The sequence below is a fragment of the Cynocephalus volans genome, chromosome 3 (genome assembly GCF_027409185.1).
Source record: "Cynocephalus volans isolate mCynVol1 chromosome 3, mCynVol1.pri, whole genome shotgun sequence".
Taxonomy (NCBI): Eukaryota; Metazoa; Chordata; class Mammalia; order Dermoptera; family Cynocephalidae; genus Cynocephalus; species Cynocephalus volans.
Genome location: NC_084462.1, coordinates 27454701 through 27526515, shown reverse-complemented (window position 1 = coordinate 27526515; position 71815 = coordinate 27454701). Strand labels below are relative to the sequence as shown.

At 45.7% G+C, this 71815-nt stretch overlaps 2 protein-coding genes and 1 pseudogene across 3 annotated transcripts in view; 1 reads left to right on the top strand and 2 right to left on the bottom strand.

Moving 5' to 3' along the window:
* Positions 1-15898: 15898 nt before the first annotated feature.
* On the bottom strand, positions 15899-16133 carry LOC134371644 (cyclin-dependent kinases regulatory subunit 2-like; annotated as a pseudogene).
* A 30869-nt stretch (positions 16134-47002) lies between these two features.
* Positions 47003-60730, bottom strand: FKBP6 (FKBP prolyl isomerase family member 6 (inactive)). The gene is made up of 8 exons (XM_063091857.1): positions 60674-60730; positions 60469-60586; positions 60015-60104; positions 59016-59218; positions 57711-57830; positions 48497-48691; positions 48261-48370; positions 47003-47093 (listed from the first exon to the last, which is right to left on the bottom strand). The coding sequence occupies exons 1-8, from the start codon at positions 60728-60730 to the stop codon at positions 47003-47005; spliced, it is 984 nt and encodes a 327-aa protein (XP_062947927.1).
* Positions 60731-68923: 8193 nt separating this feature from the next.
* The window catches only part of TRIM50 (tripartite motif containing 50), a 6803-nt gene continuing 3911 nt past the window's right edge, over positions 68924-71815 (top strand). For both annotated transcript variants that reach the window (XM_063091791.1, XM_063091790.1), the window contains exons 1-2: positions 68924-69322; positions 71660-71755. In XM_063091791.1, coding sequence (XP_062947861.1) covers positions 68924-69322; positions 71660-71755 — 495 coding nt within the window. The remainder of the gene's footprint in view (positions 69323-71659; positions 71756-71815) is intronic.

The window sequence follows — 71815 nt, the reverse complement described above, 5'->3', positions numbered from 1 at the left end:
TATCATTTTGAATATATCATTCTTCAACTTACTTTTTTTCACATTATGCTTTTTTTCCAAGTGTAGTGGTTGCATACAACTAATTTTCATATATTTATTTTATATTCTGCAACTTTGCTAAACTCATTTATTAGCTCTAGTAGTTATTTTGTTGACTGTTTAGGGGTTTGTTTTTTAATATATGCAATCATGCCATGTACAAACAGAGCCAGTTTTATTTCTTCCTTTCCAATCTTTTATTTCTTTTTTGTTGTCTAATTGCCTGGCTAGAACCTCCAGTACAATTTTGACTAGAAGAAGTGAGAGTGAACATCCTTTCCTTGTTCCTGATCTTAGGGAAAAATCTTTAAGTCTTTCATCATTAAGTATGATTTAGCTCTTAGTTTTTCATAGATTCCCTTACATAGTTCCCTTCTATTCCTAGTTTGTTGTGTGTTTTTCTTATAAAGGGATATTGTGTTTTGTCAAATGCTTTTCCTGCATCTCTTGAGATGATTATGTGATGTTTGTTTTTTATTTCATTGATATAATTGTATTATATTGATTGATTTTTCTGTGTTAAACAACTCTTGCATTTCTGGGGTAAATCACACTTGATCGTGGTTTATAATCCTTTTAATATGCTGCTGAATTAAGTTTGCTACTATTCCGTTGAGAGTTTTCACATCTGTATTTATAAAGAATATTAGTGTGCAGTTTCTTTTTCTTGTCTGTCTGTATTCAGCTTTGGTATCAGGATACTACTGACCTCATAGAATGAGTTAGAAGTGTTTAGACTGATGGATTATTTATAAGTGTACTGTTCAATTTCTAAGTGTTTGAATATTCTCCTGTTATCATTTTGTTACTGATACCTAGTTTAAGTCCACTATGGTCAGAGAACATACTTTGTACAATTCCACTTCTTTTACATTTGTAAAGGTTAGTTTTAGTCTGTCCTTGTGAATGTTCCATGGACCCTCGAAAAGAATGTGTATTTTGCTGTTGTTGGGTAGAGTGTTTTATAAATGTGAATTAGATCCAGTTGGTTGATGGTTTTATTCAGTTCTTTGACGGTCTTTCTAATTTTCTGCCTACTAGTTCTATTACTTACTGAGAAAGAAGTTTCATAGTCTCTAAATATAATTACGGATTTGTCTATTTCTCCTTTCATTTCTGTCAGATTTTGCTCCATGGATTTTGAACCTTTGTTGTTAGGTGCATGCACATTTTGGATTGCTATGTCCTCTTGGTAAATCAACTCTTTTATCATCCTATAGTGTCCCTCTTTATCGCTTATAGTTTTCTTTGCTCTGAAGTCCATTTTGTCAGATATTAGTATAGCCACTCCAGCTTTCTTTCTTCTTTGTGCGGTGTATTTTTTGCATCCTTTCACTTTTAACCTACTTATATCATTATATTTGAAGTGAGTTTTCTGTAGACAGCAAACAGTTGGGTCTTGGTTTATTTTGTCTTGTTTTTATTCTTTCTGACAATCTCTTTCTTTTAATTAATGTATTTAGATTAACTATATTTAATGTAATTATTAATACATTTGGATTTAGGTCTACCATCTTATTATTTCTTTACTGTTTGTTCCTTTTTTTCCCTTGGTTTCTCTGTTTTCCCTTTCTTGTCTTCTTTTTGGTTATTTGAATGTTTTTTAGTACTTCATTTTAATCTGCCTATTGTATTTTTGACTATATCTCTTTGTATAGTCTTTTTAAGTGTTTACTCAAGGGAGCACAATATACTTAAATTTTCAGTCTACTTAAAGTCAATATTTTATTATTTCAAGTGGAAGTAGAAACCTCACCACCATAAAGGTCACTTTAACCTTCCCACTTTATGTTGTTGTTGACATACATTGATAACTTCACCAAATGATGCTATATATTTTCCTTTCTTTTTTTTTTTTTTTTTTTTTTGTCCTTTTTGTGACTGGTAAGGGGATCGCAACCCTTGGCTTGGTGTCATCCGCACTGTGCTCAGCCAGTGAGCGCACCGGCCATCCCTATGTAGGATCCGAACCTGCATGGCGGGAGCACCGCTGCGTTCCCAGCGCTGCACTCTCCCGAGTGCGCCACGTGGTCGGCCCTATGTTTTCCTTTCAATGACCAAACATTTCATCGTGATGTTACAAATTTCCTTCTGGTATCATTTCCCTTCTGTCTGAATTAGTGATTCTTTTCGAGCAGGTCTGCTGAGAACAAACTATTTTAGTTTTTGTTTTTAAATCTGAGAATGTGTTCATTTCACCTTAATTTCTGAAGGATATTCTCACAGAATATAGAATTATAGATTACAGCTTTTTAGTTTCTGTACTTTGAAAATGTTCCACTTCCTTCTGGTCTTGATGGTTTCTAATGAGAAATTCAGAGTCATTTGAATTGTTGTTCCCTTCTAAAAATCTATGTTTTTTCCTCTGGCTGCTCTCATGATTTTTATTTTGTTTTTAGTTTTCAATTAATTAGAATGTACCTGGGTGTGTATTTCTTTGGGTTTCTCTGTTCATGTTTCACTGAGTTTATTGAACTTGTAGGTTGATATATTTTGCCAAATTTGGGAAGTTTCCGGCCATTATCTTTGAATACAATCCATTCACATTCTATAGTTGCATTTTGTGGGAGAGATGAAGTGGTATGTGTGTCTCCATTTTATCTGGAAACAGAACCTCAAAATTCCACTTTAATTTATATTAATATGACTACACCATCTTTTTTGGGGTTAGAATTTGCCTAGTATAGGTTTTCTCTTTCCTTTACTTTCAACATTCCTGTATACTAACATTTATGTGTCTGGCTTTTAAAAAGACTATTTACTCTCCCAGTCTTTTTTAACCTATGAATTTTGTTCCTTTACATTTATTGTAATTAATTATAGGTTTGGACTATGCTATTTATCTTCCTTTTTCTTTGTTTATTTTTTCCCCTTTACTATCTTACATTAAATTGGTTTTCCTTTTATTTATTTATTTTTTCTTTCTTTTAAATTGGTTAAGTTTTCTATTTTCTCTTCTTCCTACTCACTACTCCAGATACTGCTTCAGAATTTATATATTCTGTTTTATTTCCATTACAGATTACTCTTAAAATTTTAGCTCTTATGCTTGAACCAACAATGTCTACAGTGTATGTCTATTCTCTTGACTAATACAAGGTGGTCATCTACTGGTGTCTGATACTTTAATTATATCTTTTCATGCTCCACAATTGGTTATTATTGTTATCATTAGATTTTCTCAGGTTTGCTTGTTTTTGTTTGTATTTTTTGTTTATCATTGTTTTTTCTTCTCATTCTATTCATGTCTCTTATTCTCTCTGTGTCAGTGAGCTTTTGCTGCATAATAGATCACCCCGGAATTTACTAGCTTAAAATAACAACCATTTGTTTAGCTAATGATTTTGTGCTGGGCTCAGCTGGAAGGTTCTTCTGGTCTTGGCTGAGCTCATCCATGTATATGTAGGCAGCTGCCTGGTCAGCTGGGGGCTGGCTGGCCTAGGGTGGTCTAGGACATTCTATATAGTCTCTCGTCCTCCAGCAGGTTTCTCTGGACTTACTCACTAAGGGTGTTCAGAGAGTGAGTGGAACCATGTGAGGCCCTTTGAGGCCAAGTCTCAGAACCTGCCTCACTTCTGTCACATTCTATTGGTCAAAGCAAATTGCAAAGGGGTGGGAGGAAGGACTCTATTTCTTGATAGAGGTAGAAGTTGAAAATCACATGGAGGAAAATTGAATTTTATAAAATTGAGAAAGTGATATTTATTACACCCCTATATTTGAGGCTTGTACAATGGTACTTCAAAAAGTTCATGGAAAAATAGAATTAAAAGATAATACCAACCTTTCCAAGAACTTTTTGAAGTACCTTCATGCATGATAGTGGTTTGGAGAATAAACTCGGGGATTAGAGTAGAATAATTTTGGCCATATTTGCATGTAATCAACCATACTCCCTGCAATGGTTACTGTTTTTTTGTTTTTTATTTTTTAACTCTGTATTCCCCCATAGGGAAATTATCTCAGATCTGTCTTCCTTTTTTTTTTTTTTTTTGTCTTTTTTGTGACCGGTACTCAGCCAGTGAGTGCACCAGCCATTCCTATATAGGATCTGAACCTGCGGCGGGAGCATTGCTGCTCTGGGACTCTCCCGAGTGCGCCACGGGCTTGGCCCTCAGATCTGTCTTCTAATTCACTACCTCTCTCTTCAGCTATGGTCAATTTGCTGTTTAACCATCCACTGAATGTTTAACTTAAATGACTATATTATTCATTTCTAGAAGTTCTATTTGATTTTTCTCAAGTCAGCCTATTTTTTTTTTATAGTGTTGTTTTTCTCTCTTGTGTTTTTGACTCCTTTTATCATTTTAAACATACTTATTTCTTAGTCTCTATCAATTGTTCTTGGGTGTTTATTCTGCTGTTTGTACACCTGCTGACTTGATCATGGCTAATAGTTTCTTCTGTGCACTCTGAACTGATCTTCATCAGGGCTTTATCAGTGGGAACCCCATGGGTATCACTAGCCTTGGATCAATACCAAGGTTATAAGTATTGGATCAATACTTGCATTAATCTCTCAGTTTTAGGGTTACAAGGTTAGAGTCAATTTGAATCTGAAACAAATCCTAAGGCGGGATTTATTTATTTATTTATTTATTTTTATTTTTATTTTTATTTTTTTTAAGATGACCAGTAAGGGGATCTTAACCCTTGATTTGGTGTTGTCAGCACCACGCTCAGCCAGTGAGCGAACCGGCCATCCGTATATGGGATCCGAACCCGGGGCCTTGGTGTTATCAGCACCGCACTCTCCCGAGTGAGCCACGGGCCGGCCCCCTAAGGCGGGATTTAAAAAAAAAATTCCAGGGCCTGGCCCGTGGCTCTCTTGGGAGAGTGCGGTGCTGATAACACCAAGGCCATGGGTTAGGATCCCTATATAAGGATCCCTATATAGGGATGGCTGGTTAGGTCACTTGCGAGAGCGTGGTGCTGACAACACCAAGTCAAGGGTTAAGATCCCTTTACCGGTCATCTTTAAAACAAATAAATAAAATAAAAAATTCCATCAGCCCAGGTTGAGACACCAATTTTCTTCTTGTCTCTCCATGCCTAAAGGTCCCCTGCCCCCTCCTCCCCTTCAGCACATTGTTTCACTGCGGGTATAGTCCTAGACAGTTTCAGTTGGGGGGGTCTCTGTTTCAATCCCTACTTTGGCTGGGTCCAGGGCCTCACCTTCTCTGGATATCTTCGGCTGACAACCTGCCCCCACTTCCTGCCTGTGCCCTCACCACAATCCTCCCCCCAATTAGGGCAGCTGCAGCCAATTTATCCTTGTCGTCCTCTTCATTTCTGGCTCTTGGTAGTTTCCTTTTGTTTCTTAATTTACAAGGATGCTCTTGGTGTTCAGTTGTTTTCTGTTTAGTTTAACATTTATTTGTACATATTTGTGGGGTATGGTATTTACTGTTATTTTTAACCTAGCTTTCCTAGGTGTTTAGAGCAGGATGGTTTTCAGGTTATCTAGTCTACTATATTGCTCAGAACAGAAATCCAAATATACACACAAATTAATTTTTTAAAAAGGAATCAGAATCATACATGTTCAGGCCGCTCAATGTGAACAGAAGCTCGGCAGAACACAGTGTGAGAACCTGGGCTTCACACCGCCCGTCTCTTCATTCCAGCCCCAGAGCCCTCATGCTCTGTGACTTGGGGCAAGTTCCTTAGCTTCTCTGAGCCTTCTTCCTTTCTCTGTGTGGATAATCAAACCTGACTCCCAGGGCCACAAGACATTTGCCTGGGAACTACGAAAAGATCTGTCCCTGAGATGCTTGAGGTGGGATCTCCCCAAATGACAGCTGTTGGTGTAACCTGGAAGCTTCCCTCAGGTGTAACGCCCCCCTGCCCGGTTTCCAGACACTGTTGCAGGCACACGCGGGCATCAGTACAGAGTACGGTTTCCCTAAGCAGATCCCCGGACTCCGGGGTCCTGTCTCCTTCCCTGTCCACTGCTGGGAGGGCAGCCCAGGTGGCCACACCCGCTGGCAGTGCTCGCTGACCAGCTCCGGGCGGGCACCCCTTGAGGATGTATCCCCCTCCTCCCCGCCATCTCCATTTCCAAACGGCCCATTCACCCCGGGGTGGGGGCGCGGCGGTGGCTGGAGGAAGACCCCTCTCCCGCTCCCCCAGCCCGGGGCGGGAGGCCCCCGCGCGGGAAGAAAGGCATCGCTGTCAGCCTCGCGATCTGCCCCCGGGACAATCCCGACCTTCACCGTGAAGGGCCTTTTGCAAACACATGCACATGTATTTTTGGAAGAGGGGAAGCATTCCAGGAGGACCTCTGCTCGGCTAGAATGGGGGTGGAGGCTGGATGGGGGTGCGCCGCGAGCGGGCGGGCGCAGACAGAGGGCCCTTTCATGCGCCCGGCCGCGCGCCCGGGTCGCTGCCAACACAAACGCGGGCGGCCGGACCCGCGGACGCCGCCGCCGCCGGGCCACGTCCCCGCCGCCCCGCCGCTGGCGCCCCCCGCGTTTCCGCTCTGCTGACACGCTGGAATCGCCGGGCCGCGCGGGGGGCGCCGGAGTGTCACCTGCGCGCCCGCGGCCCCCGGGTGGGGCCCACGCCGCTGCCTGCCTTGCCTCGGGGAATGTCCCTCGGCTCCCGGGCCGCTCGTCCTCGTCCCAGCCCCGGGCGCTTCGCGTCGGGGGTGCTCCGTGGACTCAAGGCCGCCTCCTCCGTGAAGCCCGCCCGGGTCGCCACCCCTGTTAGGCCTGAGCCCCCAGCAAGGTCTGGGTCCCTCCACCATCCCCCAAACGTGTTGGTGGGACCAAGAAAGAGCCCATGGTGCTGGCTCGCCCTGGAGGCTGGATGGTCTAGTGGTCTGCCAGCTGGGGCCTCTAACTCCCATCGGTGTCGGGAAAGTCATTTAACCTCATCTGCAACATGGGCACAGTCAAGTCATTTCCCTACATCTCAAGACTTGTGAGGCTGAGGGAAGAGGCCACGGAGAAGTAAGGACAGCTCCGGAACTGCAGGGGGGCCGAACCTTTCTCTACAAGATGCTCACTCCTGGCCAGGGATTCCCACGCTGGACCCTGCCACACCTGCACTCGTCACCCCTCTCCAAGGTCGCGCCTGCCACTCCCTCATGGAGGATTAGTCACTCTGTCCAGAATCGCCAAGACTCCCTGGGTGGAAGAGGTTCTGTCAGCCCAGCAGCCTGGCCCCCGGGGACGCCTCCAAGTTCCAGGACCTCCTCCCATGGCTCCCACCCCCAGTGCAGCCCAGGGCACTAACCCAGCTGGCCAGCCAGAGAACACTGAACTTCACGATTGGCTCAGGGATGAGCAGTGACCCAAGCTCAGCCAATCAAAGCCTTCCCTGAGCTTTTCCCGAGAAGCCCACTGTGAGGCTCAGGGGCTCAGTACTTGGAGGGGGAGAGGTTGAGAATGCCAAGGGTCCTCCCCCTGGCCCCCAAAGGAAGTCTGCTGCAGGGAGAAGGAAGGAGGACCACACAGAGGCTAGAGACTGGCGAGCATCATTCTTGGTCCCCAGGATCCAGCCGTCCCTGCAGGCAGTGCCACCCCTGGACCGCCCATGACAACTGCTAATCCATTCTCTTTTTGTTTGAGCCAGTTTACGCTGGCTTCTGTCCGTTGGAACTGAGAGTCCCACCTAATACCCTCACCACCACCTGAAAAATAAAGCCCGAGCCCTTGGATTTGGTATTCATGGCCTTCACAATGTGCAACCTGCTTCTCTGCCTTGTCCAGCCCTTCACCATTTACAAAGGACTTTCACAAGCATGATCAGAGGTGATCCCCGCCACAGCCCAGGTGTCAGCTAAGGAGACGGGCTTCAGTATTAAGTGCAGTACCCCAAGTCACACGGGCAGTAAGGGATGTGGATGAACTGCAGCCGCGTCATCTCAGACCATGGCCAGTCTCCTCCTGCGCCCACCCTCCCTCTCACCTCCCCTGAGGACTGACTGCTTCTGAACCCCACACCCGGGCATCTCCCCAGTGCAGCATGGCTCGAGTGCTCCCTTCTCCTCCTGCCGACCTCAGCCCTTCACAGCTCAGTGTGTGCCTGCCTCCTCTGGGGAGATTTCTGCAGACCCTCCTGCGGGCCTACACCTGCCTGCCTTGGGCATTGGACACTTGGGCTTTGGATGCCGTGGGTTGGGTGCCTCCACTCCCATCTTGCTCCCCACGTGCAGAGTCAGTTGCTGAAGGCAAGAGCCTGCCCTATGCCTCTTTAGATCTGCTGTCTGAATATTTAGGAGGCAGAAGCTGCAGGAGGTGACAAGATGAGACTTGGGAAGGAAGGGAAGAGAAGAGTTGAGCTTGATGGCCCCAAGGTTTCTGACTTGGGTCTTATCACTAGTCAACCTCAGGAAGGTGGGCAGAGGCCCAGTTTACTCAGGAGAGACCAAGAAGGGGTGGTCCTGACGTCCCTGGGGGTTCAGAGCTGAAGGTCCAGAGAGGGTGGAGCTGGAGGAGGAGGTTTGGGAGGTTCTGAGATAAAGATGGAGGCTGAGGTCTGGGGAGCTGATGCATTTACCTAAGATGAATGATCCACGTGGAAGAGAAGACGATCCAGGTCAGAACAGCACGTAAGGGATCAGCAGAGGAAGATGGAGAGGAGGGAGAGGAGGAGAGGAGGAGAAAGGCCAGTGAGGGACACGGAGAAGAGCAGGAGATTGGCTGGTGAAGCCACAGGAGAAGGAATTTTAAAAAAGGACTGTTCAAAAGTGGCAAATGATCTTAGAGGTCTATGTGAAGAGGACATTTTTCTAGAAGGAAGGTGCCCCCTGGACAGTCAACTAAGGGGTCCCTGAGGGGCCTCGGTAAGAGTAGTGTCTGTAGAGTGGTGGTGCCACGGTCTGGCTGTAATGGGCCAAGGGGCAACTGACGGAGAAGCAGAGAGAGCACAGTGCAGGCCACTTGGCCAGAGCCTGGCCAGCTCGGGTTTAACCCAGAGAGGAAGACACTATAAAAACGACAGAGCACAGTGAAAGAAATTAAAGGAGGCCTGAATCAATGGGAAGACGTGCACATTCACAGATTAGAAGACTTGCTATTGTTAAAACAGCAATAATCCCCAAAGTGATCTGCAGATTCAAAGCAATCCCTATCGAAATCCCTGCTGCCTTTTTGCAGAAATTGACAAGTTGATCCTAAAATTAATACAGAAAAACTCAAGGAACCCAGAATAGCAGAAACAAAATAGAAAAAGAACACAGTTGGAAGACTCACAATTCCTGGTTTTAAAAAAAAATCACTACAAAGCTACAGTAATTAAGACTGTGTGGTACTGGTTTAGGATAGCCATTTAGACCATTGAAATAGAATGAGAATCCAGAAATAAACCCATACATCTATCACGAACTCATTTTAAACAAGAGTGCCAAGACCACTGTGTGTCTTGAGCAGTCTCTTCTGTAAGTGGTGCTGGGGAACTGCACATACACATGCACAAGAACGGAGGCAGGCCCTTACTTCATACCATGTGCAAAAATTAACTCAGAAGGATCAGCAACCCAAATATAAGAGCTAAAGCTGTAAAACTCTTGGAAGAAAACATGGGGGTCAATTTTTATGGCCTTGTTTGGCAATGGTTTCTTAGATATGATGCCAACAGCACAAGCAACAGAAGAAAAATAGATAAATTTGGACTTCACCAAAATTTAAAACTTTTGTGCTTCAATGGATATCACCAAGAATGTGAAAAGATAACCTAACAGAATGGGAGAAAATTTTGGTAAATCATAAATCTGATATGGGATTAGTTTCCAGAACTCTTACAACTCAATGATAGAAAGACAAATAACCCAATTTGAAAAATGTGCCAAGGATCTAAATTGACATTTCTCAAAAGAAGATATTGATATGGCCAATAAGTACATGAAAAGATGCTTGACTTCCTCTGTCCTTAGGGAAATACACATCAAAACCATAATGAACCAAAGTCAAGAGCCGAGCTGCTCTTATCAGCCAGCCTCACGCACACACAAAAAACACACAAAACAAAAGAAAAAAACCCTGCAATGAGATACCACTTTACACTCACTAGATGGCTATACAAGAAAGAAAAGAACAGGTGTTGTCAAGAATATGAAGAAATCGGAACCCCTTCCTTATCCATTGCCAGTGGGATCGTAGAATGGGGCAATTGCCGTGGAAAAGTTTGTCAATTCCTCAAAAAGTTACACAGGGAATTACCATATAAACCCAGCAATTCCATTCCTAGGTATATATCCAAAATAATTGAAAATAGATGTACAAATAGAACAAAACAAAATAGGTGCTCAAATAAAAACATACACAAATGTTCATAGCAGCATGATTTATAATAGCCAAAAAGTGGAAACAAACCAAGTGTTCATCAACTAATGAATGGATCGACAGAAGGTGGTAGGTAGACCACACAACGCAGTATGCAGTATCGTTCAGCCATAGAAAGGAGTCACATACTGGTACACGCCACAACACGGATGAACCTTGAAATCATCATGCTAAGTAGGAGAAGCCAGACATAAAAGGCCAGATATTCTATGATGCCATTTACAGGAAATATCTAGAATAGGCAAATCCAGAGGCAGAAAATAGATCGGTGATTGTCAGGGCCTGGGGCAGAGGAGGCTGCGAGTGACTGCTCTGGGCATGGTGTTCCTTTTGTGGGGTGATGAACACCCAAATTAAGTAGGATGGCGTTCTGGAATTAAGTAGGGTGGCGTTCTGGAATTAAGTAGGGCGGCGTTCTGGAATTAAGTAGGGTGGCGTTCGCACAACTTTACGAATAAGCTAACAAACATTCCACAGAACTGCACACTTAAGAGAGTGAAATTCATGGCATGTGAATTATATTTTAACTTTTTTTTACAAAAGGAAGGATAATATAAGAAGACATCCTTTTGGAAAAAAAATTGTTCGCTGTCCAGGAAGCATAAGAAATTGCCAGCAGTGCGAAGGGAGGGGCAGGCATGGGAGGGAGGGCGCTTGCTGGAAGTCAGTTTGGAATCGTGTGAGTGGGTTACATTTTCAAGACATAAATACATGGAATAAGATGAGGGTCTGGCTCTGGGTGAAAGAAAGAGATGAGCTCGACCTGGAGCGGTGGGTGCTTGTACCCTCGAAGACCCCGAGGAGGGGGCAAGGGTGGCAGAGACACAGGGCAAGGAGGAGGTGATAGGAAAGGGGCTTTTTGGCAGGTGGGAGGGTTTATTTCATGCCTTGTGGTCTCCTCTACGGAGGAGGCAGCCAAGTCCCTGGGTGGGGAGTGGGTGGGGAGCTCCGAAGGGAGGGGATTGGAGAAGTGAGGGTGAGGTTAGGAGAGGCCTCCTCATGGAATCAAGAGGGACCCAGTGACGCACGGAGGGCTGCTGAGTGATTCTGAGGTTGGAAACGCACCTTGCTGATTTCCACCTCTCTTCCACGGAGCTTGAGTGAGGCTCTTTGTCCGTGTGAGACACTGTGCTATTGATGGCTGTTTGCTATCGGCTGTGGCCACACAGGGGTCAGGCCATCTAGGCTTTACACTGCAAATGCAAGTGGGGTGGGGTGAGAGGATCTTGCAGTGCCCATTGAGGAGCGGCCATCGGGAGGCAGGCCATGTGTGTGCATGTGCAGTGGGGGTGCAGGCACATGGTGGCGATGAGGGCCTGGCGGTGACCTTGTGATGGCCCCTTCTCCAATCAGGGCTGGGGAGTCACGCTGTCTCTTGGGTGGGGACCTGAATTGGTTAGGGGCCATAGCAGAGGTGGCTGACATTGCTGAGGGCTTCAGTTCTCCCAGTTAACTCTGATTTTTCTGACTACTACTCATAATGAAGTTTTAAACCCTCACTGCCTTTCTAGCCAACTGGTTGCTTGCTGTGGCCCAAGGGCTCCCCGACACTCACTGTGTCACAACCAGCATGGAGGGAGGCAGCCTGTTGTCATGGGGGGGTGGGGAGAAGGAGTCACAGGCACAACTTAGTTCCCTGTGCCCTCTGGGCACATGCCTGCTTTGGGGATGAACAGCAGCCTGCAGACCTACCTGGGGTCCCGCAGCAGGTGGTCACCCAGAACAGTGCATGGCCTCTACCTACCTTGATGGGATGCTGTCTCAGGCCTGCCCCCACCCCTGGCACTGCCCTGCCCTCTCAGCAGGTGCCGTATTGTACCCTGTGGCTCACTCTGAGCTCAGTCACCCTGGATTTGTCATTTTCCTTTTTCTTGAAGGCCCTCAAACCAGATTTCCTCAACATAGCAGACAAGCATAGACTTCAGTCCAAGCCATGTATTCTGCATTACCATCCCGTCTTGCTCATAAGGATTTCATGAGGCTTGTGGACAAAGAGCCTTGATGAGATCCATTTACTCCTTCAACAAGCTGTGGCTCTGGTCTATCAGACTGTGCTGGGGGATGGAGATTCAAAGTCAAGTAAAATATTGTCCCTGCCCTCTAGAGGCTCACAGCTTTGCCAGAAGTCTGGCCAGACCATCCAGAATCTGCAGTAGGATGGGAACGAGGGGGGCTGGGCGTCTTAGAGGTAGCTACGTCAGAGTGGTCAGGGAAGGCTGCCTGGAGGAGGTGAAGGCTTAAGCTCTTATTTTTTCTCTCCAGGTTTATGCATTTTTAACTACCTTATACATGTGGTTTTTGTATAAAGAAAAAAATATTTTTTTTAAACATGAGAAGGAAATATTTTAATACCAAACAAAGAGAAAGTTCCCATGCTTTTATTTGTATTGGGGACAGAAATTCACTTTTGTGCTGAGTGTGGCCTCTTTTCCATGATTGTCGAGGCAGCTGATGGTTAGCTGGGGACACACGTGTCTTGACCCCCAGGTCTTGCCACCTTAAGCTTATGAGCCTTGGGGGGTTCTGCGGGATGGTGGGAACCTTCAGGAACCGCACACGGCTCAGTCTGGCTGGAAGGCGGAGAGCAGCTGGAGGGGGGCCAGGCTTCTGTGCTAAATTAGGGAGTCTGAACTTTATCCCAAAGGCTACGGAGCTACTGAAGGACTTTCAGCCAGGCAGGACAGGGCTGGCAGGTGACACTGCTGGGACAGTGTCACAGTGATCAAGGTGAGAAGTCATTAGTTTCAGATCCAGGAAGGGCAGAGAGATGAAGAGGAGGGGAAGGTACAAGAGCATTATTTTTTTAAAAGAGACTTTGAACCTGTAAGATACAAAACTTACAGATACAAAACCCAAGGCCTCAGAGGGTAGTGGGATGGGGCTGAGTGGGACGAAGGATGGCAGGACCCAAGCATCTGGCTCAAGGGCCTGGGCTGGGGGACAGCGCAGCAGCAGGCGAGGGAAACGACCTGCCTTTTCCTTGTGCTGAGGGCATGCAGCCCACGCCGTGTGTGTGGTGCTCTCATGAGCTATGTAGCCATTAAAAAACAAAACAAGATGAGGTTGGCAAGCCCATCCTTCCAGAACAGAATCCAGCTCCAGCGTTATCTCCACTTAGCCTCAGAATGGTGTGAGATGCCAAGGTGAAGTTCAAAATCAGGAGTTTGGGCTTTTTTTTTTTGTGGCTGGACAGTACAGGGATCTGAACCCTTGACCGTGGTGTTATAACACCGTAGGTTCAAATTTGACATGGTGTACCCAGCACTGAGTGAATGTCCCCCTCCTGGCACAGGCCCTCACAGCTGTCACTGTGGAGACTCTGGGTCAGAGTCACCTGCAGGAGTGAGTTTGGGGCTCTTTCTGGGAGGCCATGTGGCACCTTTTCCAGAATCCATCTTTTTCAAAGTAGTAATTTGTCTGGAGTCTGTCTCCTGGTGCTGTTCTGGTTTTCTGCCATTTCTCTTTGGCTATAAAGCCCCCCATCACCTCCCAAGTTCTTTTCCTTTTTGGATGGTCGGTTGTCTGGGTCTGAATGTTTTCTTCCCAGGAGGGTGGTCCTCCCTTGCCCCAGAGGCGAGGCCAGCTCACCAGAGGGGAGCTGGTGAGACGGAGCAGGGCAGGGTGGACGGAGATCTGACTTGAGGCCCCTCACCCCAGCCACACCGTTACTGTGAACAGTTATGAATTAAGAATATCACATTTATGAGAACAATGAAACATTCCTTGACTTATTACAATATTTATATCACACTCTATTGTTATTATCTGCTGAAATTTCTCTTTCTAGAATGTTTGCCTCCTAGGCCCAAAACGTGTGCCCATGCACGCCCGCCTGCACTACACACACACTGAGGCCCCTTTGCTTGCTGAAGCTCTGGATTGTCTAATCACTCGTCATTGTGATGACTTTCTCATGACTGAGTTGACCACAGCAATTAGAGAGGTCAAGGTCAGCTTCTTAACCAGGGCAGGATAGAGCAGGTGCCAAGAGAAGAGCACAGCCTCTTCCCTCCAGCAAGCCTGGCTCCAGAGCCCAAGAAAGGATGGAGCTCCAGGACTGGTTTCCAGCTGGGGCAGAGGAGCCTTTAGGGTCCCTCTCTGCAGACAGGCGTGGTCCAGCCTCCTCAGCCCGACACCCCCACAGCCTTCTGGGGTCCGGTCTTGTCTGCCCACTCATCTCCTCAAATGCTCTAGGACTCTGCTCCTGCCACACACTGCGTCTGGAGCAGTTCTGTCAGGGCCCTCTTTTTAAAGGCTGTTCAAATCACCTCCCCGCCAGGCTTTCCTGCCCCTGCTGCCTTCTCCACTCTCTGCAAGCTGCATCCCTGACACCCTTCACTGTGTGCTGTTCAGCAGTTGAGTGGTAGACAGAAACACACAGGCCCAGACCACTGCATGTGGCCGAGGTGGGTATTCAAGCGTCCCTGGGGCCACCTGGCGTGCCCAGAAAGCATGAAGTAGGTTATGTCGCCACCTGTTGCCCGATTTGCTCAGCAAAAGCCAGCCAAGTCCTTCCAGGCTTTGTTGACAGGGAAAAGAGAGCTCAGATCCCCTTCTCAGAAGACAGCGCCTGGCCCTAGGCACAGAATCCTTGATGGCCTCGGGGAAAGAGCATGGCTCCAAGTCGGAGCCGGGATCTATCTCAGCGCCACCTGTCTCTACCTGGGCCTCAACCACCTTCTCTCTGAAATGACCGTGGAGATGGTGATCAGGATGGGCTGTGACTGGGAGAATAACTAACTCTACCCTCTGCATCTGAGGTCAAAAAGGGAACTAAACCCCAACCCCCCCCAGCGATGTGGCCAAAGCCAATGCCTGAAGGCCACTTAAGTGCCACCTGCTGCCCTCGGGTGGAGAGCCCTTCCCGAAGTTCTTTTCTGGAGAACTCCAATACGCAGCTGCTTTCCTTGTTCCCTGGCAGAAGCAGAAGACACCAATGTCCCGCTCAGACACATGTGTGGCGGGTGAGGGGCAGCCGGCTCGTCTTCCCCAGAGTGCTCCTCACACCCACCGGCCAGCGTTGGTCCCGGCGCGCTGGCTGCAGCCCGGCCTGCCCCTCCACAGCCGTTACTCCTCCCCCTCGGTCTATTAACGACACTAACAATACTTGGGTGTGTCTTAAACCACAGATACACTCAGAAAAAATAAGGAATCCTCCTTCATCTTCCCACGCTGCGCTTGCCGTGAGTGACCACTGCTGAGTTTGAGCCAGTCCTTCATACACATTAATGTATTCAGACTTCATGTATTTTTCCACACGTTCTCATTCTTGTTTTAAAAAAACGCAATGTACAAACTGTAACAAGAGTAACAGGCAAAGTTAAACAGGCACTTATATGACATCATATTAAGAGAAAAAGCAAGCAGGAGTTTTACCTTCAACGCCTTATGGTAACCTATGTGCGGCTGCTTGTAACTGAGCTCTGTCGCTGTGGGGACTACAGCTCGCATGAGCACACGTGATCATGGAGGAATGATTTGTGCATTTTCAAGTATTCACCCAATACTACCCTATATGCACATACACGTTGAATTTGAGAAAGGTTTAATTGACGATCCCCACATAGGCTTCATTTTTGTTGATCTTTTGGAAGAGGCGGTCTAAAGGGAAGGATATACGTTCTGGTTCTTGAATCATGTCATGAGCCCAGCCTAGACTCTGTTGGACACCAAGTCTCCTCCACTCCTCTTCAGACATCAGAGGGTTTGGGGTACTTGTTTGGAAAGTTCTCTGGGTAACAACATGCTGGTACTCATAATGCTCATCGGTCACTTGTCTGAGTAGCAGATCTGCTCATGGGCCATCCTGCCACATGGCAGGGCGGGAATCCTAAGAGCAGAAGAGCAGGCACAGACTCTACTGAGACCTAGATCTTATTCTTTAAAAGCCACGGTGTGCCCCAGCACAGTGCTGTGACCTCTCTCACTAGTCCCTCTGGAGGACTCACAGTTGTTCCCAATTTCACGTCACCAACAGTGGTAAAATTAACATCTTTTCTGTCCACCGGTGTAAACGTTTTTGAAGTTCAGTGTCCTACAGGTGGGATTGCCGGGTTGAAGAGTGTGTATTAATCTTTTAACATTTTCAAACTGCCTTCCCGAAAGATTTTGTCCAGAGTAATCCTCCCAAAACACCAGTCTCATCAGGCACTCTGCTCAAGGTCCTTCAGGAACTTTATTCCAAGATGTGGCCAGGAAAGAAGGCCGAACAGAGAGTGGGCAGCGGACAGCTGGCTCCCACCACTTCAGGCTACGAGGTGTGTGTGTGTGCGCTATGGGGTGGGAGGCAGGGCTGGGGACAGGGAGTCAAGCGGCACCAACTGAGGAGAGGAGGTGGATGAAGGCCCAGGTGTGAACACCACCACCATGTCACTTGAGGATGGCAGCACTGACCTTTAGAAGGACCATTTTGGCTGCGCGGCCACACTGCAGGAGGCCAAAAGGGCGAGTTGAACAGAAAACCATGCTGGTTGCTGACCCAGGGCTCGGCAGAGCAGGCTGGCTGGTGTGGGTGTAGGCTGAGGTGATGGTTGGGTCTGGGCCCTCCTGAATCTGGAGGGACTAATGGACATCTGCCTCCAGATGAAGCCAGCCGTGGTCATGGGGTCTTGAGGTGCAGATTTGAGAAACATCAGCAAAAGTCTCATGGCCTCTTGAGAAAAACGCTCTCCTGGGGCTACCACTCCAGCAGTGGGGTGGAGGGAAGCCCTGCAGGAGGGGCAGGAGGCTCGTGGGGAGGCCTCTTGGTTTCTGCTCTCTGACCCGATCCTGTCAGAACATGGAAGGTGGGGACACAGGCCAGGCGCCTGCTGGCAGGGAGCACACCCAGTCTCCCAGCACAGTCTGGATGGGTCACTTGTCACAGCTCTTGGCTGCTGAGTGCCTGAATTACATCTGAAGTGCTCTGAAGTGTCCCCCCACCCCCGACAGCAGCAGCAGGAGGGCACCAAGAACAGGAAAACCAGAGGGTGCCTTCCCAAAGAGGCACAAGGAGACCCAGGGCATGGGAGCCTGGGACTTCTGGGAGGAGAGCGTCTTGGGAAGGAGGAAGATGCAAAACAGCCAAGTCCAGTCCAGTGAGGACAGGGGAATGGCTGCTGGCTGGAGACTGCCGCAGGCCTGCGGTGCGGTGGCGGAGGCAGGGCTGATGGAGACTGCCCGACAGTGGAAAGCCAGTGCAGACAACGCTCTGGAGGAAGGTCAGCCAGGAAGGAAGACAAGGGTCCAGGAGGGTAACGAGAGGCCACGGAGGTGGTAAGAGGATCCAAGGGCAGTGGAAGGGTTGCGGGAAAGACCTGGGCACGTGGACAGGCTGATGGGGATGCTCTGCTGTGGGGTGACTGCAGGGGTGGGGGCAGCAGAACCGGCTGAGAGGTGGGGCAGAGCCCAGGAGGTGGGGCGTCTCCTGCCTCAACACCAGGGAGGAGCACAGAACACATGGCGGTGCGACACTGAGGCCTGCGGGGAGTCAGGCCCCAGCTCCAGAGAGGTCCGTGTAGGGCAGGGAGCCCTGCGGAGCCCAATATAGGAGGATTAACCGGCTTCAAGGTTTCCAACCAACTTGTCCTGCAACAGCTCTCCACAGGAGAGGTTTCAAGGGAACCCCTATCCAAGTGTGCAAGCGTTTTATTATTAGGCAAATCAAAAAGAATTGCTGCAGATCCAGAAAACAAACCCAGTTCCCACTCTTGCTGATCCAACTGGTTTGCAAATGGCTTCCCTCTACTCCACCTACTAAAGTTTTTAGAAGTTTAACTGAATTCACACAATTAATTTGCACTGGATCTTGCTAGGACAAGAAAGAGTTTTATTTATTTACAACAAAAACATTTGTAACATAATTCTTCAAAACAGAGAATGCTACAAAATACACAAAGCAATCTCTACTTGTATTTACCTATTAACATTAGCAGCTGGAAGAGGGGATGAGACTGGGAGAAAAGCCAGGGACTAATTCCATTTAAAAAAACAAGAAACCACCTAAAAAAAACCCAACAGTTTTCTACTTGTCAACAGCTACACTTCCTCACTCTGTGTATGAAAATGTGAAGCAGAAAACAGCTCCTGTGAACACACATTCCAGCAGTGCAGTGAGAGATGAGGCAAGGACCAGGCTGCGGGGTTCTGGCTCCTTCCAGGCAGGTCACTGCAGCAGGGTGGGCAGCAGGGATGCTTTCCAGCTCCTTGCACTCCACCCACAATAATGATGGAGAACTCCAGCAGCCCACTTCTTTTGCTTGAAGGTGTTGAAGAATCTAGGAATCAAACACAGCAGTGAGAAATACAACAGACCTCAGTACTCCCAAAGACAAGCAAACACAACCTAAAGCTACCACAATGCGGTCACGGTAATGTGGACAGAGGCAGCCAAAGGTGAGGGCTGGGTCTGCAGTTCAGGGAGCAGGGCACAGCCAATGACAACTAGTCGGGAACAGGAGACAGATGGTACCACTGTACGGCCTACTACATGGGCTCTGGGAAACTGTGACCAATTAATATGGTGGTTTGGAAACGTCAAATTGAGAAGATAAGACACAATCTCAGAAAACAGGATAGAAAGGACCCTAAGAGATCATCCAGTTTAATTTCTTCATTTTTCAGATAAGGAACGAAGGTAAATAACTAGTTTCTGAATGCAGGTAGGACTTTAATCTGTTAATTTTTCTTAACTGTTCCACAAGGAGTGGCATTTCCTTAACCATTTAAAGGTGGGAAAAACACCCCTATTTTCAGTGGGATACCACAAAACCCCTGTAACAAACACTGGGGTTTGTTAGAGACCCTCAAAATGTAACCAAGCAAGAAGCGTGGACAAGCGTCTCGCATGTGGCTCCACAGTGCAGTTTTGTGCTCTTCCTGTCATCTGCTTTATGCTACACAGACAGATCACCACCATGTGTGTGTTGACAGCAGAGAGAAGGCATGGTAGTGTCTCTCTCGAACCAGCAGGCCTGGGTTTGACTCCCAGGCTCCACTACTTCCTGCTGTGTGATCCTGGGCAAGTCACACAGATCCTTTGTTCCCTCATCTATAAAACGTGTGTGATAATAACTGAGCTGTTACAAAACCACGTGCGGCAGTTATCTGAAGGGCACACACATGAAAGCTATTATAACGAACCATTTATAGTTCTGCAGTTATTGCCTGCCCACCCTCCCCCCATTTTATTTTCCCTGGAGCCAAACACTGGTATTTATTAGCCATGTAAATGCTGGAGCACAGAGGGTGCTTGCTATATATATACACCCCTTCCCAACACTGGTATGCTGGTGTGAACAGCTGTCTGGGCCATGTTTTTGGTGGCGGGGGCTCTGAAGTAAGAATACTTCTTTCGCTTCCTTCTTCCAGAAGAGCAATTTCTGAAAGGTGAAGAGAGAGACCTGCCTGTGACATCTTTTTCCCTTGGGCAATAGCAGCAGGTGGGCACAGTGCTGGCGGGGGGTGGGAAGGCCAATGCTTCCTCAAGTTTCCATCTTACTTTTCATTTAAGTCTAGTATTAATAGTGCTTTTGGGTAACAAATACTATGGTACTCTGTTGGTTAAGCTCAAATACGCATTAAACCTTTGTTGAATGGCCTTTATAACAATTTATAAAAAATATGGCACCAGTGAAATTCAACTTGCAAATATCAAAGCCACCACCCTTATGGAGGTCTTTTTAGTGGTATAAAGAGACAGATAAGCAAATATATAAGTGTTATAAAGAAAAATAATCAGGATACGGGGGTGCAGAATGATGTTGCTATTTAACATGAAGTAACCAGGAAAGACCTCTCTAATGAGGGGTCATTTGAGTAGACTGAGCTCTGTGAAGAGTCAGGAGAAGAGCATTTGGGCTGTAGGAATATATGCACAAAGGCCAAGAGTCAGGAGCATGATTAGAGCATTTGAGAAACATCAAGGAAGCCAGTGTGGCTAAAGTGGAATGAACACAGGAAGTAAAGTTAGGAAATAAAACTAGAGCAACAGTAAGGGGCAAATCACACAGTACCACGCAGACATGAGGAAGAACTTTAGATTTTATTCTGAGTGCAATGGGAAGCCACTGGAGGTTCTGAACAGAGAAATGTCATTAAAAAATTATTCTGGCTGCTTTGTGAAACACACATTACAGGGGCATAAAAAGAGAAGCACGGAGAGCATCCCCCACTACCACCCTAATCTGGGCAGGCTCTGTGACTGCTGTGCCCACTACACTAAGGTGGAAGTGATGATGCTGTGCCAGCATCCTGGTCCAGGCTTTTGAAGACTGGCAGCTTCCACACTTCTCTTTTGCAACACTGCACCTCCCATTTATTCCTCAGATCACAGACCCAAGCTGCCATGTAAGTCTGACTATGCTAAGACCATTACACTGGAGAAGCCACACGGAGGCTACAGTTAACTGTCCCACCTAAGCCCAGAATTCCAGCCACCCCCACCCAGGTGCCAAAACAAGTGAGTGAAGCCATCTTGGACCCTCTGACCAGCTCATCTGTCAGCTGAATACCACCAAGTAACCCCAATCAATGGCACATGCAGCAGAAGAATCACCAACTCGGCTCTGCACAAATTCCTAACCTATGAAATCACGATAGATAATGAAATAGTTGTTGTTTTAAGCCACTAAATTTTAGGTTTTGTATGTTAAATATGAAGTGAAATAACATTATTTGAAGCTAGACTGTGGTAAGTTGAAGTTGAATACTGGAAACCCTAGAGCAACCACTAAAAAAATAAAACCCAATGGTAGAGTTAATAAGCAATAGAAGAGATAAAGTGGAACACTAAAACACACACACGCCACACAAACCAAAACAACAATTCAATCCAAAAGGAAGAAAAGAACAAAAAGATGTAGACAAATAGAAAACTATGGTAGATTTAAACTCAACCATATCAATTCTTAACGAAACGTAAATGTCTAATCACTTCAATTAAAAGGCGGAAATTATCAGATTGGACTAAAAAAAAACAAACCATGCAACTATATGTTTTTTACAAGAGATACACATTAAAAATAAATATAGATCGGTTAAAAATAATAGGATGGGAAAAGATATGTCATGTAAACAATCCTAAAATGCTGGAGTGACTACATTAATATAAGACAAAGTATGACTTTAGGACAGTAATATTATTAGAGATAAAGAAGGACATTTTACAAAACAGTCAAGTCATTAAGATGAATGTGTATTCATCTAATAGTAGAGATTCAACATACATGAAGCAAAAACCAACAAAATTAAAGGGAAAAATAGAAAAAAAACAATTACAGTTGGAGATTTTAATACTCTTCTGCGATAGTGATAGTTTGAGCAGACAGAAAACCGGTAAGGACATAGAACACCCAAACACCTATCAGACAGCTCGACATAATTGACACCTACAGAACACCATAACCAACAACTGTAGAATACATATTTTTAAGTGCACATGGAAAAATCACCAAGGTAAGATTAAATGTTGGACCATAAAACAAGTCTCAATAAATTAAAAAGGACTAGAATCATATGGATTATGTCCTTTGACTCTAGCGAAATTAAAAAATCTAGAAAATCTCAAATATTTGTTAATTAAGCAACACATCTGTAAATAACCCATGGGAAAAAAAGAAATTGTAAGTCACAGTAATATAGTAGAATACATTTAGTGTCTTGAATGTCTCAAGACCATGAAGTTCAATAAAGATTCCAGTTCCCAAACGGACGAATAAGGAAGATGGCAGTAAAAACGAACAGTGAGCGTCTGACCCAGCGGGGGGACGGGACGTTACGATGGGTCAACACAAAAGGCTGCCAGGCCCAATCATCTTGCCAATATCTGCTTCTCCTTCAAAAGGGCTGTCAGCTAGGTGACGTACACCCTCCAGCACCCTCTGAAGAGTTCATTCACATGCTGCAAGAGAGCCACCATCTAAACGTGTACCACACAGAAGGTGTCAACAGATGGCTTGTCACTATGGGCGGAGGAGCAATTTTGACCAAGAAAGAACTGTAGCCTCACCTGATTAAGCGAGGGTGCACTTTCCCTTCTTCCTCACTATCCCAACACACCAAAGCAATTAGCACCTGAGAGAGAAGGGATGGGTGTAAAGAACAGACCCCTCTCCAGCCAGCCTTCTAGAGAGAGAGAAGTGTGGTTAAAGACTGAGGCTGAAGTTTTAAAAACAATAGGATTGGGTTTTAAATATTAGAATGACAGTGTTTTTTTTTTTTTTTTTTTTTTTTAAGAAAAGATGACCGGTAAGGGGATCCTAACCCCTGACTTAGTGTCATCAGCAGCACGCTCTCCCAAGTGAGCTAACTGGCCATCCCTTTAAAGGGACCTGAACCCGTGGCCTTAGTGCCATCAGCACCACCCTCTCCCCAGTGAGCCACAGGCCAGCCCTAGAATGACAATGTTCTAAAAAGCATAAGTGACCAGAATGAAATCTGTCCAACATGTTCTTAAAGAATCTGCTGATCAGCAAGATGAGGTTCAATACAACACAGCTGGGTGTCAGTTACTGAAATAAGTAAAACCTTTCACATCACACCCCAATGGGTTGAGAATCCTCACCAAACTGGTCCCAGAAACATAGAAGTAAATAAAAAAATGGCATATACTGAGAAATCTGGAACACAAAACCATGTGTGCAAAATAGCTGCAACCACAACAACTCAAAAGATATCACTGACAGATGTAAATATAAACTGTATTATAACAAGAGGTAGTCTGAATTATAAATATCAAATAAAAACGAGATAGGTTCTGGCAGTTTAATCTCATTTCTTGTTATGTGCTCCTTATACTAGAGTGAAAGAAGACAGCATTATCTGGGAGTCCTCAACGAGTATAAGGAATAAAGAACACAGGAGTGTAAGGAATATCATGATCTATTCAAATACAACCCAGAGATGAACTAGAAGTTAGATGGATAATATCAAGTCCAGAAAGGTGGCTAATCAAGTTCAACAAATATCTCAAACTGGGTCAATGGGTCACCTGTAACACCTAGAAACAGTATAAGTAGCACCCAAGACAGTCTTAAAAGCAGTGACATATATACCCAGATGAACTGCTTCTAAACTTCATATTAACAAAGTCCTGAATTAATTTACATAAAAATAAAACTGCTGTCCGTGCTTCAACATTGATTCAACAAATATCTGAGTGCCTACTATGTGCCAGACACTGTTCTAGGTGCTAGGATACAACAGTGAATAAAAACACACAAAAATCTGTGCCTCTGTGTACGTATAATCTAGAGATGGATCAGATACAATAAACAAATAAAAAAACCTTGAAAAAACAAAGCTTTCCTTCTCTGCTGGGCCACCAGCATTTGGATATGTGCACACGTGCCCCTCTCCCTCACAGCCAAATTTCTGGAAATGCCATCCTAGACTTGTTCGCTCACTTCCCTTGATTTATTCCTCAAACTACATTAATTTGACTCCAGACCACACTACTCCTGAGATAATGAGCTCACCCTCACTAAGGCCTCATTACCCTTCCTGTGTGACACTGGAGATAACTGTGGGTCAGGGTTTCTGAGTTAAACAAATTCCAACCTAGCCAGTGTGCTCACAGGTTGTGAGAGCACTCATCACACACCCGAGCAAGGACTGAATGGGAGGAAGCATGGCTGCCCAGGAGCTCTGGCAGGAATGAAGGCCACCCCAGAACAGGAGCATGTGCTGTACTCTGCTGTCCAGAAGAGGACAGATGGGGCAGAGCCACAGAGTAGCTGAATGGGGGCACAAACACACAGGATGTGCAAGGGCAGAAATGTCATTTTCCTGTCCGACTCCAAGCAAAGTCAGGCTGGCAGTAATGATAATCTCTCTGACGCCATCACACTGAGAAATGACCAACCTTGGGGACAAAACCAATTTGATATTCCCTGTGATCACGTGTAACTGCTGTCCAGCTTGAGTTTCAACAGGACTTGTAGTATTCAGGCCCAGAGCCTACTGGTGAGCCAAAACAGAGCTCAAGCGACACAGTCTGGAAAGAAGAGAGCGAGGCCCACTGGAGCATCAACAAAGAAGCATGATTTAATTATTCCACTACTAATGGAATTTAATTAGGCCACTACTAATGACAATCTTTTGTTAAACAAACATGCAGGAGTCATTCTAGCACTAAAGTGAGGGGTGAATTAATCTACCTTCTATTGATTCAACCCATTGTTCAGAGTCAGTCAATGGAAGGTTATGATACAACTATTCAGACATTTGAATAAAAATAAAGTTAGATCCTTACTTCAAATTAAGGATGCAAATAAATGTTGATGGCTTAACGATATAAAAATAAAAAATAAAATTATAAAGTATCAGAAGGAAACAGAAGACATTATTTGTTAAGAAGGGGAAATGCAAATAGACGATAAACAAATGAGAAGATGCTTAATTTCACAAGTAATCAAGGAAATGCAAATTAAAACATCAAAAAGGCCCCTCACATAAGTAGTCTCACCATCTGAATGCCATTCAACGGAAACAGAAGCACCAGTGTACTAATAACTTAAACCCGAATAAAGCACATTGCCTTTGCCCTGCCCAGCTGGGGGAGTCCCTCACTAATCTCAGCACGATCTCGCTTAGGCTCCCTCTGCCCTCTTCAGGGAGCTTCTGGGCTCTCCTTTTGCTTTCTTCCCAAGCCCCAAAGTCCCCCAAATTCTTCCGTCTCAAGCATCAAGCAGCCTGAGGAAAACAAGAAATTCCTGTTAGCTTCTAATGATAAGCAAATTTATCTCCCTTTTGCCTCAGTTTCTCCTACTCAGTTTAGTTTAAAGGCCTTTCATTACAGAATGTCTGATCAATAAATTTTCTTAGGGAAAGAACTCTTCTTTTGCTTAAGAGGAATGCTGCTGCTCTCCTAAAGCAACCAATTAAAAATGCACGATATTTTTATTCCTGCCACAAGATTCAATAGCATAAACCATAATAATAATAATAATATGTCAAAGGGGGGAAAAAGGCTTATCTTTGCGACAAGAAGGCATTTGATAATTAATCATTCCTGATAAAAGCCTTCAGTAAAAAAACATGATTTAAAAACTTAAAAAAAGAATGTATCTTAACCAAAAGCCAGCATCATGCTCAATGTGTACCAAGCAGCAGCTCCGTTATAGTCATGAAAGACGCACATGCCAGAGTCACCACTACTATTTAGCACTGTTCTGGAAGCACTAGCCACACGATTAAACAAGCTCTGAATAAGAGACATAAACTGTAGAAAGGAAAAGACAAAATTACCATTGCTTGCATATGATGACCACGTGCCTGGCACAGCCCGTGAAACAACTGACATAAGTAATATAACTGACATCACTATCAAAAAACTAAAAAAAAGAGAAATCAGAAAGTTGGTTACAGAGAAACGGACAATTTACAGGAAGGACACCTCACACTGTAAACGTGAAAAGATTCTTGACATTCCAGTAATGAGATCCCATTTCAGATGCACCCATTGGCAAAGATTTAAAAGTCTAACAATACAAAAGATGGCCAAGCTGTGGAATGGAATCTCTTAGATGCCACCAAAGGGGATGGTAACTGGTATCGCCATTTGAGAGATCAATTTAGCAATGCCAAGGTTCAGCTGAAGATAGTTCAATCACACCCCAGTGATACGACTTTTAAATAAATATCATAGAACACTCAGGTGTGGGAATAATAACTACATTATCTTCTATCTATTTACCTATTGTTAATCACTGTTAAAAATATCATGATACCTCACAGGATGAAATGCTACTCAGTAACTTCTAAAAAGTGAAGTAGTTCTTCATGTGCTGACTTAGAAAACACCCAAAATGTATATTAAAAATTATGATACAAAATGCATAACTCTACTTGTGGAGAAAAATACATATACAACCACATTCTTAAATATTTAAAAAAAACTGCAGGAAGGATATGAAACATCAACAGAGGTTACCTCTGGAGAGTAGGCTTGGGGGTTGGTGAAACTATAATAGTGTAGTATTTTTATAATTTAAATTTAAGTACTGCCAAAAAATTGGAAGGTGGGTAGAGCAGACAGAACAGCAGAAAGATGGGTAATGAGTACACAGGCAGGAAATCATGCTATTCCTTTCACCTTTGGGTAGGTTTGAAAATGTCCATAATGAAAAGTTTAACAATCATCAAGTGTAAAAAGAAAATAGTTTCAATCTAGTCTGTGTCCCATGAAATAACTTTAGAAATAAACCCTGGAGTCCATATTCTCTGAGCACAAATGCAGGTAGATAGAGATAACCTCCAAGATCCCTTCAGACTCCAGGATCTTCTGAGCTCAGTTAGTTGAATTTTCAAATTAGAATCAATAAAAAGTAACACCTTAGCATAAATGAGAATGCATCAAAATAGAAAAGCTCACATGTCATTTTGAAAACCCAATACACGTAGCACACAGAGGGGCAAAGTCAGAGAAAAAAGCTGTCATGTACCCACAGTTCAAGGAGAGGTAAGCCCAAAGACCTACAAGACAATGGAAGTCTGACTTGGGCAGAGGACACAGACAGAGGGCCACGGGGGCAGAGTCCAGCTGAATATATTAATACTGAACGAGCTGCTGCCAGTGAGAGCAAGACAGAGGCTTCGGTAAAAGGCACAGTCGATGTGAAACAGAAACTCAAGCAACGATATGATCAGTGTCCACAATAATCGCAGAAAATAATGAGCAGTAATCAAAGAAGAGTGTGAAAATGTAACAGAGAAGACAGAAGTGATGTAACCCTGCAACCACGAGCCGGAGGTCGCAGAGCCCAGGATGTTTATGTCAGAAACCCGAGGACAAAGAGCCGAGGATCAGGGTAGGGGAAGCAGTGTTCCGTTCCCACGGTGGGCCTCGCAGCCCTGTCCTCCAGCACTGCCCCGTGCTCCACAACAGCGAACCACAGTACACGACAGATAAGAACAGCACCTGCCGAGAAACCTCTGGAGCCTTTATGGGTCATGCGGCCCTCTGAAAAAACAGATAAAAGCTATGGATCCCTCTTCAAAATCCTAGAAAATGAACAAACACCATACATAATAAACGTGGAGATTCACAGACCCTCCCTGAAGCCATTTAACAGGTTCCCTTTCCCAAAACGCATTACTCAGTCAATCCTAAGAACCTAGTCTGGGTATTTCAAATAGTTCCAACTAAGGGGGAAGAATTTTCTCAGGAGCCTTGCCCTTCATGCTCTCTGGTGTAACACCGGCCAGCCCACCAGGCACGGTGTCCTCTGGCCTGTGTGGTCCTCCGTCCTGCCCCTCCCACCCCTGTCTCCAGCCAGGCAGCTGTTCACAGCGGACTCTCACTGCGGGGCCCTCCTTCACCTGCCGCTCCCCACCCTGGCCCTGGCTCTCTGGTGACACGCTCCTCCTTGACTTCCTGCTGCAGTCCGTGCAGCCTCTTTGGTGCTCCTCTGGGCTAGCCATCTGCCCCTTCCCTTGGCTACATCTCTCGGCAGGGAGGACAGGTTAGTTCCCAGGGGTGACAGCCGCTACCTCTTCCCACGAGTCAGGCATCAGACTGCTGGGAACACACAACAAGCTTTCTGAGCGGTCTCATGAAGCCCACCCTTTCTAGGCTTCAACTGAACTAGAAAGCACTGGCAGTCCCCTCCCCTGCTGCAAGTGGGCCCGGCCTCCCAGCACGGCTCTCCCACACTTCCTCCAACAGCCGAAGCTGTCGCAGGGCTGTGACAAAGGCAGCAGGGCATATGGTCAAAGAGGGGTCAAAAGTGCACCCCACCTGCCACCCTTGTTTCAAAACAAGGTTTACATGATTTAACATGTTATGTTTCTAGTTACCATCCATTCTCTTCCTCATCTCATGCAAACACCTTGAGAAAGCAGTGGACGTTCTAGGGCGCACGGACCAGCTGCATCTGCATCACCTGCGACTTTGTAGAAACAGATTCTCGGCGTCCTGGGGCGAGGCCTCAGAGGCTGGCGCAGGCTCGGCTCCTGGCACGCCCCAACCTCCACTCTCACTTCCCACGCGCCCCACAGCCAGGGCCGTCCTGCCTTTGCTCCCACCCCTCCGCCCTGCATTGTCAAATCCAATAAATAGTTTTCAGTCTTCAGTTGGTTACTCTTCGAAATCCTAGCCTCCAGAGGTTCTTTAAAGTCTCTGGTATTAGACACCACTCCACCAGGAAGATGAAGACAGCCATGGAATCAGTGGGTATACACAACCGTTCCAGGAGTTCATGAATCTCCTGAAGCTCACAAAGGAGACGCGATTAAAGCCCCTGCTCTAGTTTCTTGGTTTTCACGGTGGCTCATTCTCCTGGTTCGGGCCCTCTTTTCTCAGTTCCGCATTATGCCACCATGGTCCCAGGGTCCATCCCTACAGAATGCTTCCCTCTTTCTACACCTCCCTCGAGTGACCTCGTTCCCGCTCTTGGAGTTTACTCTCCTGTGTATACTCACGGCCCCCACCTCACTCTCCAGCCAGGCCTCTTTTCTGACCTCCAGACTCATGTCCAACTGTCTGCTAGTCACCTCCACCTGATGTGCTGCAGGCCACTCTCATTCAACAAGCCCCAAAGTAAAAACAGCTGTCCCAAAACTCTTTCAGTTGGCATGACTCTATGGGTCTAGCCATCAAAGCTGGAAATCATTCTAGACCCTTCATCTGGCCCCATCCCAACACCAAACTGTGATTTTGCCACCTAAAATAGTCCCTGAATTGTTCCCCTCCTCTCTACACCACTGTCTGCACTTAGGCCCTCCTTTTCCGGCTGTGCATGGGAAAAGTCTCCTGGTTCCAGTCCTTCCCCCTTATACCATCATCCCCTTGCCAGCAGAAGGATCACTACAAGAGAGGAAATGTTCCAACAAAGGCTGTTATGATGATCTATCTCGTGTATGGTTCTGAGTTATTTTTGCATTAGAGAGATTTATAGTTCCCAGTAGAAGCTGATATATGAGGGTATGATAGACAGGATAATGCCCCCCAAAGATGTCCTTGTCCTAATTTTCAGAACCTGTGAATACGTTACCACACATGGCAGAAGGGACATTGTGATTAAATTAAAATTTTGAGATGGCAAATCATCCTGGATTATTTCTTTAAACAGAAAGATCCTTAAAGAGGGAGGCAGGAGTATCAGAGAAAGAGGAGACACTGTGACGGAAGCAGAGGGGACAGAGGGATTGAAATAGTCTAAAGGACAGAGACTGAGACAGATTGAGACTGACACAGAGACAAAGAGATTGAAAGTCAGAGACAGAGACTAGAAGATGTTATGCTATTGTCTTTGAAGATGGAGGACGGGGCCACTAGCCAAGTGACAGAGTTTGGGTATGTTGTCCCCACAAAGCTCATGCTGAAATTTGATCCCTAATGTGGCAGTGTGGAGAACTGTTTGGGTCATGGGGGTAGATCCCTCATGAACAGATTAGTGCCCTGTGGGGTGAGTGAGTTCTCGCTCTATCAGTTCCTGTGAGAGCTGGTTGTTTAAAGGGCCCTGGCACCTCCCTTCCTCTCTCTCTCCCCCTCTCGCCATGTGATCTTGTACCTGCTGGCTGTCTGCTGCTTTCCACCACAAGAGTAGAAGCAGCCTGAGGCCTACGTCAGATGCAGCTGTCCCAGAATCATGAGAGAAATAAACTTCTCTTCTTTTAAATTACCCAGTTTCAGGTGTTCCGTTATAGCAACAGAAAGACTAATACACCGAGGAATGCAGGCAGCCTCTATGGGCCATTTCTTACAGAAGCAATAGGAAACTGACACTGAGGGATCTGCTCACATTCACGGCCATCACATTCAGCTCCCCCAAAACTGAAGCCCCACGGCATGAGAAAGCCACACAGAACCGCAGGGCAAAGGCCTGCTCCTGCAGCCTGCCTCTCAGTGCCTGCGCTGCACACACCGCAGTGCTGACATTGACCGCTGCGGATGCTGTCACAACAGCAGGGAAGACTGCGTCCCTCTCACCGTGTGAGCACACAACTGTCCTCTGTGCCACAGAGGAGTTTTGCTCATGGCTCTTTACTCCCTTTATCTACTAGATTTGAAAACCCTTCTCTGGGTTCTTAAAACTTTAGGCTCATCCCTGTTCCTCTCAGCTTCATCCTGGCTCCATGACTGCTCTGCGGTAGAGGGGAGCATCAAAAGTAAAAGTCAATAGTAGCTGCAACAGAAGGTCATGAGGACACGACGACACCCTCACAGACCTTGGGGCCCCTCACAGACCTTGGGGCGTCAGGAACGCTAGGCGGGGACTCCTCCTCCTCACCCTCAGACAGAGGGGAGGAGGACACTTGATGTTAATCCCCTATTGCTTAGGCTCATTTCTTTTGCTATTTGCCTGTATACTTATTTTTCCAAAGTAGGATTTAGGATTACATATGCTTATGCACCTAATAACGAACTCAAAAATTAAAAACAGACTAAGCCAACATCTGATGGTCTTAATGAAGCACAAGCTAAAAAGGTACAAGTGGCCTTAAAGATCTGTTGCTTCATTCTACAGACAATGAAACAGAGGCCCAGAGAGGTGAAATGCCTTGGCTAACACCACAGCAAGAGTGCTAAAACTGAGAATCCAAACTTCTCATTTTTCAACTCCATAATGAATCATAAAGAACTCTCCCATGATTGCTCATTTTGAACATCAGAAAAAGGAACCTAGTTATCTCCTGAAGTTTAACTAAGTAGCCCTCACTGATACTTTACCCACAAAGAACACAGAATCCACTACAGTAAATCTCAGTAAGAAGCAGGTTTCAGCTGCCAAGAAAGGATGTGGAAAGAAATGAAGGGGCCAAAGAAACTCTACCAGGGGAAATGCTTTACCAGGAAGGGGCATGATACCAACCTAAGTGAGGGTATTTATAGTCACACAACAAAGGGATGACTTCAGTGACACCTCCTGAGCTGGGAGAAAAGGCATTTCACAGATATCCAGAAGATCAAGGAATATGTCTAACAGTTTGCCTGGAAAATGGCATGGCCCTCATCTGACAACAAGAGAATGCCCACCTGGCACAGCTGCCCTGCAGAAATTTCAACTCCATTTTGAGGAAAAAGAAAGGTGCAGATGTGGGGAAAGAAATACAGAATAATTAGTAATGTATAAAATTACAAAAACATATTTAAACAAGCTATTGTTAGTTCAGGACTCAGACGAGTCTAACTGGTTGCATAAAGTATCTTTATAGACTCAATTATAGACTAGGTTTGAGAGTTTCTTATTAATCTCTTTGGGAAGAAGGGGGTCAAATAGATTCCCTGTCTAGATCCGTCACATACTGTGAAAGACAATGATCCGCTCCTGGGGTTTCCTGGGAACTGCTCAGTATGGCCGGGACATAGGAAGGTTATTTTGGAACAAGGGAACCCCTGGCCCCAGAGGCCTCCTCTGGCCTCAGTGCTAGCATGAGGCTCTGTGGGCTTGCTGCTCCTGCGCTTGCTTCAGGCCAACTGTGAACCAGGACTAAATTCCAGAATCTCAACTAATAGGAGGAGTGTGCTCTACACAGACTGGCCTTTATTTCCACCTGGGCCTCCTGGGAGTTGCTTTGACTTCCCAGAAAACATATTTTTAAAAAAGTTTGTGTAAAGCTACATGATTACAGCAGTTGTTAAACTAGGGCTGGGTCTGGAGCTCACAGACCCCTCAAGCCCATTGTCCAAACTGGGTCATAAACCCTTCACATGCCAGGCTGAGTCCCCAGACCCCTCACACACCAGGCTGGATCACCAGCCCCCTCGCATGCAGGTCTATGAGCTAGGTAACTGGCAAACTGGTCCTTGGAGCCATAGCTTTTAGAACATGGCCGTGTAGGTGGACACCTGAGGCAGACACCAGCCAAGATCGCGGCACCGTGCATGCGCACTAACTCCACCCCCACACACGCAATTTGCTTACAAAGAATGTACCGTACCACCCCCAACTGGACAGGTGGGCAAGGGGGCCTTATTAAACTATTCCATTTTCCCAACAATCCACCCCTTCAGGGTCGTAATCCTGCCAACTGGGCCAACTGCTGGGCTGGGTCTGGGTCTGGTTGAGATACTTCTTCGGAAAGGCTGGCCAAGCAACATGGCTCAATCCTCTTAATTCTATAGCCCAAAGGCTCCAGCTTCTCTTAAGTATGGAAAGCAGAGAAGCCAAGATGTGTAGTTAATGTAAAGCAATATTGCCTACTGGAGGCCATGCAGACATAAGTGGCACTATATTGGAACAAGAGGAAGTTGGCATTATTTGTCCAGCTCATAGCCCATTTAATGCTCCGTATGGCCAGTGAAAAAGCCTGATGATACCTGGAGAATGACTGTAGACTATCGAGAACTAAACAAAGTAGTGCCTCCTTTGCATGCAGCTGTGCCTTCAGTTCACTACTTGATGGATCAGCTGACGACTGAGCTGTGAACTTATCATTATGTACTGGACCTTGCAAATGCTTTTTTTTCTATTCCAATCTTGGCTGATAGCCAGATCAGTTTGCCTTCGGCTGGGAAGGAAGACAGTGGACCTTTCAAGTATTGCCCCAAGGTTATCTGCATAGCCCAACAATCTGTCATGGCTTAGAGGCTGGGGACTTAGCCAGGTGGACTAAGGCCAGCACGGTTACAATGTTTCACTACATTGATGAAGTGTTACTAACCTCTGATTCTCTTGCAGATGTAACCCAGGCAGCTCCAATGCTGTTAAGTCATTTGGAACAATATGGGTGGGCCGTGAACACAGACAAAGTGCAAGGACCTGGGCTGTCAGTCAAAATCCTGGGAGTGGTCTAGTTGGTTAAGATGAGGGTCATCCCAGAAGCTACTATAGAAAAGATACAGGCATACCCTTCACCCACAACGGTAGCTCAGCTATAGACATATTTGGGACTTTTGGGGTATTGGAGAGCTTTTGTACCCCATATGGCCCAAATGTCATGTCCACTATATGCATTGACAAAGGAGCCCTCTGGGACTGGACTGAGGAAGTTAAACAAGCTTATTGGGTTACAAAACGGGCAATACAGCAAGTATAGGTTTTACAAGTGGTGGACCCCACTAAGCTGTTTGTTAGACATACATATAACCCAGGACAGGTTAGGATGGGGTTTGTGGCAGAGACAGGACTGATTCTGCACACCTGTAGGATTCTGGTCTCAGCTCTGGAAGGGTGCTGAAGTGTGTTATACCCTAATAGAAAAGCAGTTAGCAGCTGTGTATTTTGCCTTGATAGCCACTGAAGGTATCACAGGAACTGCCAAAGTCCTTGTAAAGATGACATACCCCACAATAGGTTGGCTGTGCACATGGGCAACCAACCCTAAAACGGGTGTAGCTCAGACTCCCACTTTGTCTAAGTGGGGAGCATATACAGAACAAAGGAGCACTGTGTCAATGAGTCCTCTGTCCAAAGAGCTGCAAGCTGTGCTAGGCCCAGTAGAGGTTGTGGAGGAAACTGACACAACTGTTACCCATGAAGGTAGAGGCTACACCTTTCCATGACGGACAGGGACCTATCACAGAGCAAGTTTGGTATACAGATGGCTCTAGCATGGGACCTTCAGTATCGTAGACAGGTATTGCTGTCCAGCCCTTAACGGATACCATGTGGTATGAAAAATGGCACAGGGCAAAGCAGTCAATGGGTAGAATTGAGAGCAGTATGGATGGTGATGAAAAATGAGCCTGGGCCATTAACCATCTGTACTGACAGCTGGGCTGTGTACAAAGGTTTAACCCTTTGGATTTCTTTGGAAGTATCAATGGTGGATGGTAGGCCACCAACCCCTGTGGGGACAAGCCATGTGGCAAGAGTTATGGGAATTGGACATGAGAAAGAAGTAACCCTTTTTCATGTCACAGGACAAGTCCCCCTAGCCAGTCCAGGAAATGATGAAGCCGATGGCTCGAGAGAGCTACAGCTACTGATGTAGCCCAGTGGTTACATCAATGAATGCAGCATGCTGGCAGCAAAACCATGTGGATGGAGGCTCAAAGATGGGCCCTGCCTATAAAATGGGAAGAGGTAGTGAATGCTTGTCATGCTTGTCCAGTATGTGCTCAAGAAAGTCCACACCCTCGGCAAATGCCCCATACAGATGGGCAAATAACTCCAGCAAGGGTGTCCCTGACTTGATGGCAAGTGGACTTTGTCAGACCACTGCCAAGGTCGGAGAATTTCAGATACATCTTCACAGCTGTTGATACGGCTACTGGTCTTCTGTTTGTATGGCCTTGTAAGGCCCCAGACCAGGTAAACACCATGAAAGCATTGAACAGCCTTATGGCTATGCATGGCCGACCTGTAGTCATAGAGAGTGATGATGGAACCCACTTTACTGGACATGGGGTTTAGAGGTGGGCCTCCCAGTTGTCTATTCAGTGGAGGTTACATGTGCCATATCATCCCCAGGCAGCAGGAATGATTGAACGGCACAATGGTCTTTTTAAAAAGGGACTAAGGCTGTCTACCCAATCCCCACCCTGAAGGCATGGACATAGCGGTTATGGCTGACAGTCAGGATTCTAAATGAGAGACCCCACAAGGGCGGGCCCTCTCCAGTGGAAGCTCTGTTGCATAGGGCTGCAGCACCTATACAGCTGCAAGTCACCACTAAAGATAAGCTTTTGAAGCTAGGATATGGCAAGAATGGAAATATTCTCTTACTGGCACCAACCTGTTTGCAACAGGGACAGACAGTACAACGGGAATGGCCTTGGAGAATAAAATTCCCCCATATACGCTAGGTAGGTTTAATAGGGACGTGGGGAAAAAGATTAGAGGAAGACTGGGAAGTTTCACCTTGGGTGACAAATACCTGACTTCCTTGAATAAAGGTAACATGGCCTGGAACAGATAAATGCTCTATTCCAAAGGGCACATTTATATTATCTTTATGGCCAATTATGAGTTCCCTATGCTGTTACATGTAGAATGTACAGATCCAAAAGTGTTAGCGGATAAAGTGTGGTATCATAAGCCAGGTAAGATACGTATTCCTGCAACCATCCTTTCTCAGGATGGCACACTGGCATGTACCTTACCAGAGGGGCGAGAACTTCCCCTATGGTATCAATAACCCTTCTATCTTTTCGCTCATAGTGTTCTAGCTGCAGGCACTGCACCAGTCATGTGATCAATGTGTCGGCCTACTGAATATGCACTGAACTGCCCATCAGTATGACTACAGGATTCCCATGGAAAATCACACCAATGATGACTACTTACTGGACATATGCAGCGAACAGTTAAAAGGACAGAACTATAAGCCTTAAGGCATATTGAAGAGACAATAGGTTATGTAAATGTATCCTCACTAAAAGAACATCGTGGAAGATTCTGAACGTGTAAATTGTATGGTGAGGGACACTGAAGGGGTATAATTGTGAGGAAAATAGTTTAATCAGGCCCCTTTGCCTCAGGTCTGCTTGGGGGTGGTGCAGCACATTCTTTGTAAACAAGTTGCATGTAGGTGGACTTAGTACACATGTACGCCCATGTATCTTTTCAGTTTGTTGCTGCTATTGTGTGTCCTTGAGTTTGTGAAGCAGCTGGTGGCCAGCAGAGAGCTTGCGTCTAAAAATAGAGCATGTTTACTTTGCTGGTAGCTGCTCAGTTTTCTTTGGATTTTGCCAGTAGCAGTTGAGTTTCTGAGTTTTCTCTTTGGACTGCCTAGCTTGTAGACATGTGTGTGCTGAATAAATCTTACTATTCCTTCAACCACAGCTCCAAGGACCTTTTTCCAGTTACCTAGCTTGTAACCTGCGTGTGAAGGGTTTGTGACCCAGTCTGGACAATGGGCTTAAGGGGTCTGTGAGCTGCAGACCCAGCCCTAGCTCTACAGTACTCAACACAAAGCCCATTCCTTCGGGTATGTAAGGACCCCAAAGCATTTTGGTTGGCTCCTACCTGCTCAGCCTTAAGGAGAGTCTGTGGAGAAGCCCTGACCAGGTTTACAGAGCTCCTGGTCGGTTTTTCTACCGTTTCATTCTTAAAAATGAAACGGCAACTAACAAACAGCAAGCATTTGTGGAAAGCCTACAACACGGAAAAGAGAAGTCAAAGCAAATAAATAGAAAAAGAAACATTTCAGGGAACAGAAAATGTGCAAGAATGGTTCTTATCTTTCCTAGAGATACCTAGGGAAGTACTTGTGAAGTGATAAGATTACTGAGATTTTAAAAAATAATAATTAAAAAATTAATGAGATTTGCATTAAATTAATCCAATAATGCTAGGGGTGTAGGATTGTGACTTAAGAAATATACTTTGGATTATGAAAGTTGAACTCTTTAAACAGGCTTTATGTAAAGAGCTGTGTCTCCTTTACCTGGATGTTTTATGGGAATGGATATTATGTCTGGCTGGGGAATACTTCCTCTACCTGGTACTATATTGTAAAATCAAAACCTGTTAATAAAATCCTAGTGAAGGCTACAGGTAGGAATGTAAGGGTTGATGGAATTAAGGTTAAAGTTTGTAGGAGAACTGGTATGTCTGAACTGCTTTTATGTTAAACGGCTGCATCTCTTTTTCCTGATTATATTACAAGGATGGACATGTAACTGACTTGGGGAGTATTTCTCCTACCTGGTATCATAAACCTGCACTTCAAGCAACATTAATTGGACTTCCTAAATAGGAACCAATAAGACTGTCTGAACCCACACAGTGTAGACTAGAAGCTGGACTGCTGGTAGGAATAAATTTTCTGTGTGATAGATACCCCAATGTGGAGCTTGGGGGAGACTCGGGCTTATGGCAAGAGACTCTAGTTGCCTCCCAGTGATGACTACTGGGACTTTGGAATAAAGAAGTTAAATGGTTTTTATAGGATCGTGTCACCAGAGGAATGCCAAGGAGAAAGTACCTAGCCTCTTTTCCCCTAGAACAGACTCTGGAACCATGTAAGAGGCTGCTGGATTCTTTTGTCACTAGTGCCCTTCACACAGCTCTCCACTGACAAAGGGCTGCTTGCTTTGCAGATGGCAGTTCCAAGGTGAGCAGGCAACATGTCTGGAAGGCCACTACTCTGATCGAAGAAGGTAAAAACAAATCAGCCCAGTGGACTGAATCACATGCTCTTTTCCTAGCAGTGAAGGAAGAACTGAACAGGGTGTAAAAGCCCCTATATCTGGGTTTTTGCTGACTCATGGGCAGTGGCCAATGGCCTGGCCAAATGGTCGGGCAGGAGGGCAGTGGAAATCAGGCCTATTAAAGAGGTGCCCATGTGGGGCATAGCTCTACGCATTCACTAGGGAAATGTGGGGGGTGCATTAAAATAGGACATGTCAATAGCCACCAGAAGAGTTCCGTTCCAGGTTCAGAAGGTGATTGGAATCAACAAGGAGATGTTCCTGTGGGCTTGTCTGAGGAGGTCACCTGTGTCCATGAAATGAGTGGACACGGCAGGGAGGGCACTGAAATGCAGAGATGGGCTGAGTCTAGTATCCTCCTCAGAGTAACAGTTCTACAGAGAAGTGGAAAAGGCAATTAAAACACTGTCTAAGATGAGGTGGGGTGGGGGCTAAAAGCATGCAGGGCTGGCTTATATGCTCTCAAGAGTGTGTGGTCACACTCAACATGAGTGGGACTAAAGTAGGGTACCCACTAAACAGTCCTCTGTTTTTCTGGTGCGTCTTGGGAAGTGTGCTGGTATGACTATGCAATTCTTGCTAAGGGAGGTGTACACTGGTATAAACAACTATACTTTTTTCTTCCTTCCCTACATCACCTCACCTCCCCGCCCGCCCCCACCAACCTGATGCAGGTGATCACAGGACCAGGGCTGCAACTCCAAGTGCTGGAAGCAAGGCTGATTCCTAAGCGAGAAACTATATGTTTTTAAACCTTATGTCAGAATTCCTAAGGGCCTACTGGGGTGGGTTGTGCCTTCACCCCATCTGGCAAAGTAAGGGTTAACAATTAATGCAGTTATATTGTCAGGTGGTAAGAACAGTCCTCTAGTTCTGCACCTATGTAATCTTAGACTATCTGAATGGGAGCGGACTAAGGGAGAGGTATTTGCTACATTAAGTTGCTGCGCACAACCTAGACCAGCACAGCGGCAGAATCTAATGCCCCTTCCAAAGGCAGAAATGGTTGGGTATAAATGAAGAGAAGGAAGAACAGCAGCTGAGTGTAAAGGAATGAATAAGTGAATTATATAATGACAGAGATCACATTAACGCCTTGGAAGAGGCTCAGAGCAAGAGATAATGATAATGTCTCTTAAGCTGAATTATAGATGCTTGAAAGCTATGTTTGCCAAGACCACTCCTGATTTTGGAACTTGACAAGATTGAATGAAAGCCTACAAACCTGAGTGGCCTTACTCTGGGAGCATTTTCATACAATTATGATGATAGATTGAGCTAATATTTAATGACCAAATGGGATTCTACTAATGTACCAGTGTCTTTTGAGTTGTGTACCATTTTACTGTTAAGGGGTCCATGGCCAGAGACCAGGGGATGGACTATATCATAATAAAAAATATATATTAGGTTTCTCCTCCGTTCCTGGCACACAGTTCCTAAAGCTCTCAGAATCTCTGAAATGATAAGTGATAAGAGGACTGGTGGCTGGGATTCCTGGATAACCAGGATGGGGCCTGGTTGCCGGGGAAACCAACCATGTGATTAGGGAGGGGAGAGGGGCTGAAGGCTGAGTTAATTACAATGGCCAAAAATTAATCAACTATGCCTAAACAAGGAAGCCTCCACAAGTACAGCAATACCCCCCATCTGCAGTTTTGATTTCCATGGTTTCAGCAATTGTGGTCCAAAAATATTAAATGGAAAATTCCAGAAATAAACAATTCATAAGTTTGAAATTACATGCTCTCCTGAGCAGTGTGATGAAATGTCTGTCCTGCTGTGCCTGCCTGGGATGTGAATCATCCCTTTGTCCAGCATACCCACACTGTACATGCCACCCACCCATTAGTCACTTAGTAGCTTAGCTGGGTTATCAGACTGACTGTCACAGTGCTTGTGTTCATGTCACCCTTATTTTACTTAATAATAGCCTCAAAGCACAAGAATAGTGATGTTGGCATACTGATATAATTGTTCTATTTTATTATTAAGCTATTACTGTTAATCTTTTAGTGTACCTAATTTATAAATTACTCATTGGTACGCATGTATAGGAAAAAAATACTATAGAGTTCAGAATTATCTTTGGTTTCAGGCATCCACTGGGTTTCAGGCACTCCTGCGGATTAGGGGTGACCACTGCACCTAAAAGAACAGTGTTAGGAGGTACTGGGAAGGTCGCGTGCCCAGTGAAGGCTTGGATGCTCCAAGACCCCTCCACATACCTTGCCCTAGGTACTTCTTCCTCTGGCTGTTCATCTGTATCCTTTGTAATATCCTTTATAATAAACTGCTAAATATAAGTATGTGTAACTGAGTTCTGTGAGCCGTTCCAGCAAATGAAAGAACCCAAGGAGGGGGTTGTGGGACCGTCTGATTTATAGCTGGTTGGCAAGAAGCACAAGTGACCAACTGGACCCATGACTGGACTCTGAAGTGGGGCCAGTCTTCGGGACTGAACCCTTAACCTGTGAGGTCTGCACTAACTCCAGGTAGAGAGTGTCACAATTGAGCTGAATAGTAGGACAACCAGCTAGTGTTGGAGAATTGGCTGGTATAGGAAAAACCTCCACATGGCTGGTGTCAGAAATGAGGTGTTCCAGAAATATTGAGTGTTGTGAATAAGAGCATAGAAGAAAATAGGTTTGGTTTTTTTCCTCCTATACAGGGAAAAAATGGGTGGGGTCACAGATGAAAACATTGGCTTTATGTTGAAAATTGTTAAAGCTGGATGTTACGTACATGAAGGAATCCTTGACACTATTCTCTTTAGCTGTGTAACTCTGAGATGTTTTTCACAAAACAAAGAAGGGAGGAAGTGGGATATTATGAAAAAGGGAAATCTGATAAGAGCTCTTGGAATTGAAAAATTTGATTGCTGGAATAAAAGTGAAAGAGTAGGAAAATGAAATATATTTCAGGGGGTGAGGAGAGAGAAAATTTTAAGGAGACATGGAGGATAGTCTAATATCCAACATGCAGGAGGTTTAATATCCAACTAATAGGAGTCTCAGGACAAGACAACAGGGAAAATGAATGAAAAATGTGTTTTACAGAAGAATTCTTACAGAAGAAATATTACAGAAGAATTTCTGAGCTCTTAAGAGCTCAAGCCTCCAGAAGGAAGGTGCCTATCTAAAGGACTTGGGCACCTGGGGGTACCTGGACACATTACTGTGAAATTTTAGATGAATCAAGAATAAAGAGATATTAAAAGATTCCAGACAGAAAGAAAAAACATTTCTCAGAAATGACTCCCCTCCAAGAAAGTATGTTCTCAGACATTTACCTAGCACCTGGAGTTGCTGATGAGAAGTTCTAAGAGGGAGAGAGCCCTGGGGGAGGGGTGGGAAGTGAGTCCTGAGGGGGAGGGGCGAGACGTGAGTGGGGAAGTTGTACAGCAGGGTCTGAGCAGAGGAGGTGAAAGGGTCTTAGCAGGAGGAGGTCTGAAGAGGTGGCAAATTCCGAGGGGGGGATATCTTCTGAGTGGGGGGAAGCGTGAGGGGGTAGTTTCTAGTGCGGAGACTTTTTTAAGTGGGGGGGGGTTTAGGTTCCATTCTAAAATCTATATCCAGCTATATATTTTTAATCAAGTGTCAAGGTCTAATAAAATCATTTGTTGGACATATATTCAGACAATTTATTTCCTATACATCCAACTTTCAGAAGTTACTAGAAAATATCAGAACAAGGAAGTAAACCAAGAAAAAGGGAACAGGAAATAGTGGATTCAACCCAGGAGATAGGTCCCAGAATGGCAGCTGTGCATCAGCCCATAGAACAATCTGAACAGACTGTTTCACAAATAGGGAGATTTCCAAGAAGGAGGTCCCTGAGAAGGAAGGGGATTCATCGATTATATGGTACCACAGAGTCTTAAGAAAAGATAAGGATATGATAATGGCAAAAAAGCTCAATAAAAAGAAAAAGGTAATTAGAAATTTCAGGAAAAACAAAAGCTCTAAAAATAGATAAACATAGCATTGGTTTTTCAGTCAATACTCTCGTCCTACAGAGTAGAGCATAGGAAAGACTGTCTTGAGTTTATGAAACCAAGAACATCAATATGAGGGTATAATTTCATTACAATAATCCAACAGAGGGTCTAAAAGTATTAATATAACTACAAGAGAGGAAAGAAATGGTATTATACTATAAGACTTTTAGGGAGGGTTCTGACAGAGTAGTGGGCAATTCTGAAATCAGCGGTCTGCAAGGTGACACAGCCCTTGTGGTCTGATGACATCTGGTTGGTTAGGGCACAGGCTTCTGAAGCATTCCTTCCAGCCCAGCTCCATTGCCTTAAGCTGGCCATGAGGCCTGACATATACATCATATCACAACAAGAAGTCAACAAATATGTGTCTAAAACTGATAAGTCAAGAAATGGCAATATAAACATGACTTTTAGCTATCTGGAAGAATCCCCAGAAGGAAGAGTTAAAAGTTAAAATTGGTTACCCCTTTTGTATTGTATTTTTGTTTAACTTGGTGGCTCTGGGCCAGACTGCCAGGGATTGACTCCCTGGCTCTATCACTTACTAGCTACGTAGCACTGGCAAGTTACTTGGCTTCTTCATGCCTAATTCATCATCTGCAAGATGGAAATAACATCTACATTATGGAGATGTTATATTAGAAACAGTAATCCACAAAAAACAAGTAAAAGAATATCTGGCATAGGAAATATAATTTTAAAAAATTTTAATCAAAATTTAAAAAATAAACTAAAAAAGCTAATAAATCATGAACAATGCTATCAAAACAATCTAGGAGAAAAATAAAATATGACAAACAAAAAGCAGAAGAATTAGAGCCATGCCTAGGTAAGCTGACGGTGAGAATGGGTCGCCTTGACCTCTGTCCTCCAGCCGGGCCTGCTGGTGACGCTGCAGCTCGCTCACATTCTGCCCACTCCTCAGGAAGCTCTCCCAGATCACTCCTAGTGCACAGGGATCATCCGACCCTTCCCACCAGCACGTCTGTGCATTAGCAGGTGGCTAACCCACCACTTAAAAGCTTCTCCTCTCTACAATACATAGCTTCAGTTCCTTCCACCAGTTACCACAGGTCATTTTCAGACCCTTTGGCATCATGGTCATCCTTGTTTAGGTAAGTTCTGGTTTGCCACTAGAATTCTCTTGAAGACAGCGTCCTCCCATCGATTCCAGATGAGAGGCCGCACGCTCTTGCCTCCTTTCTGGGCTGTCATCACCTCTCACTCAGACACCTGCCACCTGCTGGACCTTACACCTCAAACGTGTCCCCACCCTGTCCCTTCAGCCCCCTCAGATCACCTCAGTTCTGATCACGTCTTCCCCTCCTCTGCTTCCTACAGAACACAGCCTGAACTCCAGGGAGGGCCAAAAGGCCAGGACCATGCCTGGCCCACAACCAACCTCAGCTCTGAATTCCTTGTTGTCACCCCTGCCCACCCTGCACACCCAGTGTAGACTTTCGCTGTACGAGCATCTCCCTCCTTCTTCCCTGTGCTCACTGTCTTAGTCTGTTTCTGTTGCTTATAACAAAATACTTGTAACTGGGTAATCTGTAAAGAAACAATATTTACTGCTTACAGATTCAGAAGCTGGGAAATCCAAAGTCCAGGGAACACAACTGGTGACAGCCTTGTTGGTGGATAGTGACGCTTCACACAAAGCAGGGTGTCGCATGTTGGATGGCTGAAGCAGAGAGAGCTAACTCCTCACTCCTCCTTTTCAAGCCCTAATAACCATGCCCACGACCACCATTAAATCACAAATAATCCATTTACTCATATCCATTTACAATATAATCACCTCTTCAAGGCCCTACCTTTCAATTACCATAAAAGAATTCCCCACCCTCTTCAAACTGTCAGTACTTAAGTTTTGGGGGGACATTCAATCCACAGCACCCATCTTCCAGGGCCTGGCTCGGTAAAGCTTCTCTCCCATCAGGGTGTTTCCCTTCATGGTCCTCCTCTTGGGTTCTCTGTGATTTAACCCATTGTCTCGTCCCAGTTTAGACCCCCCGATCTCTGCAGCCCAGGACTGCAGAAGAAGCACCGGACTACTTAGATAGTGCTTGCAAACAGTCAGCTCCCCACAGAGATGGTAGAAGGAGGCAGTAATGAAGGAAGGCCATCAGTGGTGGCACAGGGTGGGACACGTCTCTCCCCTGTTCAGGATGCTATTTTCTTTGGCAGCCATGCCTTGCATTTGGTACACACTGAACCAGCAGGCAACAAAATCTTTGCTCTTGAATCAAGTCTCTCCTACTTCCTTTCCTTATGTGATCTTTTAATACTAAGTGTAGGACTTTATATCTCATCTCTTCTAGAAATGCTTGAAGGACGGGAGCTGCTACTGCCTGCCTTAAAAGTGTGCAAGTGCCTGATGGCAAAACATTTGAGCGCAAGGCCTAAAAGGCCATCTACTCTTACACGTCCTCACCTCTCAGGAGCCCTCTAGCTTTGCTCAGACAGAGCCTGACAGGGAATGCACCAGCTCCTAAGATGACCCACACCCCTGTGGAACACAGTGGAAGAGCCCATGAGCAGAGCCTTCCCCCAAGGCCACTCTCCAAAAGCAGTCAAAAGTGGCACCTTTTCTTTGTGTGCTTCCCACGTTGGGAGAACTTGGTGTCATTTATGGCAGGATATTTAATTAGTAAATCCTCCTATCAGGCCAAATTCTGTCTTCCTAGTGTGTCTACTTCCTGGTCCTAATTTTTGGAAACCACAGAGTAAATTTCACCAGTTGTATGTTCACCATTTAAGTAGTTGAGAACAGCTACAGTGCTCCCTTGACATCTCCTCCAGACACAATAAAACAATCACAAGGTTCTCAGACACTGGAAAGCGAAGATAGGAAGGACACGGTGCAAACTCCAACTGAAGATGATGTTGAAAGGTACAGAAACAGAATTAAGAAATCCACTCCAGGTGTTTCCAACTATGATGCCATCTGTTATTAAGCTCTTTGGTGCCTCTGGTAAAATTGCTTCTACAGTAGATGAAGCTACGGTAAAGTCTTTAACCGTGTGGTATTTAAAAAATGTCCACTTACAAAAGTTTTAATATGGTGTATACAAATACGGGAATACTGCCTCTACTGCTTTGCAAACCACAGGAAAAACAGTTTCAAAACAGCTTGTCAAACATTAGCTTGGGGTCTGCCATAAACCTCTAGGTCTTCTAATATATTTGAGTCAAAACACTGACCTCTAATCTTGACTGTTTAGATGATCCCAAAGAATACTCCCTTCCAGAGGTGTATGTTCTTGCCAGGCCCCCTGGAAATCCTAAGGAGAAAGACTATGGACATGTCTGTTCCTTCCATTGTTCATCTTCCAGCACCAGGAGCTGCAATAGATTTGCCACCTCACAAAACTGGCAAATGGTCCCCTGCTTGATCACAGCAAGACTAACGTTCCCGCTCACAAGAACAGCAAGTGCCGCTCAGCACCCACCGCGGACGTCTTTCTGTTTATTTGTGGTGCTAGGAAGGAACGCCACCACTGGCATTCTTCATGCCCCAAATCAGGCCAGAGCCCTGCCTCAGGATTTGTCGAACTGGAGTTATGGCTGGGACAGGAAGAGGAGGGAGGTGTGGGGTAAGGAAGAGCTCTCCCCACTAGAAAGGCTGTGGAGATGAATGCCTGGGCACTCCTCACAGTGAGAGAGAACAAGAGAGGGGACTGACAGCCCCTGAGGCCCTCAGAACTGCCTGGTCCTACCTTATTGTCCGAACTCCTCCTTTGATTCTGTGAGCTACTCCCAGGATCCCTTCGGCAAATCTCTTTTTCTGCTGATACTAAAAATGCATTTCTGTCACTGGCAATAACAAGAGTCCTGACAGCCAATATAAGAGCCAGCCTGAAGGATATGTTTAAAAGAGGCTGGGCTACCATTTCGGCTATTTTACACTTGATCCAACCAACATTTACTGAGCAGCTATCATCAGCCAGGCATGGTTCCAAATGCTAGAAAAAAAGACATGGTTTCTGATCTCAAAAAATTCAGTCTATTATAATCACAGGCTTAGAGAATACAATTGAGAAAACACTTATTCCACCAAAGTAATCTTGTAAGTCTAAAAAGTTCCACCAAAGTAATCTCGTAAGTCTAAAAGCATCTAAAATCTAATATGACAAAAACACAATTTAAAATGATCCTAGTTAGTCAAAATTAGATTGTCAAGACAACCAAGTTTTTACCTTCTTTTAAATGACCAACTGGGCCACAAGTCCAACAGAAAAAGAGGGAAGCACGGAAAACATCAGAGAAAAAAGCCAAAATATTTTATAATCTCCACAGCATGGGAAAATGACAATTATGGCCATTTTAGACCTAAATATAGTCATTGCTGATGATAAGAGAAATACTCAGGAGTCAGAAATATGTGGAAAACTATCTAAAAATCATCAGCCTCCAAAACCTTACAGACTGAAAAGGCTGGGAAGTGAAAAAGACAGCAAGGAAACCTGTTGCCCAACTGGGTTTCCCAAGACCTGGTTGAGGGATGGACACTGGAAGGACTGGATCTTCATTAATGGGAGGACATGTCAGATCACAGTCCAAAATGTCCAGCAAACAGCCAACAGCCCTCCATCTCTATTGGACATTAACAGTAACCAAACAAGAGCAATCCTCTGGTTCACATCTCAGTTCAGAAGACCTGAACATACGCCACAGTCCCTCAGGAGACCTGAAGGCTGGGGTCACAGGGCCAGCATCAGTGATAAAGGCCACATTTACATCTGATGCTGACGGGCTGCATCTGACAGGGCAGATAGCAGCAGTTTATTTACCACTTGTGAAAACGTCTGGGATGAATAGGCCTTTTCACTGCTTCCTCTCAAGCCTCTTTTGTAGAGAGATGTAGGTAGCAACAAAGGAGAGATTTATCACCATAAGCCTGTTCAGCAGCTGTTTTCTTGTTGTTACTTATTTAACTTCTCTCTCGAGAGAGAGCAGTTATCTGCCCCGCTAAGCAGGTGTTTAAGGCAGGTGATTTTGTTTCCATTAATTTTCTTAAGTAATCGTAGACCAGACTAGAGGGTTATCTCATGCACTCATGGGGAAACTTTATCCTGCGCCTGCTAAATCACAAGCTGTGTGCTTGGTAGAAACGTTAGATTCTGCTCCCCATTGGGTTCCAGCATCTTCAAATCTCTAATTCTAGCACTAAGCAGAACGTAAGAGGCATAGCCCATCCCTACCCCTTGACACTGGTCTGTCTTCCGCAGTAACATGCTAGAGGTAGAGTGAGGATGGAGGCTTTCGAGTTCTCAGGAAAAACCAGATTAAGAGAAGACTGACTCTTCACTTCAAAGCCCAGCTAAATTACCACATTAATGACAATACTCGTAGTTTCATACATGAAAAAGTTTTAAAAGAATTTAAAGCTCAAGGCTGTACAAACCTATAAATTTAACCTCCAGGTCTGGATGAACTTTCCAATAGTGACCTTCCTTAGGGGCAGGCCTACAGTACACGCATTCTGCACTATACCCGTGTTACTAGCTGCAACAAAGAACTTTCTATACCCCCACCCACCCCCAGTTACGGATAGCCACTATTCACCAGATGGCCAAAGAGAGAAACGCACTTCTCTACACTGGCCAAAATCCTGAAGCTTTTTATTCTACTCCAGCCCTCTGATTACCTTTAATCTTCTCCTACTGTAGAGCCATTTGCAGAAGGAGCAAACATTCGGTGACACATTTCCTTCTCTTTATCCACATAGTCACTGTAATAGCTGTAGAGAGAAATACACACTAGTTAGAGAAAGTTTGTGTTGGTAGGAGGTGACATCTGGTGGCTGGAATTCTCCACTCAAGGTCCACAAACACTGAAAATACAGCAGGCCTTACACTGAATCAGGAGGGGGTGGAAGTGATGCTGGAGAGGTAGGAAAGACAGGGAAAGCTCCCAAGAGCTGTTTAGGAAGCCCTTAGACAAAAAGCCCCTAATTTGAAAAGACTGTCAGAGAAGCTCCAGGCTGAGTCTTGCCAAGTGACCCCCACACTCAGCAGCCTCTAACTTATCTTGATATTTTACTGCTAAAGAATGGTCAGCTCCCCAAATTTCTACATCTAACCTGACAGGATACTTTCACTTTTTTATCCATCTTTTTTTTGGCAGCTGGCCAGTACGCTGGCAGGATACTTTTAAATACCAGAAAATAAATTACTGGAAAGTCCTAAAAGGCCTGAAATGTAACAATTGGATCCAAATGTAAAAGATGCACACACCTCAGATTCCTAATGACAATAAAGTTTTAATGAGCAATCTGAATTGAATGTTTAATGTTAAAAGGAGTAGAGAATCTCACCAATACAGAAGAAAAAAAAAAAAAACCTTAAAACACAGTAGACAGATCAGTAGGTGATGAAATTATGGTGACTCCTATTTATATGTTGACATTTTCAAAGTTTTCTACAATGAATATGTAACTTCTATAATCAGAAAAAAACAATTACACTACTAAAGACTGTGTCTTTATCACTTGGGTAACAAGGAGGTCAATTCATACCTATGGGTATGAATCAGACCTGAAAGGCTCGTTTCCCATCACAGCAGGACGTTTGACACACCCTTCCGCAGTCGGTTCTCAGTTGGTAACTAGGGAAGAGTATCCGAAGAAGACCCTTTTTAAAAATTATACTGGCGCAGCTCTGTAGGGGGCGCTTATTTGCAGGGTAGGGGGAACGGGGAAGTGGGAAACGGTCCAGACATAGTTTGGCAGTCTGTCCCACCTGCCCCCAGGAGCCGCTGGTTTAGCACACTGAGCACTTCAGAAAACCAGCATTAGTGGGGGCTGCCTCATAACACAGTCAGTCCTTTACCCAGGTGGACAGACCAGAACCACAGCCACATCTCACATCTCCTGCTCTGTTCGCGTTCTTGCAAATAGAGCTCTCACCGGGCCAGTTTCTTCAGCTCGCTATTGATGTCATGACTGAAGGGTCGTTCCTTCTGGGCTCGAACTAAAAAATCCCGGGCCTTCTGATACTCAGCCATGAGGAGACAAGCCTGTCATAAAGGACAGAATTTTAAAAGCATACTTTAGGAAAGGCAACACGTTTGCAGCGCCGGAGTTGAGCACGGCTGTTACCTCTTCTTGGATATTTGTTCCCCAGTCCCTGCCCGCCAACTCACCTGTCCACACCTGAAGAGGGCCTTGGCATTTTTCTGGTCAATGACCAGAGCCTGCTCTCCATAGCGCAGGGACATGGTGGGCTTGTCCAGCTTCAGGTACGTAAAAGACAGGTTAAGGAGAACAGCAAGCTTGGCGGCCTCCAGCAGGTGCTGGTCTTCAGGGGGCGCTAGCCGCCGGTGCAGAAGCAACAAGGCCTGTGCAGAGGGAAGGCGCCCGTCAAGAGGAGTAACAGTCTGACGTACTCACACATAAAATCCTGAAGAATCCACACACACAAAATGATTAGAGCTAAAGAAACACGCTCAGCGAGTGTTGCAGGACGTAGACCAATCTATGAAAGTCAGTTATGTTTCTATACTCTGGCAATAAACAGTACAAAAATGAAATAAAGAAAACAACTCCATTTACAATTGCATCAAAAAGAATAAAATACGTATCAATAAACTTTTAAAAAGTGTGAGACTTATATACCAAAACCCGCAAAATATTGTTGAAAGACACTAAAGATCTAAATGAATGGAAAGACATCCTACGTTCATGACTGGAAGACTTCATATCGTTAAGATGTCAGTAATTCCCCAAACTGATCTACAGATTCAATGCAACCCCTACCAAAATTTCAACAGCTTTTTTTTTGCAGAAATGGACAGGTCAATTTGAAAATTCATGTGGAAATTCAAGGGACCTCCAAGTAACCAAAACATTCTTGAAAAAAAACAAAACTGGAGGACTCACACTTCCCAATTTCAGAACTTTAACTAAAGCTACGGTCATCAAGTCAGTGTGGTACCGGCAATAAGGAGAGACAAATAAAAAACCAATGGAATAGAACTGAGAGTCCAGAAATAAACCCATTCTTCTAGTCAACTGCTTTTCAACAAGTGTGCTAAGACCATTCAGTGGGGGAAAGAACAGTCATTTCATCAAAAGGTGCTGGAACAACTGGATAATAACACACAAAAGAATAAAGTTGTACCTTTACCTTACACTATTTACAAAATTTAATTCAAAATAGATCAGTGACCTAAAAGTAAGAGCTAAAAGTCTAAGACTCTTAGAAGAACACATAGGTGTAGATCTTCATAACCTTGGATTAGATAATGGTTTCTTAGCTATAATACCAAAAGCACAAATAAGGAAGGAATAAATAAACTGGACTTCATACAAATTTACAACTTTTGTGTTTCAAAGGACAATATCAAGAAAGTGAAAAGACACCCACAGAATAGGAGAAAATATTTTCAAACTATATATATGATAATGGTCTAGTATCCAGAATATATAGACAACTCTTACAACTCAACAATAAAAAGACAACTAATCCAATTAAAGATGTGCAAAGGATTTGAACAGACCTTTCTCTGAAGAAGATATACAAACAGCCAATAAACCCATGACAATATGCTCAACATCATTAGTCATCAGGGGTAAAAATCAAAACCACAATGAGATACCACTTTACACCCACCAGGATGGCCATAATTTTTAAAATGTAACATAAGCGTTGGCAAGGATGTGAAGTTAGAACACTTGTATATTGCTGGAAAGAATGAAAATGGTGCAGCTGCTGTAGAAAACAGTTTGGCAGTTCCTTGAAAATCTAAACATAGAGTTACCATACATCCCAGCAATTACACTCCTAGGTACATACCCAAGAAAACTGAAAACATATGTCCACACAAGAACCTCAACACAAATATTCTTAACAGCACTATTCATAATAAACAAGAAGTAGAAACACCCAAATGTCCACCAATCATGAACGGACAAACAAAAGGCAAGAGAGCCATATAATGGGGCATAGGTTGGCCCTAAAAAGAATGAAGTTTGGTATCTGCTGCAATATGATGAACCTTGAACACATCATGCTAAGCGAAGAAGCCAGTCACACAGGTTACATATCTGATCATTCTACTTACATGAAATGTCCAGAATGGGCAAATCCACAGAAACAAATTAAAACGGAGGTTACCAGAGGCTGGAGGTGTGGTGGGAATGGTGAGTAACCGCTAACAGGTATGGAGTTTCTTTTTGGGATGATGATAATGTTCTGGAATTAGACAGTGGTGATGGTTGCACAACCTTGTTAATACACTAAAAATCACCGAATTCTACACTTGAAAAGCATGAGTTTTATGGTATGTAAATCATACCTCAACAACAACAAAAAAATTTTAAAAACCCCGAAAAACTGAAGAACTCTGCCAATGTGCCAGAGAATTCCCTGGGACCCCTTTGGAAGGTGCGAGTAGAACGGAAGAACTGCAAAGCATGTCAGAAGCTGGTACTGTAGGGAGAAAGTCACGAGCCTTCCTTTGTCTTCCCTTATATCTCTAAGCCCTGGGCATGCATTACCCAAGTTTCTGTCAACTGGCCCCACACCTTCTGAATGAATTCAGATCTCGTTCACATCGCCAACCTGGATCTTTCACCTAAATCCTGGTCCCATACCAAAACTGAATCATGATACAATTTGTCTGTCACCTGAAACAGTCTTCTATGGCCATCCTTACCTGGTTATTCTCATCAGGAATCAAAGCTAAAAGCAACAAATTTCTTTCCCAGTTACTCCTTGCTTTTAAATTTTTTCTCAGGCCAGAAACCTTGAAGAAATCCCATTCTTCTGTTTCCTTTGTCATGTACATATAAAATTTCATCAAGTCTAACCATTCATTTTTTGGAAGTATTTCCAGAACATTTTCTACTATTTGCATAATTCATACCTTCTTTAACACATTCCCAGATCCTTTAGCAGGTTTAGCTGCAATATGCCTAGCACAGTGCCTAACACAAAATAGATACTAATGAAACTTTGTCCCTTGAACATGTCCTACATACAGTGGTGTGCTGGTGTTTAATAACCAGCTCTCAGAGGGAGGTGGAACCCTGCTTTATAGCATTTGCCTATTTCTGTGGTGTAAATATTCCCACCATAGCTGATTTCAAGCTGCCAAAGTGATATTAACCAGGTCATAAAATTCCTGAAACTTTTACGATGGAAACTTTGAGCTTTCATGAGCTCCAGCAATCACTGCCTTGCCTCTTCCCCAAATATGACTTTTATCAACTCACTCACTGGTTCCCTACCGATATGGTTTGAGTATGTGCACCCCTGCCAAAGCTCGTGCTGAAATCTGATCCCCAATGTGGCCATGCTGGGAGGCAGAACATTTAAGAGGTAGGCCTAATGGGAGGTATTTGGGTCATGGGGGTAGATGCCTCATGAATTGCTCAGTGCCCTCACTGGGGAGTGAGTGAGCTCTCAGGCATTTCCTGAGAGAGCTGGTTGTTAAAAAGAGCTGGGCACCTTCCTCCTCCCCCCCCCCACCGCTTTCTCTTTTGCCATGCAATCTCTGTACATGTTGGCTCCCATGCTGCTTTCTGCCATGAGAAGCAGCAGCCTGAGGCCCACACGAGATGCAGCTGTCCCAGAATTGTGATCTGGAAGAGGAAATGAGGCCAGAAAGGAGAAGTGAAGGGAGAATAACTCCATGTTTCAACTTTAAAATGACTTGTGTCTGGGGTCCCCAGCCAGGGCAGTGATTAATATCACTTTAGTAGCTTGAAATCAACTATGGCGGCAATATTTACACCACAGAAATAGGCAAATGCTATAAAGCAGGGCCACCAGGCTGCTGCTGGAAGTGCCCTGGGCTCCCAGGTTGGGGGGAGGGGGTTGCCGAGGGCCTCAGCCATGCCCCCACAAAGTCCACATCCAGCCAAGCCGAAACCAAGTCGACGGAAGCCCCCTGGGGCTCCCTTGTCGGAACGAGGGGGGTGCCACAGGCCTTGACCACTCTCCCCTCCTTCCTCTTCCACCCTTTTCCCTTCCTCCTTTCCCTCTCCCCCTCCCCCAATTGCTCCACAACATCTTAGAATGTAAAATAATAATAATAATACTAAATAAATTTTAAAGACAAATGAATAAATAAATAAAATGACTTGTTCCTCTGGGCCCGACAAAGCAGAATTTCACTGGAATTTATTAACATCAAGAAACCTACTGTTTAGATTATAATAAATGTAACCATTTATCTAAGTCCTGCAAATGCAATTAACCTTGTTTTGTAGATCAAAGACATCCCGGAAAAACAAAGTAATTACTAACCTGTTATGTTTTAAACAACGTATGGAACCTTATTTTACCGCTCAAACTTCCATATTTTTTATTATGAAAACTCTTCTCCTTTCTTTTAAGTGGGCAGACTTTCTCTTCATTGTGAGAGGTAGTCTCCCCCGATTTGCAAATCTAACAAAGCACCTCCTTAAAATTTTCTTATAGACTGAAGTCCTTTGCTTCAACAAGCCAAATAAATCCCATTGTTTATAAATTACCCAGTCCTACGTATTCTGTTATAGCAACATAAAAATGAATTAATACACCTACCATCTACTTCATCAAGTCAAAATCCATCCATACACATTTTAATGTCTTCCTGAATCTAGCCGCCACATCTCTATTTCCCTACTATTTTTCAGGAAGGAACCTACCAACTGCACCCTGAAGAGGTTCTGTTCACTTTCACACCTTTGCTCATTTTTTTTCTCCTGCCCACGGTTAATTTTTCCTTCTACTTCCCTAAGTGCCATTGCATCCATCTAGACTCAGCTAAAAGCCCCATTTCTTCTGTAAGAAGCCTCTACAAGTTGTTCTAGCCCACAAAATCTTCCCCTTCTCTGAAAAACTACAGCACTAAGTACCTACCTTAGTCCATTCAGACTGCTAGAACAAAAACAAAAAGAAAACTGCTAGAACAAAAACACCATAAGGTAGTTAGCTTATAAACAATAGAAATTCATTGCTCACAGTTCTGGAGGCTGGGAAATCCAGAATCAGAGTGCAGCCAGATTCGGTGTCTGGTGAGGGCTTGCTCTCTGGTTCACTGATTGTGCCAGCTAGCTATGTCCTCACATGGTAGAAGGGGCCAGGCAGCAGCTCTCGAGGGCCTCCTTTAGAGGGGCACTAATCCTTTCATGAAGGCTCCATCCTCATGACCCCATCACCTCCTAAAGGTCCCACCTCCAAATACCATCACATTGGTCATTAGGTTTTAATATATGAATTTTGCGGAAACACAAACACCCAGACCAAAGGCATTTGTTAATTGTTGGAGCCGCATTTTATCTTCACAACTAGATTCAAATTCTTTCAGAACAAGAACCCTGCCTGATACTTCTAGTGTGACCCATACTATGTTGTGCAAAAGGCTGGAAACACAGTGGTGCTCAATAAATATCAATCTGCTGCTCCAAAGACAGGAAATTTCTAATAGGAAAAGGCATGCGAAACTTGCTGTCTGAGCGAGGCAGACAACACACATCCTCTACTCTCTCCTAACCCTAAAGGTATAAGAAAGGTATGCTCCAACAAGAGCAAAGGACAGGAGAAGGACCAATAACAACCCAATGTTGTCAGAGTGGACGGCGGTCAATAACCAACTTCGGAGAGCACAGTGCCAGTATAAAAGGGGCAGGTCTGCAGCCCAAAGACACGAGAGCCCCAGGCACTGACAGAATGAGGAATGAGAGCCATCAGAGGGTGCAAGCGGGGCTGAGCAAAGGAGGACAGGTCAAATGTTCTCTCCACGCACTGTCCCTAAACGTCCAGACGGCCACCACCTCAGGAATCAGTGGTCTAGTTTCTAAAGAAATGAAAACAAAGGGGTTCTTGATTCAGGGGCAGGATAGAACAGAGGGCAGGAAGGTGGTATACTGACACCAGGGGTATGAAAGTCTCAGTGACAGACAGTGAGAACCTTGGTCCTGTTCCCCTGCTTGGCTCCCAGACACCGGTAGCTAGGCACAGCCACTGGGTGGAAGATGGGAGAACAAATGGCCTGGAAGGAAACATCTGCATACTCTGATGTGTGGAGTCTCTATCTGATCACACTGTAACCTGCCCCACCAAACACCTGGAGTTCCCAATCAGCTTTCTGATGCCTCTTTCAAACCTTAAGGGTCACCGGAAGATCACCAGCCATTTGAGGAAAGCCTCTGTGGGAGGGGTGGCCTTCTGTCTCCCAAGTAGATGTTCTCTTCTTCTTCCACAATAACAGGATTTTTTTGCTAGAAACATGTACAACCACAATATAGGTATTTGCTAGCCTTCCCTGCAGCCAGGCATGGCCAAGAGAACAGATTCTGGAAAACATAATTCAGTAGAAGTGTCATATGGCAGGAACCTTCCTTAAAGGAGAGTTGGTACATGTCCTCCACCCTTTCTTCCCTTCTGCTGCCTAGAACTCAGAGATCGCCATCCTGGACCATAAGGCCCAGAGTCCCACTCTAGAACACATGTGAAGCAGAGCCACCAACCAGGCCTGGTTTGCAGACCTCTAGCCTTTCACATGAATGAAAAATAAACTAGATCACCATAATTACAGGTCTCTGTGACTTGCCACCAAACAATGCAAATGAACACAGAAAACCAAACAGAAAAAGAGTTTAGATTAAAAAAGATGATTCAGAGAGAAGAAAACTTAAAAATTATAATCAGTAGTCTTAAAAGGTAAGAGAAAATAATGCATATATGAAACCAGAACAGAATGCTGGAAAAAAGAAACAGAACAAAGAGGTTTTGAAAAAAAATTTTTAATGAAAAATTCATTAGAAGAAATGGCAAAAAAAAAAAAAAAAAAAAGTCAAGGAAAGCTCCCAGACTAGAAGCTCAATCCAGGAATCTGATAATTAATTAATAGGAGTTTCAGAAAAAGAGAGCAGTGGAGAAAGACAGAAGCAAATTATCAAAGAAATAACTCAAGACTCAAGAAATGTTCTCAGAGCTGAGGAAAAATTTCCTGAAAGAAAATACAAAGGGCTCAACACAACAAATTTAAAAACACATACAGAGGCACATCACTGTAAAATGTTGTAAGATCACTAACATGACAGGAAAGAAAAAAGATCCTCAGCCTTATAACATCAAAGTCACGGGTTTGGATCCCCATACCAGCCAGATGACAAAAGAAAACAAAAAACAAAAGAAAGAAAAAGAATCATAAACTCTTTCCAGAGAAAAAACATAGGTTACATATAAAGGTATAGGAACCTAGATGGTATTAGACTTAACAGCAATTCTAGAAGTATAAAAAAAATATTTTTAGACATACAACAATGTACTCTATCAAAACAAAGGAGCAAATTGAGAAAAATAATGGGAAATTCACAAAACAGAATCACAGGGTAGCCCCAGGACAAGAGCTGTGCAGTGGGCCCAGAAAGCATCCAGCCTGACTAGGAGCTCCAGTGGAGACGTCCCCAGAAAAACATGGGACTAATGGATGACAGGCCTGACCACATGGAAAATTGTGTTGAAAGGAGCTTTCTACTGCTGTGGGCAAGTTTAGGAAGGAACAGTGATAGGTATATAGAAAACTGAACAAACAAAGAAGCAATTTAAGGGGCAAAAAAGGGGGATGCTGCACAAGAAAGGGGATATAATCATAGTAAATTACTTGGCTCTGCAGTACGTCATATTTATACACCCTTAACGATGTAAGACTGAATCCTGATTTTTAAAATTGCGACACAACAACACTGGGAAAACAGAAGTGAGGTGACAGTGAGGTCTAAAGCCTCAGCTTTCATAATGAGAGATCAAAAATGTCAGAAAGACCAACAAAGCACGTTATTTGTAAATGCAGACTACCAGAGAAAACAGCAGACACAATTAAAAAGTGATAGCCTCAGGGGATCAAACTGAGGAAACAGGATTAGGGGATGCAAGGAGTGAAGTGGGTTTTTTGTGGGAAAAATGTTTTTCAAGTAAGCAGGCTATCTCTCCAGAAGCTTTACAAGTAACAGTATCCACGATTCAACTTGACCATGAGGCAAAATCTCTACCTTCCAAGTTTAGAAACCTGTTTTTCTCACACCCCAAATGACAAATGCGCAGGCATGTGCTCCCCCGTCTTCACTCCCTGGCTTGTATTCGAAGGAGCCAAATGTGGCAGATCCTGTTACCCAATATCCATGTCCCCCTTCTTCTAACAGAACCCCCATTTAATTCAAAGCAGCAGTGTACTAACTGAAAAACTACATTTTCCAACTTCCCATACAGCTAAGAAGAGTGTTCATAAAACATGGTCTGGCCAAGGAAATAGAAAGGGAAGACACTGGGAGGACTTCTGGAAAGCTCTTAACATAAATAAACAAACATCAGATGCCTCCAGACTCTTTTCTGCTCCCTTCGTCCAGACCAGGTGACCATGTAATGCTGCTGAGTGACCTTGTGAGGAGGAGACGAGGACACATACAAGGTTGGTTAAGAAGAAAGACAAAGGAACCTGGATCCCTGAGGCTTTGTGGAACTGCCTCCCTTCAGACTTGGACTGCATTTCTTCAGAATTCTCCTTATGTGAAAAAAAATAAATTTCTAGTTTATTTTTCAGGATTCTGTTACTTTCAGCTGATTGCAAATCTTGAATAGTTTAGGATTGGCATGCAGTGAAACAAAGTCAGCATGCCTCTAGCTTCGAAACTGTCCTGTTTGCCTCTAGAACCTAGAGTAGTTTGGCACACAAAAACTGCTCATATTTGCTGAAGTAATCGAATTACAAAGGAAGCAGAAAACTGCTGTCAGCATAACCTACACAAGAAGCTAAATCACAATGAGAAGGTTTTGGTGAGACTGGAATGACTCCAGAGTCAGATGAATCTCCACTGTCAGAGAGACAAAATGAAGATGGCAAACAGAGAAACCAGATGGTAGAGGATCTACTACTTGGATGGCAATGTTTTAACTAATAAAGTTTATTTTATAGAGCAGTGGGATGGGAATTTTTAAAACTTCTAACCTAAGGGCCGGCCCGTGGCTCACTTGGGAGAGCGTGGTGCTGACAACACCAAGTCAAGGGTTAAGATCCCTTTACCGGTCATCTTTTAAAAACAAAACAAAACAAAAAACAAACTTCTAACTTAAATATATGTGCATACAGTTAAGAACAAAAATAAGGGCATAACTCAATAAATTTTCACAACCTAAACACACCCATTAACCAGCATCCAGAACATAGAACATTACTAGGTGCCTCCTAAACCCCCTTTGTCCCCTCTCCCAGTCATTATCCCTTTGGCATGAAAGTTTTTTTTTTTTAAGTGAGATTTTTCTTAATGGCTGCCCATAAAAAGTAGGGAAAGAGACAAAGTCTGTGTTTTTTAAGCAAGCAAGTTTTCTGGATCTAAACTCACCCTTAACTTTGAAAGCATTCTTACCCGTTTATATCTCACTTTGGCATCACAGAAACGATTTTGGCGGAAAAGGTAGTTGCCAAACTCCCGTTCAGTAGCTGCCACTTTTAGGACCTTCTGAAGAGGAAATTGGTTTTGTTGCTCCTGGGGATGAAAGATACGAAGAATACCCAGCAAGGAAACCAAAGCCATATGCCAAGTGTTACTATGGCTGTTAGTTTTTCTTTTAGATTCTGAACTTTTGTTTACTGCCTTATGTGTACAGAGGTCATCTCTGAATTACAACAGTCGCTGCGGCAGGTTGGTGTTATAACTGGTCCCATCTTACAGACTAGAGCCAGAAGGCAGTCCACTTCTTCAGTCTTTCCAACATGTTCCATGAAGCAGTCTCCCATGCAATTAGAAACTGATGGGACTTGCCAAGCACAGAAATCGAGGCTCACAACCACCCTTTATCCAACAAGCATTTAACAGGTCTTGGTTTGCCCTGGTGGTCTTTATGGTCATGATGCTTTACCCTGGCTACATATCAGAATCACCCACAGTGCTCTTTTGTCCTGGCCCCATCCCCAGAGATCTCAAATCAGTACACCACTGGTGGGAGCCAGGCATCTGCAAGAACCCCTACTCTGTAGAAAGATGAGAAAAAGGTGAGATCCCTCACTTGGGGTGCTGACAATTTAGCTGGGAGACACCACATGTAGATGTAAACCCTGGGATGGACATCTTGGGCCTCATATACAGTGTGCGACAGCATGATAAAGACAGTGCATATGACTGTTGATGGCATTAGAAGCCCTGTACCTATGGAATAAGGTTAAGTGAAAGTCTACAAAGAAAAGGCAAAACTTAAGACATGAGGACACTGATCATATATCCTAGTTTCCCTGGGACTGTCCCAGTTTACACCTGATGTTCTGGGTATCCCATCCAGTTAGTAGCCTTTTTCACTCTCAAGTGTCCTGGGTTGGACAATCAATTATCCAATCACCCTAATTATGAGCTACCAATGCCTGACTTGCTGGAAATCAAACTCACTGCTGGAAAGCAAATGATCACCGTCTCTTAGGGAGAACTAGGCAAAGAGCGACCGAAGGATCAGCTCAAACTGCTAACGCATAACAAACCCTGGCCTTACCTTGGCCCAGCACATTTATCCATACACGAGAGTCACTGCTAAGGTGGACTAGGAAGCGGAGGAATGACACACAAGAGCCTGGCGGGGAACCTGGGGTATATGATCATCAGCAAGGAGGGTAGGCTATCTAGAATTACCACAAACCCATCCCACTCTCTATAAAGTACTGACATCTGTGTTCTGGAACTTACAGTTGAGAGAGCACAAAACTCGTCTGACTCAGCAGAGTCTAGGAAGTCAAGCAGCTCAATCTCAAACAGAACAGTGGTGTTTGGGGGGAACAGGGGAGGGCAGCCCAGCGCTCCATAGGCGTAGGATGGTCTGAATAGAAACCTGGCTAGTTCCCCTCTCCGCATGCTCAGAAGACCCAGTTCCATGCCTCTAAGGGTGATATCTGGAAGAAGAGACAAAGAAGTTGGTTGAAACTTGCCCATCAGCTTCTTCCCCATCCAAGTGCAAACTTCTCCATGTGCTATTCCAAGACTTCTGCATTGTGGACCCAACTCACTTTTCAACCTTGCGTCCCACTACCACCACCCATTCCCAAACTCCAGCTTCTCCAGGCTCAGCAGTATTCTGGCCTCTACATCTACATCTTTGTCATGTAGTTCCTTCTTCCTACGATGTCTTCCTCCTCACCCCATGCCAGCTTCTACCTTGGTTGAAATCTTATTCAAACTTCAGGACTCGTTTTAAATGCCCTCTCTTCCACGAAGCCTTCCCTAATCCTCCCAGCCCTGAGTTAACTGTGCCTTCATTAAGCACACCCACAACACTGCTTATACCTCCCAGGCACTCATCCAATTCTACTAGGTTGTCTGAATGCGGGTCAGTCTCCTCCACCCACTGTGAAGACCTTAAGGGCAGAGGCATTCTAATCTTCTAAGTATAGCCTCTCTTTTCTCCAGGCATTGTGGGAAATAAGCATTCAATAGATGTTTATTTAATAGATGAACAAAGAAAAGTGCCCAATGGTTAAATCAAGATGCAACGGTAACCTTGCCACGTAGGCCATCTCCCAAATATCGAGGTCTCAATGGGAAATGTGGAAGAGACTATGGCTGGTTTACCAAAAACCCGGCCTCAGAAAAATCAACTCAAAGACTCTCTGCACCGGACAGAGTTTTCCCATCCTAAGGCATTTCTTCCCCAAGCAATCCCTTACTTTTCCAGCTCCCAATCTGAATTACCCTCTCCAAGTTTCATTAGCCGAGGAGTTTTCCTAAAGCAATTAGAATCGAAGGGCTTGTCCATGTGCTCCAGATATCCAGAATATTTCACTAGAACAGAGGAAAGATAAGAGTGTAAGAAGAACAGACCAAAACACCCACACCTCCATAATAGCAAGTCTCTTTCATCACCACACAGAAACAATGAATTAGATGAGTTTAAGTTGCCCAGCTCCCTGAGCTATAGGAATGAACCTTTTCCTCTTTCTTCACGTGCCTCCGAGTGTTCACTGCTCACCGTGGCATCACGCAGGGGGAAACAGTGTCCCTTACTTTCCTCTTAAAATCCTCAATTCAAACAAAGCATTTCTGACCCTATAAAATGCTGTTTTCTGAAAACGTGGTCTCCCTCGCCCCAAAGGAGAGTACAAATACATGGTCCCCGAGGACAAACAGCAGGTGCCGCAGGCCATACCTAGCACCGAAGCATCAGGTGTCACCAGTTCTCCAGCACCCTCTCGGATGACATCCTTCAGTACTCCTCGGTCCCCAGAAATGTCCAGCATCCTCTGACTTAACCGCTCATACAGGGACTGGTGGAGAACGAAAGCCAGACCTCAGACCTCGGACCCACCCGACTGGCCACCAATGCTACCCGGGCCTCCAGCGCCGTCCCTCACCTGGCCGGGGGCGTCTTTCCCATCCAGGACTCCCCTGTTCCGGGCGCTGTCCCCCATGTCCGCGCTGGCCGCCCGCGGCGAGAGCCCCAGCCCGCCGCCCTGCCCGCTGAGACTCCGGGAGGCTCTGAAGGCCCCGGCCACCGGCCCTTTATACCCGGCAGTCCCCTTCCGACGGTGGCGTTCCGCTGTTCCAAGGCCTCCAGCAGCCGCCGCTCATCACTTCTCTCCAACGTCCGCCAACGGCCCTCGCGCGCCCTGGGAGCTGCAGACGGCGCGCGGGTGCACGTGACAGCGGGCGCGAGGGACACCACGGGGAGGGCACGCACGCGGGTGTGGGCGGAGCATGATGGGGCACGTGACGGGGACGTAGGGATGGGGCGGGGCAGGAGGCGGGGCGGGTACCAAGCCGGGTCGAGGGCTTGTGCACAGCGCGATGGGGCACGTGGCTGGCGGCAGGCTGGCGGGGACGCCACAACTGCCCGCCGCTGGCCGCGGCAGGCCTCCTCCGCTGTGTCGCAGAGAAATTTAGGCCCAGACAGGACTTTAACATCAAACCGCCCAGTTCCTGAGGGCAAAAAGTGATAGGTCTCACCTTCTCATGGTCTAGTGCCCCAAATCTGCTGCCCCTACTCCCTTGCAGTTTGAAGGAAAAATGGTCCTTGCCCCTATTCCCGTTTTCCCGGGATCCTTCCCATCTTGTCGCTCAAGGACTTGACTCCCGTGGGTATTCCCTCTCTTCTGCACCCACTTTGCCTGGCTGCTGGATCATTTCCTTCAGCCTCTGCATGACCTAAAATCTCCTGCCTTAAAGCATATGAGCCTGCCTTTGTCCCAGGAAGCCTTCCAGCTACAGGTGGCCCACTGCGGCTCTTCACTTTGGAGAGAAACTTCTCCAAAGTGTGGCTGCAAAGGCCTTTTTATTATTGTCTCCACCTCCTCCCCCTGCATTTTGTCTTTAGCCCACTTCAATACCACTTGCCCTTGCACCATGCCACGGAGACTGCTCTTGCTGCTAAATCCATCAGACACCCCTTTGTCCTCAGATTACCAGACTTGTCTGCAGTGGTCAAAGTTGACCTCTCACGTTTAAGCTTTTTTCTCTTGGCTCTTTATTAGTTTTCCATAGCCGTTGTAACAAATTACCACCACGGTAGCTACTTAAAGCATAATCTACTTCTTACTTCACAGTTGTGTGGTTTAGAGTTTGATACGGTTCTCACTGGGCTAAAATCAAGGTGTCAGCAAGGCTGCATTACTTACTGGACGCTCTGGGAAGAATCTGCTGCAGGTTCATTCAGGTTGTTGCGGAATCTAAATCCCTGCAGGCTCGAGGTCCCCTCTCCTTGCTGACTGTCAGCCAGGGGCCTCCTTCCTGTCCTTGCAAACGGGCCCCTGCATCTCAAGAGTCAGCAACAGTGCATCGAATCCTTCTCATGCCTGGCATCCTCTTGCCATCTCCGGTGCTGCATTTTTCTCTGACTCCAGCCAGAGGAAGTGCTCTGTTTTTAAGGGCTCATAGGATTAGATTGGGCCCGCAGAGATAATTCAGAGCCGTGACTTTAACTACATCTGTGAAGTCCGTTTTGCCATGTAAGGTAACAGATTCACAGATTCCAGGAATTAGGGCATGAGCATCTTTGGGAGGCCATTCTGCCTACCACAGCTTCCTGGACACTGCCCTCTCTCCTGGTTTTCCTCCTACCTCACTGGCTGAGCCTTCTCAGTCGTCGTCCTTTTCCTTAACAGTAGCAACCTCAGAGCCCTGTTCTTGGATCTTGGGCCCTTCCCTTTCTATTTCCAGTCCCTGAGAGATCCTGACCATTCCCACAGGTTTAAATGTGATGTACTTAAACAGGTGATATATAGTCAGCCAGCCTAGGGCCTCCCCTGAGCTCCAGGCTCCTGTGTCCAATGGCCTTTTTCAGTGGTTCTGAAAGTGTAATTGCCACACCAGCAGCATCAGTACTGCCTGGCAACTTGTTAGAAATGCATCCTTGGGCCCATCCCTGTACTCTTGAAATAGAAACTCTGGGGGCAGGGCCCAGCAATATGTGGTTTAACAAGCTCCTGGTGTGATTCTGTTGTTTGCCGAAGTCTGCAGACCACTGGGCTACTCAGCTGCTCCACCCGGACTTCCTCAGGCATCCGGCTGCAGATTCCCCCATTTTTTCCCTTTCCACCTCATGCTTCTCAGTATCAGTGGTTGCCATCACCGACCGTCCATCTGGGTGCTCAAGCCACTATTATCTTATACCGCAGCCAGAGTGATGTTTTAAAAATATAAATCAGATATTCCCTTGCCTTAAAACATCCCAAAACTGAGGGTGCGGTGCTGATGGCACCGAGGCTGCGGGTTCAAATCCTGTATAGGGATGGCCGGTGCGCTCACTAGCTGAGCGTGGTGCGGACGACACTGTGCTGAGGGTTGCAATCCCCTTGCCAGTCAAAAAAAAAAAGTCCCCAAACTCTCACTACCCTTGAAGTTAAATCCATACCTTTGCCCTGGCCTACAGAGTCTCCCTGCCAACCCCTCAGGCCTCATCTCCTGAGGTTCCCTCTCACTTCTTATGCTTCTGCTACCCAGCTCTCCTTTCTGGTGACCTCACAAATACCAAGCTCTTTCCAGCATCAGGGCCTTTGCACTTGCTGACCCATTGCCTGGACTGCCATCCTTCAGCCTTTTAAGTGGCTGGCTTCTTTGTATCTTTCAGGGGTTAGCTCAACTATCCCCTTTTCAAAGACATTGCCCTGCCCCTTTCTAAAGTCGTACCTCACACAATCCATCACCCCATTCCTTTCTTTCTCACCAGTCTGTTTACTTCCTGCATAACATTTAACACTACAGCAGTCCCCCTTTATCCGTGGAGAATATGTTCCAAGACTCCCAGTGGATGCCTGAAACCACAGATAGTACTGAATCCTATATACACCATGTGTTTTCCTATACATACATACATACAATAAAGTTTAACTTATAACTTAGGCACAGTAAGAGATTAACAATAACTAATAATAAACAATTATAACAGTATACTGTTACAAAAGTTTTGTGAATTGGTTGGTTAGAGGGTTGTGCTGATGACACCAAGGTCCAGGGTTTGATCCCTGTACCAGCCAGCCACCAAAAACAAAAGTTTTGTGAATGTGGTGTCTCTCTCTCTTTCACAATATCTTATCGTATGTAATATTTTTGGACCATGGTTGACTGCAGGTAACTGAAACTGTGGAAAGTGAAACCATGGCTAAGGGGAACTACTGTATTATATTGCTTATTTTTGACTGAATACAACCCCCATGTATTAGTCCGTTTTGTGTCGCTCTAACAATAACTGAGACTGGGTAATTTATAAAGAATAGAGGTTTATTTAGCTTACAGTTCTGGGACAGCTGCATCTGGCATGGGCCTCTGGCTGCTTCTACTCATGGCAGAAAGTGGCAGGCAGCCGGTGGGTACAAGCAGATCACATGGTGAGAGGAAGCAAGAGAGAGAGAAAGGGAGAGTCTCACTCTCTCTGCTTCCACCATCTTGCAATGTGAGACCCCTGGGTCACTGTCACCACCACCAGATGGACTTTGGACTTCCCAGCCTCAGAAACTATAAGCAATAAATTTTGCTTTTCTTTATAAATCACCCAGTTCCAGGTATTTTGTTATAAGCAACAGAAACGGGCTAATACATCCCATCCCCATTATAGTATAAACTTCAAAAGGACAGGGACTTCGTCTTGTTCTGTACCATATCCCTAATACTCAGCTAATGCTTGACACATTGCAGGTTTTCAATAAATATTTGTTGAGTTAACATATAAAATTAGTCTTCTACTTGAGATAGGAGGTGTTCAGTTTCCATGGGTTTGGGTTTCAGGACACATCTCTGGGATCCAAGCCATTCCCCAAGGTCTCAGACCCCTCCTCGAGGCCCTCCTCTAGAAGAGAGTTACTCTTCCTTACTGGACCTATTTTTGGTATCAACATGGGGAAATTGAGACCTCTGGGGGTTGGCTTATGCAAATCCAGTGGCTGGGCCTTCTAAGTAGAAAGGGGTTATATAACCCTAGTAGCCGAGCATGCTCAGTAAAGTGGAATTTATCCTTCGAATGACCTTCCACTGTAGGCACTAAAGAGAGTAGAATATTCTTGAATATGTATGGTGCATGTGGTAGAATTTGACCAATGAACATGCCCTAAAAGGAGACCAACTGAGCATGTGCAAGACTATGTTACAGGATAGGCTTCTGGTCAAGATGGCAGAATAGACGGTCCCCAGCATCACTCTCTCCCACTAATCAACGAATTTACAACTATTAAAAGGCAATGACAGTCCAGCTGGGGCTGCTAGACTTCAGGGGAAGCGGAGGAGAGACCAATGGAGTTCATGAAGTTGGGAGAAGCCACAATGAGAGAAAGAAAGGATCGCTCCCACCATTTCAAACCCTAGCTGCTTTGAGGCTGGAGCTGGTGAGCACACAGAACAAGAGCTGGCAAAAGCCACAGCTGTATCCTTCCTATGAAGTTGCTTGGAGGTGGCAGGGGAGAAGAGGGCCTTGGTGGCCGCTAGGCCAGCAAGACCACTAGAAGGGTTCCTGTGGACCCACATAGGAGCAAGGAGCCACAGACAAGTGAAAATAAGAACCACTCAGAGGCCAGTGAGTCATCACAAGGGACCAGCACATGGTCTGCCCTATGGGAAATGTTTCGAGTGCAGGTGGTGGGGGCGACAGGCCACCAGGGGAACATTGAGGCACAGGAGGAACAGCTGATCTGCCCCTCAATCAGCACAGGACCACTCTGTGGAGACTGGTCAGGAATTGAGAACTGTAGGGGGTACAGTTTGCTGAAAAGACTCAGGTCCAGACCAGAGTTTCCACACAACCCAGGTGTACTGGATCTTGCAAGACCCAGAAGTGCTCACAAGGTCAACAATTAAAACCTGAGCTGCACAAAAATCCTTCCCCAGAGAATCAGCAGCAAAGAAGCAATTTAGCTCCACCACAGGGCTCAAGTGTTGGTTCTCTTAGGAAGTTCCCTCATTTTAGAAGTAACCAAAGGACAACAAATTAGTTCCAGTGCAGAGTTTAAGTGGTGGGAACAGTGAATAATCCAACACAGAACTGAAAGAAAAAATACTCACAGATTAGAGACAAAGTTTGATATTAACCAGTAAAGATCCAACACCACCAAAGAACACCTATAAAACCTAGAAGGACCAAAACCCCCTGGGCTCCAAAGCTGGAGAGGGGGGTGGGCTATAGGCCTCAGCCATGCCCCACTGAAGACAGCAGCCAGCACACTGACCACCACCAGGCCACCACTGGAAGCACCCCAGGCTCCCAAGCCAGGGTGGTGGGGACAAGAGCCTTAACCATGCTAACCCAACATCTGCAAACAGCCCAGTGACAACCACCACGCTGCCACCAGAAACTCCCTGGGCTCCCGTGCCCGGGCAGTAGGGGGCCAAGGGCTTCAGCCACACCCTCCTGACATCTGCATCCAGCCCAGTAACAACCAAGCCACCACTGGAAGCCCCCAGTCTCCCCGGCTGGAATGAGGGGGTGCACAGGTCTCTGCCATGCCCCCCATCTCTCCCCCTCTCCCCCAACTGCTCAGCAACAACAGTTTAGAAGGTAAAGAAAATGATATTAAAAGAAAAAAAAGACTATGTTACATAATTGGGAACCAATCCCTTAGTTGACTATTCACTAGATATCATGAATATGTATTAGATAACAAAATTATAAAAGCGGGATCCCAGCAGGAGGCGGGGTTGTTGCTCGTTTTCCTGGAGCCAGCCTACACTCTGCTTGTGCAGTGTGTATTTCTTTTTGTGTTAAACTTATTTTCAACAAGTGGCTGCTCACTCTCTTGAGCCAGCCTGTACACTGTACTAAACTTTAAGTGTGGTTTTTTGTTTTTTTTTTTTAGTTTTTGTATTAAACTTGGTGGGGGCCCTACTCAGTCTCTGGAGCTAGGCTGCACTGAGAAATCTGTGAAATCTGTATCTCATTTGTTACATTAAACCTGTTCTCACTTTCTCCTGTGACTCTGCTCTCGAATTCTTTCCTGTGGTCGAGTCAAGAACCTAATAAGAGGATAGGGTGGGTTGAGGCTTCCCAGTCCCTCTCCTCTGGTATCATACCTGCCTATGCCAGACCTTGGCCTTGCTTGTCACTGGGGTAGAGACTTCATCCTTCTGGCAGACATGGGTGCTTAGGCTTTCTTGGGACCATGATCTGCTGTCCTAGAGCTCCCTCTTTCTTTCTTTCTTTTCTTTCTTTCTCTCTCTCTCTTTCTTTCTTTCTTTCTTTCTTTCTTTCTTTCTTTCTTTCTTTCTTTCTTTCTTTCTTTCTTTCTTTCTTTCTTTCTTTCTTTCTTTCTTTCTTTCTTTCTTTCTTTCTTTTTAAAAAAAGATGGCTGGTAAGGGGATCTTAACCCTTGACTTGGTATTGTCAGCACCACGCTCTCCCAAGTGAGCTAACCGGCCATCCCTATATAGGGATCTAAACCCATGGCCTTGGTGTTATCAGCACTGCACTCTCCCGAGTGAGCCACGGGCCGGCCCTAGAGCTCCCTATTTCTCAACACTCCTGAAAACCCTCTCCCACTCCTGTCTTTTCCAATCAATAATTCCCCACAACACCCCTGTAACATATACAGTATAATATGACCGAATATTCATCAACTGTATAGCAGAATGTCATTGAGCTTCTAAACCTTGAAAGACTTCACATAAAAAAATTCATAACTTAATAGTATTGAGTATTGAGCGAAAGAAGTCAGGCACAAAAGTGCCTTCTATGTGATCTTCTTTATACAAAATTCAAAAACAGGCACATGATGATATAACGATATAAGTCAGGATAGTGGCTGCCCTTGTTAGGGGTTCGGACTAGAGGCACGAGGGAGCCTTCTGGGTGCTGGAAGCATTCTACTCCCTGATCTTGAGAGTGAGTATGCACACGTAAAATGTACAGCAAACTCTATGGTTATGACTGGTGCACTCAAGACTGACAGGTTAGCACAGTTGCTCAGAGTGTGGTGCTGATAACACCAAGGTCTGGGTTTTGATCCCTATACTGGCCAGCTGCCAAAAAAAAAAAAAAAAAAAAAACTGTAAAAATAAAAAGATTGGTGCACTTTAACTTACACCTCAATTAAAAGATCTAAGTAAGTAAATAAAATATCTTCAAATTCTTAAGAGAGAGAGAGAGAGATTCAGAAAGAACTGTGTCCCGGCACGTGTCTGCTCCTGTCTGGGTTGGTAAGGTGGGACGGCGTTCCTAGTCCTTCTGTCTCTGCCCCTCCCCCCATCCTGACCAAGGCCAGCACCTGAATGTCACAGTTATCAGAGCGGGCACAACAGAGGCTGCCTCCCCAGTCCCGTGATGTGACCCAGTTTCCACCTGATTCTAGGTGACCTTGGGGACACAGAGGTGTTGCTGGGAAAGGGGAAGAGAGAAGAGGCAGAGATCAGGCAGTGGAGGAGGCGTCCAGCTGCACCACCGAGGACTCTGTATCTGCTGTCCCATCCCGGGAAGAAGAAAAGGCCGAGTGATTCAGTCAGTGATGCTGGTTTGAGGCCCCAGCAGACCGTGAGAAACAGGTAGTCCAGTGTCGAGCTGTCCCTGGGTCTGCTGCTGACTTTAGCCACTGTGATTCTCCTCTCTCCTTGCTAATCCGTTTTCACAGGATAGAGCCTTCTAGGTCCCAGACTCTTGGCAACAGTATTGTTCTAGGACAGAACTCTCTGCTCTAGAATTGCTGGAGCATCTATTATAAACGCAGGTTTCTGGGTCCCAGTGGAGGCCCTGAAGCAGAATCCGTGGAGGTGGGACTCAGGAATCTATATTATAAATGATTTCAACAGTTGCTCGAAATTTTAAGGACTGATCTGGAAGGTGGGAAGGAGCTTTGCTTGTTTTTGCTGTCCAGCATGCCTGCTGGGGCTGGACATTATTGGTCTCACTCCAAATGACCCAGCTGATGGCTCTTTTCAGGTTTACCTCCACATCTAAGTACAAAATGTAGAATAATACATCTCCATGTGACCATTTTTTCATTTAAGTCCTTTGTTTTGCAGATGGGGAAACTGAGGTCCAAGGTCATAGTGGGTTAGGACTGGCATCCAGGACCAACATCCTTCCCTCTAAAATTCTGGTGGTCCTTGGGGTTGGGGGCAGTGGCTAGTGCTGCGCAGGAGGGGCGGGGGCAGGATCGAGGGTGGCTGCCTGTGTTTCAGCCTGGGCAGCGTGGATGGCTTGGCAGGTGAGCGTGCCCGAGCTAGAGGACCAGCTTCAGTGTCCCATCTGCCTGGAGGTCTTCAAGGAACCCCTGATGCTGCAGTGCGGCCACTCCTACTGCAAGGGTTGCCTGGTCTCCCTGTCCTGCCACCTAGACTCGGAGCTGCGCTGCCCCGTGTGCCGGCAGGCGGTGGATGGCAGCAGCTCCCCGCCTAACGTCTCCCTGGCCCGGGTGATCGAAGCCCTGCGGCTCCCCGGGGACCTGGAGCCCAAGGTCTGCGCGTACCACCGAAACCCACTCAGCCTCTTCTGTGAGAAGGACCAGGAGCTCATCTGTGGCCTCTGTGGCCTGCTGGGCTCCCACCAGCACCACCAAGTCACTCCCGTCTCCACTGTCTACAGCCGCATGAAGGTGGGAAGGGAGGGCTGCTGGGGACTGGATGGGGAGTGAGGGACAGCACCTGTGGACTTTGGAGCAGGGTTCCTGCCCTCTCTGGTGCTGCCACCTGGCATAGACAGGAGTTCTGGGGTCAGAACTTGATTTCCCTCCATCCTTGCCCTGGACTATCTGTTCATTCACCATGTTTTGAGGAGATGCCCTAACCACGTGCTGGGGATTACTGTGACATGTATGGTGGACAGCCCCTTGCTGTCACTTGCTAGCCCCTTCTTCTGCTTTTCCTTTGTAACCGTCGTGGTTTTTGAGCGCTCCCTTTCCTGCGCTCTCAGGCACATGAGGGCAGGGACTTTGTTTTGTTCCCTGGTGTATTTCAGTGCCTAGAGCTGTGCTGGCACATAGCAGATGCTCAGTGGGTATTTGTTGAATCCATGAATTCCTACCCTCATAGACTGTTACCCAGATCTAGCAGATCATCATTTGAGATTAATAGTAGTAATACCATCTTACGTTACTACGTTGATCTGAGGTTTATGAAGCTGTTTCATCTACACAATTTCATTTACTCCTTGGAACAATTCTGTGAGGCAGGGAGGGTGAGGTTACTATTGAATTTTACAAATGCGGGAACTGAGGCTCGGAGAAGGTAAGGGTCCTACCCAAGGTCATACAGCTTGTAAATGGCACAGCTGGGACTCAAACGAAGGCCAGCTTTCCTTCCACTGCCGATAGGTCAAAAAAGTGCAGGAAGGGTTCTTGTTATAGGAAGGAGGGTACTTGGCATGGTGGTTGGGGAGTCAGAGTGAGGGGTACTGGAGGGTTTCAGGCAGGGTTGTGATGTGGGCAGATCCCTCAGGCCAGGGGGTAGATTGGAGAGTGAGGCTGATGGACAGAGCCAGATATGAGGATGTCAGGAACCATGTAGGTGGGACCCAGCAGGAGGCCTGGGGCAGATGCAGGAGATACTTAGAAGATAGAAAAGAAAAAACCCTGACGACTGAATGTGGGAATGAGGGACACAGAGGGGTCAACGTTGACTCCCATGTCTGTAATTTCCCCTTGCACAGACTGAGGGAGCACGGGGGAGGATCCAGAGCGGGCAGGCAGAGCGGGAGGTGCCTGTGGGACCTGCGGTTGGGTGTGGGAGTCTGGAGGCCAGGAGCACAGAGGGGCTCTAGGCAAGAGCTGGGGAGCAGTCTACATCTGGGTGGTCATGGAAGCCACCGGAGTGGAGAAGACCAACCCTGCAGAGTCTACAGAGTGACAAGGGAAGACACTGATGACAGCCCCAGGGAGCACCAGGGCTTAAGATTTGGGTAGAGCGAGAGAGAATCCCAAAGAAGAGACAGAAAGAATGGACAGAGGGAGGAGGAACACTGGCTGGGTGTGGCCTCCTGGAAATCAGAGGGACAGAGAAATGAGATCACTTGCATGAAATGGCTATGGGGACTGAGAGGTTGGTTAGGTGCAGCAGTAAGAAGTGATTGTCTTGGCAAGAGCAGGTTAAGGGGCGTGTGGAAGGAGGAAGCCAGTTGTAGGCGAGGAAATCGAGTCTGTGTTTTACTAGCAGAAGGGCTGCCCAGGAGAGAAAAACAGCTGGGACCTTCTCCAACCTTTCTGGGTAGGAGCCAAGGCCCGGATAGGCCCCCATTTTGAATTTGTGTTTTTATGATCCTGACTCTTCTCTGTGATGCGACGCAGAATGCAACTAAGTTACATTCCCCTATCTGCTCCCTTTCAGGCATTCCTGTTCTCTCCTATCTCTCGAGATCTGGAGATACTTGACTGACTGATTGATCAGTTTGCATAATTTAGTTTCCTCTCACTGTGGCCCAGTTGATGGGAAGGAACTAGTTCCATCCCTCTCTGCCTGGGGAGAGTGGCCCCTCTTTGGCCGCTGTGAGATGTTCCGATGCCTTGTTATCCAGAGCAAGGACTTCGTGTCCATTTGTCCCTACATGTGCTTTATTCTTCACTCAGCTCCCTTCCAGAAAGGCTCATGCAGCACTCTTGTTCTTGGGAACAATCTAAGCCAAAGATTCTGTACACTGCATGGGCACAACCCAGCAGGGGCGCTGGTCAAGTAGTGGAGCCAGATGGTGGTCTGGGGGTCTGGGTTTTTACTCACGAGGCTAAGTCAGGTTTGGAGTCAGGCAGCCCAGAGTGTGCAATGTCAGCCTGGAGAGGGGCAAGAGTCAAGGGCAGGGGTAGCTCTGGTCCCTACCCTGGTTCCATGGGGAGTGCAATGGCCATTGGGATACTCTCAGGAAAGGTAAGGCCCCGGAGCTGGTCCCAAGGAGTTGGGGGGTGACAGGGCCAACTGCTTAAGGGGCCCTGGCACGCTGCCCCCAGGAGGAGCTCGCAGCACTCATCTCTGATCTGAAGCAAGAGCAGAAGAAGGTGGATGAACATATCGCCAAACTGGTGAACAACAAGACCCGGATTGTCGTGAGTGCCCTTTCCCTCTGCCCCTGCCCCAGGACCAGCCACCTTCGCTGTCCTGCAGGG

Excerpts from the sequence above, each read along its gene's own strand:
- FKBP6 (XM_063091857.1), bottom strand. The coding sequence starts at position 60,730 with ATGGGGGACAGCGCCCGGAACAGGGGAGTCCTGGATGGGAAAGACGCC. Across the intron at positions 59,219-60,014 it reads GCTAATGAAACTTGGAGAGG|ATATCACCCTTAGAGGCATG; the intron begins GTAATTCAGATT and ends CTCTTCTTCCAG. Across the intron at positions 48,692-57,710 it reads CCAAAGTGAGATATAAACGG|GCCTTGTTGCTTCTGCACCG; the intron begins GTAAGAATGCTT and ends CCCTCTGCACAG.